We start from the raw sequence: 72,089 nt of genomic DNA, 5'->3' as shown, positions 1-72,089 counted from the left end.
CGGAATAATAATAGCCATACGTAAGGCGAAAGGTTGTGGTGCCTCGAGAAGTGCGTGAATTTGTCAAAATCATTGTCAGTATTTAAAAACACCACAGAAAGGGTTTTTGAGTAATTTCTTAGTTTCAGATACTTTTCTGGAAGATCTGATGTAGTCGAAGCTACGGAGTATACCATTTTTCGCGAAAATTCTTTCACCATGTTAACCACCGAATGTATGTCTGCGGATTTTAGAGAAAAATTGTTGATATTTACTATTAATAACTTTTTATAATAGCTTTACTTTTACTCACCTTCGTTGCTCCTATAAATAATTCCTATGCTGGTGGTCGCATAGAACTTTTGTACATCCAAAATTACAGGAACTTAACTTTCCATCTTTTTTGCTGAATCACACGGCATGAATAAGACAACGGCCGATATAACAATGAGGCTGGTGAGCTTCATCATTTTTGGCTAAAAATATAAAAAGAGAATTCAAACGTTTCCTAACAAAATTAAATAAATACGTATTTTGTACAAGATAGTAAAATCGATACTATTTTTTGCCAGTACAACTACTAATACATAGCAAATCCAAGATTAAATATAATTTAAATACAATGTTTACACAACGGGACCACTACTTAACACTATATTCTTGTTTCAAAGATGCCACATTATTGTTTATTTATGTTACTTTTTTTTATTTTTGAATGAATCGTAAAATTCAATAAACATTTTGTAAAATAAAATAATTATGTCATTAGACTTTATACTTCAAAAAATTCCAAGAACATTCCTTTTTCAAATCTAAATAATATTAAAATCATGTACAGGAGCTGCATGTATATTTTGTTTTAGAAATTTGGAGGAAGCAGTAACGTGCTTTGATCGTACAATTTAATTTGGGGCACATAACTTTATCAACAATTTTATTTATTCACATACCTAATTTCAAAACAAATTCTAGCCTCTTCTACCCTTTAAACCGTATTTTTGCCTTAGTATATCATTAGAAGTTATTTAAAAGAACAATAAAAATTATTTAAAAAGTTTTACTTTTTTTAGAATGTCGATAAATGCAGTGTAATAGTAGTCGTACGCATACGAATTTTATTTAATCTTTTAACTTTTAAGCAATTATTTCTGTTTATTTTTTTTGCCTACAATTTCTTATAACTTCGGATATGGAAAACTCTAGTTTGTACGAAGAGCTTCATTTAGTTTTTTATAAGACAGTGAATTTTTAGGTTTTTAAACAGCCAATTTTTATAATATTCTATACTAAGAATTAAAGTAAATATTCATCTTTTATATTTCTATTATTATAGTAAATCAAATATTGAAAAAGTAGAAAACCCAAATCAAATTGATTAAAATTTAAATTTTAGAGTGCAAAAAAATGATGAAGTGCTTTCTACAGTTTCCATAACTTTCGAAAAAGTATATAAGTTCTGTATAATCTAACGTTGAAGGATAGCTTGATTACGCAAGTTGATTTACGTCAAGTTAAGTTAGTATTTTTTTTGCGCAAATTTAGCACTAGTTTTAATAGTAAAAATGAAATTATGTTTAACAAAAATTTTTCTGTTAATTAACTACTTTCATGTGTAAGAAATTATTTTCATTGTCATCTTAGTAGTCAGAATTGATTTGAAATATTTTTTTTTGACACATATTTATAGTAAAGATGGAGGAAATTTAAATTATGTTTTTGATAAGTCCCATTAAAAAAAAATTTTTTTTTTTAAATAACGGCAACAAAAGTAGATATTTAATTTTATGTGTGGCTTGAATAATAACTTTTAGTTACATATGGTGCAGTACTCCGGTTTTTTTGTATTAAAAAAATACATTACTTAAATGACATTTAAAATGTTGATAAGTATTGTGAGTTGGTAGTTAGAGACATCTGAAAACAAAGCACAGCTAAATTGTTTAAATTTAATTGGCTTTTGTACTTTTTAAACCGTTTTTAACCATTGTTTGTTTCGTCCACCATTTTGTCTGACGTCTTAAACATCAACTAAGTGTTAATCTTGAGAGTTTTGTTTACCTAGTTTCATAGAATTTCTTAACGAAGGAAAGCTTGGTTGTGCTTGATGAGTTACTTCAAATAAAATTACAGCTGTTTATGCAAAAGTTTAGCACTTGTTTTATTAATAAAAAAGAAACAATGTTGAACCAAAATATTTTTTTTAATAACTACTTTAATGAGTAAGGAATTGCTTTTATTGTGTTAGCACAACAAAATTTAAGCTTTTCTTTACCAATACTGCATTTTAATAGTAAAAACTTACGTCAAATATTATATTATTTGCACGCACTTCTAAGAAGAAAGTAAAAGTGAAATTTTCATTATTCAGACAGCATACTTGGAATAATAAAAAGAAGCAAAGAAACGATGAGGATAAAAAAATTTTTTACTTTCTTATACTACATCAATGATAGCTTTTAGTTTTATGTGGTGCATTTTTTTGCTTAGTTTGTAGGAAAAAAGTACATCACTCGAAAGAAAACAAAAAAAAATTCAAAGAGATCGAGATGCATCTATTTCTGCCAGAGAGAGGATTTAAAGATACACTTACTTGTTAACTTGATTCTCGTGACGCAGACAATGACTTCCGGGAACTCCTTAGATGAAGCTGGGCACGGACTGAATGGACACCTTTTGAATGCTGAAAGTTGTGACTTTTCTAGTTTCACAGGACACTTTTCACAAACGAATATCTATTCGAGCACTAAACTTCTTTGACAAACTGTATCGGAAACGTAGTACACAGTGTTCACTTGGGGTTGAGGTGTTGTCTAGTTGACGCGCTGCGAGACAGTGACGTGTTAGGGCTGTGCCTTGAAGGGCTTGGAATTCCCTTTCCTGCTACAAAAATTTTCTGGCCATGAAGTGGGAGAAAAGGAACGCTCATTGACATAGTCAACTCTTTCCTAACTTCCCCTCTTTTTATTTGTATTTCCTAAAACAAACAAAACAGAAGCCAATCGCCGTAGGACAGGTCGCAAAGAAACCAATACATTACAAGATTTCAAAGCAATGCATCGTAGGCATAAAGATATTTTCTATTCGTGATACACTATATATAACAAGAAACTTTTCGGCAATGAATATTATCAACTTTTAAAATATTTATTTATTAAAATTTTTTAGTTACGTAAAAAATTAGTTAGCAACTGTAGCTGTTTATCGAATAATTTTCTAATTTATTTACATGAGTTAATTAGCACTACGTCAATTTGTTTATGTTTTTGATTTAAAAAAAATTTGATGTATCATTAGCGTACCAAATCCAAATATGAGTGCATGTTATTAGAACTTGATGTGTTATAGTATCACACGGTATTAAACTAGATTTTTCTCAAATAAAAAATTTTTTTCTATAAACTGTACATCATAGATTTTTGACGCTGTATAATATTATAGATTTACTAATAAAAGTAGAATTTGAGAATTAATAAAACTTCTAACATAAAATAATTTCCCTGTTTTTGTGTAATTTAGAAATTTGGTGTTCAATTTCTGCTGTAGGTATTAATGTGCTCAATAGTTTTTTATATAAGATATGAATAATAGGTTAATTTTTTTATAATTTTTTTCAATTATAATAGCAGTGCTATCATAGAATTTTTGCACAACCAAAACACGTTTTATAATTCAATAAGTACTGTTTGTACTTGAATGGGTGCTTTGACTTTATGTTACTTATCATAACTAAATTTTTTTTTTCTATAAAAAAGGCAGGTAATTTTTAATGCAAAAAAAAGGCTGGAAGTCATTAGTCTTCATTGTAATAATATATAATTTTTTGGCTTATATCTGATTTGAGTATGTGGAAAGTATTTCTATACAAAGCAAAAAGGTCTGAAGCAATTTATTTAGATTTTCTGCCTTTTTGCTTATTAATTGTGTATTGTTTGTTCTGTAAAGCTATAATGATTACCGTTAAGAAAAATTTATTTTAAATTGAGGTAGTACTATTGAAGAATAATTTTTTGTTTCTTAAAAGAACAATAAGTATTTTTAACGTCATAATCAGTGGAGACTTGAGACTTTTATACTTTAGATAAAATCAAAATTGTCTACCATTTTTCGTTAATTTAATGAGTTGAAAGTTTACGAGGTTGATTTAGGTAAGATTCTCCTTTTATACAATGGAGTGATAATCAAGGTAATAATATAAAGAAGGTTTTTATATGTAACCAGGAAACTAGTAATTATACACGTATTGATTTACGTTTAAGAGTACACAATATAGTATTTGGTTCGTACCTCCAAGTGAGATCTTTTGATGCTAATTTTTTAAAGTTAATGCTCTGTAATAACGAACTTTTTACATAAATTTACATCTATCGTTTGTAAGTATACAAATAAGCAAAATTATTTTAAAATAAGTGTTCAATCAAAAGTGACATAAATATTTGATGCATCATTTATATCGCCAATGATATGCTTTACTAAAATACGCCAAGTGCGATTTTATATGCTGCAAATTTTTTTTAAGCTCCAACCTCTAAGTAAAATTAAGAAAACGTGCTAACACATGCTCATCTGTAGATATATTAACAAATGGTATAAATACATACAGGACCGTCCCTCGAATCACCTACTTTCTTCTCTTGGAGTTAAGAACATAGATAACGTTAACGGCCGCCACGCTTTTGCAAACGTTTCCTTTTTTAACGTCCAAAATTTTCAAATTTTCGATATCTCATCTGTACTTTCCGGCATAAAACAAAGCAGCGACACTATAGATAGAATTTAGCCGAAGAAGAATAGTTTATTCCCTCAAGTATCGCGTGTCGGTCATGACGCGTCAATGTGGATGAAAATTTAATTTTACCACCTTCTACTACGCAGCTCTGCTCATAATATATTTACCATTGTCTGTATATGTCCTGCACCTGCTTTTGTTCCACATTTACTTTTCTATGATATGTTTTTGGAATCAAGCACTGACCCATTTGTAAGTACATCGTGTTATTGATCGAACGCTTATTTCTGGGTGTTTGTACAAAATTACAAGCCAACCAGTCATTTGCGTGTGTTCTTTTTTATATTAAAAGACAGTGTGGCGATTTAATGTTACTGTGGCCGTTTTTCTATTAAAAAAAAACTCAAATTGAAGTGTGATATTGACCACAAGCTCAAAATAAGCAATAAAATACCTAATCATTTTGTGCAGCATATACTAAAAAGTTAAAGGAAATATTATTTTTTGTTTTTTTTTTTAAACTTAAAGTAATTTTTATGCATTTATCACTACTGTCGTTCTATTTTCAACTGCATTACATCCTAATTACCAAACAACAATTTTTTTACAACACTTTTGTTTTTTATAGTAAAAGATTTTTTACTTTTTTTTTCTTCAGATAAAAACAATAATACTACGAACCAAACTTGAATTTAAGGTTTAAAAGGAATAAGATTTAAATAATTTTAAAATAATAATTCACGTGAGTTCAAGTGATTCAAGTGGATCTTCGCTATTCATTATGAAAAATTTTAATTAGGCATCCTACCGATTCTACGATAAGCGATTTTTTACTTTTTTAAGTATCTCCCTAAAACCAAAGAAAATCATCGTATTCTTTCTTTTCTACCTTGTGTTCTTTATGATTTCTCGGCGTAGAACAAAAAATTATTCCAAAAAATAAACCAACGCAGCTGACAGGGATTTGAAATAATAATACCTGATTATGAAATAAATAATACATTTAGCCATTTTCAACATCAGAACTACCACCACCACACCGGGTTAATCGAATTTTGGAGCCCATTGTTTCAACTAATCAGAATCCTAGGTAGGGCCACGTATCTTCTTACAGCAAATCCGAGCTACTTTCACTTCTACCCTTTAAACATTGCGGCCAATCTTCTTAAACTCGCGACCATCAAGCGCCTTTTTTCCCCTGCGACCGCAAGTTTGGGATATTTTGTCTTATTCTGTTACTTTTTCCATGAGTATTCAAGTTATGTATTGATTTTGTGGTTTTCGTTTGTAAATGAGTTGACGAAGAACATATATTTTCGAAAATGGTTTATGAAAAAAGAGCAATTTGTAAACAGTTGCAGATATACCCACGCGTTAAAGAATCTGATCTGATGTTGTTTGTGATATTATAGTACTTAAGCTGCGAAAGAAAAGTTTGTATTAAAAATAGTAAACAACTTAATTCGATAATTTACAACTTAAATTTAAATCCTAGGAGATGAACACAATGTATATCAATACTGTCGAGTTTCGATGAATAATACTTGTTACCTCTCAAATTAATATTGGCAGTTATATTATGGACGGGCGATTTTGGTCGCTCAGCAGGTCGAGAGACCGAATGATTTTTCTTTTTACAGTAATTTAAACTTCATAAATTTGTTTATAAGAAATAAGATAACAAGCGTTATTTAGTCAAATTAGGTGGTCTGTTTATTTACCGATAAATCAATAATACAATTTTTTTAGAAAATTTAACATTAAAAAAAAATTAATAAATGAATAAAAGAAAAAAGATGAGAGGTGCAAGCAAAACAAGAAAAATAGATTGCATACATAAGTGTGTTTATTAGCCTGTGATTTCTGGCACTGAGATAAAAAAGGGATAATTTTTTATAAACCGTATTCAAATATATCTGTTCTTCGTCAACTTATTCACAAACAAAAGGCAGAAAATCAATACATAGTTCAAATACTCATGAAAATAATAACAGAAGAGGACAAAATATCCAAAACTTGCGGTCGGAGGGGAAAAAAGGTGCGTGATGGTCGCGAGTTTAAGAAAATAGGCCATGATATTCGAAGGGTAGGAGTTAAAGTAGCTCGTATTTGCTACAAGTAATTACGTTGCCTGTTGTAGAATTTCGATTGGTTGAAACAATGGGCTTCAACGTTCGACTAACCCGGTGTGGTGGTGGTTGTCATCATGTTGGAAATGTCCCAATATATTAATGATTTTATACCAAAGTATTATTATTTTAAATCCCTGGCACCTAGTTAGTTTATTTTATGCAATATTTTTTGTTGGACGCAGAGAACCAATAAAGAAAATAAGGTAGAAAAGAAAAATTGTGAAAATTTTCGTTGATCTAAAAAAGACTCTTAAGACGTGAAGAATTCATTCATTCTAAAGTCAATAAAATTCTTTGTTAAAGTTTTTCATAATAAAAAATAAGGATCCACTTAAATCACTTGCACTTGCACAACTCATAGTTTTAAAATTATTTAAATCTCATATCTTCTAGACCTAAAAATTCTACCTTAAGAAAAAAAGTAAAAAAATCTTGTACGATGAAAAACAAAAATGGTTGTTTAGTAATTTAGATGTAGTTCAGTAAATAATATAATTACAGCAGTGATACATGCATAAAAATAAATTCAAATTTCAAAAAAGTTAAAAATAATATTTCCTTCAACTTTATTTAGTACACGCTGCACAAAATTATTTAGTGTTTTATCGCTTATATTTAGATAGCTGTCAATATCTTTCTTTGATTTTTTTGGTTTTTCCTTGCCAGAGAAGTAGCCAGGTGTTCACAAAACTACCACATAGGCTCGAAACATAAAAAATCCTCCGCACCAACAAATAAATGGCTTGTAATTTTAAACAAACACCCAAAAAAGAGTATTCGTTTAATAACACGATTTACTTATAAAAGGGTCAGCGCTTGATTTCAAAAACAGATGGTAGGAAAAATAAACGTAAAACAGAAACACGGGCAGAACATAAAGAAACAATTGTAAATAAATAATAAGTAGAGCTGCGTAGTACAGTAGTAAAATTCAATTGTCTTGCACATTGCACGCATTGGTACTGTCACGCTTTTTGGGCTCAACTCCATATAGTCTTGCTTCTTTGATTTATGACGGATAGTGCTACTTATGGTAAATTTTAGACGTCAGAAGGAGAAAGCTCAGAAAAACTTTTCTAAAAGTGTGGGCTGTTTTAAGTCTATATGCCAAGAGGATGGGTGCGTAAGGATGGTAACGTTGTATCAAGCACTTTGTTTACGGAAGAATTTAAAATGGAACTTTTTTTAACATACAGATTGGAGCTTAGAAAAAGTTTCGAAATGTTAAAGTTATTGCAGATAGGTAATATCGAATCGATGTATATATTACATGCGATTTTTAGACAACAACTTTAGCTACCAAATACGTAAAATCGCACGTGTATTTTAGTAGACCGTATTATGGAGTAACGGAGAATACCACGTCAATTGTTAATGCAAGTTGAACTTAACCCTTACTTTAAAACTAATCTGTTTGCATCTTTCAGCCATACAACACAGAAAAAGGTTTAAGGGCAGTTGGAGTCAAATTGAAAAATTAAATGGAAACTATTTGCCTAAATAAACCAGAATAAATTTGATTGCTTTAATCCAAAAAAAATGTTTCTATGGTAAATCATAAATGGTTTTTATAATTACTGCAAAAAAATACCATTTTTTAACCATAACCATAAAAAACTGTAATTGTCCTTCAGACTCAGCGCACTTTCCTTTTTACAATAAGGACGGCATTTTCAGTTGTAAGTAGGCTGGAATTTCTGACTCGACAACAGAAAAAACGGGTCAGTTTAGCAGTTCAGAATAATTGTAGTTTTTAAAAAAGATTAATAAAAGAACTCTCATATTCTAATTTAAAAAATTTTTTTAATTTGTAATATTTATTTCAGTTTATTTATGACAAGGATACTTTAATTTTATTTAAATATTTTATGGTAATAATGCTTATTTGAATTTTAGAAGGAATAGTTTTATAGACATGTTAATTAATGATAAACGAACTTATGATGATACAATTATGGCAAAATGTATATTAATAAGTAAAAACTTAAAAGTTGACTTTGTTTCACAATGTTTTAATATTCGCAGACAGCTGTTTCGGCAGTTACGCCATTGTCAGATGCTCGACATACACTGAATTGTCTATGTACATCAGTTTGCTAAAGTCAAGTACAAGTTTTACAAATGTAGTTGTCGCTCAACGGTATGATATGTATGCGCTGGTGTATAAGTACCTTATGAGATACTATGTATAACATTTTCTATTATTGGAGATAGAGTTAAATTAATTTGATTGTTCGTTATTGATTTATTATGTTTTTTTGCTAATTCTATTTCTATTGTCTCAAACAGATTCAATTTAAACTTTTAGGTAAACTGTGTAGTAACTTTATATTATTTTCATCTAGGAAATGTGCATTATAATTACAATGTTCACTAAAACCCGTCGTATTGCGATCATTATAAATAGACTTTTTGTGCTCCTTTATACGTTCGGAAAGGGCACGTCCTGTCTGTCCAATATATATGCTTATTAACTTATTAATATACATTTTGATTCGAAATGTTTCACCAACGCCCAAGCGAGAAATCAATTAATAATATTTCAAATGCTAGCAAAGCATATCTTGCAATCTTTTATAGAAAGTGTCTAGTGAAGTTTTACAAGTGTAACAACCATCTTTATTTTAATAAAAGATGTTTACAACTACATTTGGTACCCATATATATGAAGATAATTTGCCGACATAAATCAACAGAATCAACCGCAGTGATTGACAAAGCATACACTTTTTGGCTATATCTGGAATTAAAAAAGTGGTACAGATTCAGGAGCAATCTGTCACACCACTTAAAGTTAATACACAGCGAACTTCTTAGACGCTGCCATAACGTAGAATTTGATATTTTAGAGGAAGAGACGAGAAATTATGTTCGAGAAATTTCACACACACACCGCCAAACACATACTAAGAAACTAGATAGGCTAATACAGAAGAAGAACAGCAAAATACAACAGAGAGCAAAGAATTCGTCACTTACCACACATACGAAGGTTAATAAACAACAACAGACTACGTCATCGGACACCGCGGAATCCAGTACAAAGTTTAATTTTTCTTTTTTTTTTTATCCGAGAGTCAAGACTTCATCCGAAGTTACGTTCACACAAAATGAAATAAACATTTTAAATAAAGGTTTAAAGTACTGTCCTAACATTAAAAGCTTTAAAGATTTCATCGAACTTTCTGTAAACGCAGAAATAGCATCAAAAGGTATAGATAAACACGAACTACAACTTTTTAGATACAAATGCGTTGATGTTATAAAAAAAAACAAAAAACAATTTTCAACTAACAATAGCTCAGAATTCAAAAGTATTATTTCTTTAAACAAAAAACTCAAAAATAATGATTTAATTTCATGTAAAGCTGACAAATGAAACACCGTTACCATTTTAAATAAGTATGACTATATTAAAAAGACAGATCTTTTAATAAATAACAGTAATTTCAAAATTTTGAATTCTTATCCTACAGCAAATTTTCAAAGAGAGACTAAGTCGGTTTTCAAAAAATTGTACAAACATACTCCATGATTGTAATTTGCACATGTTAACTGTTATAAGTCCTACGGTGCCGGTACTATACAGCTTACCTAAAGTACACAAAGAGGGCATACCAATGAGACCAATAGTATCTTATACTAATGCACCAACCTACTTACTCGCAAAAGTACTTCATAAAATACTCCCTTCCTTACTCAACTTTAAGCCAAAACATAGTATTAAAAATACAAGTCAACTAATAGATAAACTTAGAGATCTTAAAATTCCATGTAATGCACGATTGCATTCATTCGATGTTGTTAATCTATTTCCCTCCATCCCTACAGACCATCTAAAGAATATTACTGAATATCTGGTTGACAATAGCCCTTCCTGGTGTTGATTCAAAACAAGAAATTTTAAAATTAATATCCTTTTGTTTAGAACAAAGCTACTTCAAGTTCAGTAATAAATATTATTTACAACTTAACGGTCTTCCAATGGGCTCTCTCCTCTCCCCCTTCTCAGTGAGATATTCATGTCATACGTAGAGGACCTTATTTTCGATTCGACCTCCCCCCTCACCAGTAATGTTTTACACTGGTCGAGGTATGTCGATGATGTGTTTTGCATCTGGAAGGGTACAGAGAGGACAATGACCAGTTTTCTCAGCTACATAAATGATTTAGTACCGAGTATAAAATTTACAGCAGAAGCTGAAAATGACAATAGTTAAAATTTTCTAGATCTAAAAATAACACGAAAAGACGGTGAGTTGTTGTATGAAATTTATAGAAAACCATCTTTCACAGATACGTTAGTACCGTACGATTTAAAGCAGTCCATCAATATAAAAATGAGCGCATTTTACTCTTTTGTACATAGATTATCGACAGTACCGTTAACGAAATCTAATTACGAAAAGGAAATCAATCTATTAAAATGTTTAGCAATTAATAATGGTTACAATGAAAACCTCATAGATAATCTTATTTTTAAAATAAACAATAGACTTATTTCAAAATATTCTTACGCAGTCGCAAAACAAACCAAAAAATTTAAAATGTTGAATTATGTTTCCATAGTATCCGATAAAATGAGTAATTTTTTAAAATAACAAAATGTAAATACAATCATGGTCAATAAACGTAACTTGAAATCCATTTTATGTAATAATAAGGAAAAAGTTGGCATTTTACAGAAATGTGGTGTTTATCAGATGAATTGTTCCGAATGCGATGCCATACATATTGGACAGACAGGACGTGCCCTTCCCGAACGTATAAAGAAGCACAAAAAGTCTATTCATAGTGATCGCAATACGACGGGTTTTGGTGAACATTGTGATTCTAATGCGCGTTTCCTAGATGAAAATAATATAAAGTTACTACACAGTTTACCTAAAGGTTTTAAATTAAATCTGTTTGAGACAATAGAAATAGAATTAGCAAAAAAACATAATAAATCCATAACGAACGATCCAATTAATTTTACTCTATCTCCAATAATAGAAAATGTAAAACATAGTATCTCATAAGGTACTCATACACAGGCGCATCCATATCATACTGTTGAGCGACAACTACATTTGTAATACTTGTACTTGACTTTAGCGAACAGATGTACATAGGCAATTTAGTGTATGTCGAGCATCTGACAATGGCGTAACTGCCGAAACAGCTGTCTGCGAATATTAAAATATTGTGAAACAAAGTCAACTTGTAAGTTTTTACTTATTATTATACATTTTGATTCGAAATGTTTCACCAACGCCCAAGCGAGAAATCAATTAATAATAAAATTATGTCTATTTATACTTTATTTATCTATTATTATCTATACTGTTATTAACTATACTTTATTTATCTTTATCATCTACACTTTATTTATGAATTTACAGCATAAAGATAGGTTTGATAATTAAAGATATATTTCGTATATATTTTCATAGTGGATTTGTAAAAAATAATTGCGAACGCAATGGTTACTACACGAATGCGTGTAAAGAATATTCATACATACACATGATTATACATTAAAACCTTTTGATTGTTTCTCAACAGTTTCAGCAAGACTTGCAGTACCAGTCTTTATTGCCTCTGAAAGGCTTGGAACACAAAATAAGATGTACATGTTATCCGTCGAAGTTTTGTCAATGACTTTCGACGATGAAGCATTTGATTTTAAAGATATACTTTTCCCTGCTTCTGAGCACGTTGTTTTAGATATAGTAAACAAAGATCGAGGTTTCTTTGGTATGAATGTCATAGAGCTCAGATGTTCCAATGCTTCTTCGTACGTATCTAAAATAAATATATATATTTTAAAAATATTTTAAGTAAGACAAAGTAGGCGGTGGTATTGCACTATTGCTTACAAAGTTGGATATGACTTGAATATCATCGTCTGTCCATGAAAGAGGCATGAATAGCGCCGAAGTCGCCGGTAAAAGACGTTAAAAACGATCGAGTCGTTCTTTCATCCGACCCTAAGGTCATCGCGAATATTTTTCAGCGTGATCAGTTGGCCGGCGTTGTGGTGACAGCAATTATTCAGTAAAATTTTCGAGGTCGTTAAGTTAATAACCTGAAAAAAAGACAATAAAGTGTTACCTGTCGTCAGTAGTATTCGGGTTCGATATAATACTAACAACAAATTGCTTTGGTAATAGATATTTATCCTTCGATACGGCAATCCACAGGTACTTTATTCTCACGTTTTTTTAAGTATAGCTTAGGGTGAACCTTGCTGAAAGCCGTCTTGATACTTTCGTCCTTCTATCGAATGAGAACAATAGCCTGAGTCTTGCGCCCAATTGTAGCAAGCATGTGCATCAAAATTCCAACCACACGGTCCTTGTTTCGCTCTTTTGCAAAAAGCAAACCCGACAAGACATCAGCGTACTCCTTGGACTTTAACAAGTTATCATTGATTCATAACACCTCAGCAATTCTATACATTAACTTGCGTATAAACGGCTGTCCCCAGTTAAAGTTTCTATGAAAGGCTATTTGAAGTTAAAAATAACATTTCTTAACAAAGTCGCTGCGGGCTTCTTTGTTGCTAGTGAGTTGCTCTACAAGTTCCCAGTGTTTCCCTCACGAATGATGCATGCATATGTATAAGTAGGATAAAGACGAGTGCAAGTCACTACACCATTGTCCATTAACTCAAGTCTCTCCCACTTGTGCCATATATTGTGTCCCTCCATCCTCCCTTTTGCCTCCAACCTCCATTAAAAAACCCCCAGTATCTCATAGTTAATCAGAAGCGTCCCGCACACTGAACGAGTGTCACATTGCGCACTATCCTCACTTCACATTATTTATCGTCAGACTCCAACACCACGTTGTCAAGCGCATATGGCTGGGGGCGGCTAACTTTTGTTTGCGGTCGATCTTTTAACTCGCAGTACCCCTCGAAGCGAGCCACATCTACATTGACCGGCACGTCGCTCAGCACCTTCGGGTTTTTGCTCTTTTGCCCCATCTTGATATCCTTAGCAAAGGGATTTTTAACAAGAGAAGGCTCAGGAAAAGTCGGCAGCGGCTTTGTCTCTTTATTTTTTACAGCCTTTCCAGAGGACTGTGTTGCGGCTTCGGGAAATATCGAACGAACTGAAATATATTACAAAAATGTAGAAAAAATTGAACAAAACAATAACAATAATATGTGCACCGTACAAAAGAAAGTCTCTACTTACCCCTATCCATCTCCCTCCCAACGTTCCTATGTTCTATCAGCCTATTGTGGTACCCATTGATTTTTGCGCCGTAATGTATGATATTCGGAGCATCACTTGGCGTTCTTAGCAGTTCCGTTGTAAGTCCCAAAAACAAAAACGAACACTTTTAAATATGTACTGCGTAAATGATTATTAGTATTGCAGATTTTTTCATTATTATTAGTATTAATATTATTATCATCACTATTACTATTTATTTTTTATATATATAAGCAAGTCTTACGATTTCGTAGTACCGGATTTTCTCTACATACGCTGCGTACGCTGCTTCCCATTTTTTTGAACAAATTATTAAGACTTGGAGCATTTCAGAAAAAATATATACAATTAGTACTAAGCGTAAGGTACATTCGCCACTTACTCGCTTCGCGTAACGCGCTTTTTTTGGCGCAACGTCTCCAGCGCCTTAGACAAACGCCCTCTGTTTTCAACCTTTAATTTAAGGTCGCCTCTAACATCGACATTTTCAATTTGCACGTCCCGAGTAGACAATTGCTTCTCCCATTGAGCGACAAGTCTTTTAATTTTGTCCCGATTAAGCGACATCTTCATTCTTTGTTTAGACCTGCAACAGAAAAATTTAAATTGTAGTTAGTCGCGTCTTATTGATATATAACACAAGTGCCTGTCACGTGAAACGTAAATCAAGCGCAGTCTGTTTGCGCTTTAAACGCGAGTAGAACGTAAAACTGAACGCAGAAAAGTTGCGTTAACTGTTGACAAGATGTCAAATCTGTCTCGAAACAGTACACAAAATTGAAACAGTTAACGCCTTACATTGATCACAATGGGAATTAAACAACACAGGTTTTTGTATACTTTTTATTCGAAGCCTAAGAACACTATAACACGATTGTACAATATATATATATATATATCTATATTATTATAATAATTAATAAACGTTTACCTTTCAACATAAAATTTACGATTTAAAGTTCTGAGACTTGATACTTACATCATACCTGTGAGCAAAAATATTATAAAGCCAGAATCTAAAAAAACAAAGAACATGCAATTAGCAAGCCTTTACCGTAAGCCGACAATTACACATAACAATTGTCGCCCAGCTCTTACGACGAGGACGTGGTAATAGGCGCATGAAAAGACAGCAAAATCCTTTTAATTTTTTATAAACTCTACCATGCATTGAAACTATACAATTAAATTTGCCGTCTTTTCTTTAAGAGCCACCTACCTATAGCGATATTCTATACAATTAACCTGCCTAATAAGTAACTAATAGGACTAGCGGGATGACCTAACTAAGCAAGCTCCGGCTGGTGCTCCCTATGAATAGCGCGGAGGTCGCCGGTCAAAGAAGATGGAAAAAGATCGAGTCGTCCTTATGTCCGACGCCGAGTTTTAGCGAATAATTTTTGGCGCGTTTGGTTGGCCGGCATTGAGGTGGTAGCGCGCCGTATGTTTCGTTCGACGTTATACTGTCGGTCGGCCCCCCCTCCTGATCGTCTCGGCGCCTCATTACGCTGCTGCCGCTGGCATTGACGGCCTGTGCCGGGACCAGCTCAGTTCGTCTCCTGATACACAGGTTCACGCATCAGCTGGCCAGCTACAAGCCTCTACCAGACAAGCAACACCAGCAGCAGCCAGCAAGCCGCTCAAGACAGCTAGTCCACCAACAATATCAGCAGAGCATAGTACGCAGAAAGTACGCTATTCATTGTCGCCGGGTTCGCTTCCCTTGTACTCAACAAATAAAGAGTTTCTCAAACATTGGTCTTTCGAGCCGGATTCAGCAACAAGGAGAGGAAAGCCGGCACAAAGTAAGTACGCGTGAAGTCCTGCGTCTTGTGTTAATGCGCGTGTCTTTCACTTCCACGAGCGTTTAATAATGTAGCCGGAGGTCATGGCCACCACGCTGCCCATGATACGGATTGTGTGACAGCCGTGGTTTTCGTTTGTCAGCGACCGCGGTCGCCATATCGCAGGCGTCGCCGACTGGCGCTCGCGAGTGCACGCGCGCTTGGGACCGCCATATTAGCTGCTCGCTGTGCGAGCGTTAGCCACTGCCGCCGCCATATTGCAGGCGTCGCCGACTGAAGCTCGCGCGCTCTGGACCGCCACGGCTGCCATAATGCCCGTGTCGCGGATTTGAGGTTTGGCTGCTCGCCGTGCGAGCGTCAGCCCCCGCGGCCACCATGTTGCTCGCATTGCATGACTGCTGCTCACAAGTGCACGCGCACTCGAGACCACCACGGTCGCCGTGAGGCCCGTGTCGGGGATTTTATGCAGCCAACTGAGCGTCTGGCGCCTTGCTGCCTCGCTCGCAGAGTAGTCATCTTTTCCGATTGCCTGGCGCCGTGTCGCCTCGCTTACGAAACAGTTGGCTCAGCAGAGCGACTTATAACTGATCAAGAAGCGTCCTCCTCGAGTTCCGTTGATGATTCAACGTCGAACTCGTTATATTCATGATTTTCAGGGAAACTGGACAGGCGTCAGCCTTGTTCGCCACCCAACAACGGCTTGGCGACGTCATCGCTCGGTTCACGGCCGCTGTAAAGGCCACCGAGACAAGCCACTGAACCCCAGGCCTCGTCACGGCTCGGCTTGAGCTCTTGGACGCCTACTGAAATGACTTCCAGGTCAACCACGTGGGTTTGTTGACCGCAGAAACCACCGAACACGGCGACGCCGCGGACGACATATGGGCCGCCGCAGAGGCCAACTTCGTCGATGCCCGGTCACACCTGTATGACGCTCGGCTCGCACTAGCCCCGACCGGGGCCCACGGGGAAATCCACCCAGCCGGAGAACCGGCACCACATCGTGGGCCCAAGTTGCCTACGATCACCATCTCGCCCTTCTCGGGACGACGAGAGGACTGGGAATCCTTCAGGGACCTGTTCCGAGCCCTCATACACGACGACAAGCAGCTAACAGACGTTGAGAGACTCTATTATTTAAAGTCACTCACTCAAGGCGATGCCAAGGCCGTCTTGGACTCCGTGCAGATCGTTGGGTCCAACTACCCGACAGCCTGGAGCCTACTCGAGGCCCGCTATGAGCATCAGTGGCTCCTCGTGCAGGACCACGTTGCGGCGCTCTGCAACATCAAGCCTCTTCGGGACGAGTCAGCTGGAGGTCTCCAAGCGCTGTTGGACACGCTTGAACGTCATCGCGATCAGCTTAGTGCTCTCGGCCACCCTGTCGCCTCCTGGGATCATTGGTTCATCGCGTTTGCAGCAACGGGCATGGACGCCACCACAAGACGTGCTTGGAAAGACGAGCTGGAGAAGCTGGAGATTTCCAGCGACGTGCCCGGTGATTCCTGGGCCACCTTTACCATGCTGGCTGCGTTTCTGCGGCGCAGATGCCGCACTCTCAGCTCCGTAGAGGCTTCTCATCTAGCGCGCTCGGCTGGCTCCGCCGGCTCACGAGGGCCCTCCTCGACGCACGCAGGGCGCAATTTCCGCTCCCTGACGACCCAGGAGGCCCCAGCGAACTGTTCGGCTTGTCATGAACCCCACTATCTCGGGCATTGCGGTCAGTTCCGGGATCTGAATCCAGCCGCCAAGATGCACATCGTATTTAAGGAGAAGTTATGCTTCAACTGCCTGAAGCCAGGGCACTCCCTGCATGACTGCCCCTCCAAGTCGGTCTGCCAGCGCTGCCGGGCGGCGCACCACAGTCTGCTGCACGACAGCCGCAAGCACCGGTCCGAAGCTCCAGGATCTTCGGACCCACCCAAGCATGCGAAGCCAACCAGCTCCGATCTTCTCAAGACTCCTAATGAGTCCCGGCAATGACTCACGGTGCTTCCGACCGCGCTCATCCAACTCAGCAGTGGCTGGGAGCCCATCGTCACCGTTAGAGCCCTCCTCGACCCGTGCTCTGAGATCTCGGCCATCTCTCTCAAGCTCGCTCGCTGCCTCAAGGCCCCTTTGGAGAATTCTAGAACCAGCGTATCGGGCATCGGCGGCGAACACCCCGTAAGGTCGACACTCCGCGCCAGCCTGCGCCTGATGCCAGGGGATGGCACCCCCAGTTTGCATTTAAAGGCGCTGTGCATACCCCACCTCGGTCTTTTAACTCCTGCGGACCCACTTGACCCCAGCATCCTGCGAGTCTGGGCCAGCCTGCAGGACCTCGCCGACCCCGACTTTGACCTTCCTCGTGCGGTTGATATTCTCATCGGCGCTGAGGTTTACAGCCGTCTTCTGCGCCCTGGGTACCATCAGCGTGGAGAGATCGTCAGTCAGCATACAGCACTCGGCTGGACTCTAGTCGGGTGTCCTCCTGGGCGCCCCTTGGACAGCGCCGTCACGTGTCCGACACTGCACGACGAGCTGGCTCCACCCTGGCATCGCGAGCTCGTCATGCTACTCCAGCGCTTTTGGGAACTTGAAGAGGGGCCCTCCGTCTGCCGCCGCGCGCCTGATGACATCGACTGCGAGCGGATTTTCGCCAACTACCAGCGCGACGTGGACGGCCGTTTTATCGTGCGTTTGCCTATGAAGCCCAATGCTGCACCGCTCCTCGGCGATAGCCTGGCTAGCGCCCTGGCCTTACTGCGATCTCTACACCGTCGCCTCCAGCGGGACTCAAAGATGGCGACCGAGTATAACCGCTTCTTGAGCGAGTACCTCGCCCTCGGTCATATGAAGCAGCTCTCCAGCCGAAAGCTCTCCGAACCGAGCGGCACGGTCTGCTACGTCCCGCACCACGGCATCTGGCAACACGGGAACCTTGGACCAAAGTTGCGCGTCATGCTTAACGCCTTGCACCCAACCTCGAGCGGCTACAGCCTAAACGACATCCTGCACTCCGGGCCGAGACTCCAGGCCGCACTACCGACAGTCCTGCTGCGATGGTGAAGACATCGCGTCGCCTTTTGCAGCGATGTCCAGATGATGTTCCGCCAAATCTGGGTCGACCCGCGAGACGCAGACCTTCAGCGCATCGTCTGGAGCCCCGATCCGAGTCAGCCGCCTGTACACTATCAACTGCGCACCGTCACTTATGGCGCGACTTGCTCGCCCTACTTGTCACTGCGTGTGATTTAACAACTCTGCCATGACAAAGGACACTTGTGGCCGGACGCCGTAACTGTCATCATGAACGATTGGTACGTGAATGACATCCTCTTGGGATCAAGTAATCGGTCTGCTGCGCTCAGGCGGATTTCCACTCCGGAAATGGATCACCAATGACGCCGAACTTCTGGCTGACCTCACCAAGGAAGCTTGCCTGCGCCCTACGTGGCGTGAACTCAGCGACGCCGGCCTCGTCAGCAAGCTTGGCATCAGCTGAGAGCCAGCCTCGGATACTTTCCGGCTCACACCCCTGACAGCTCGAGAACAGGACACCAAGCGGAGCATCCTTGCTGGACTCGCAAGCCTCTTCGATCCTTGCGGTTGGCTCGCGCCGACCATACTCCAAGCCAAGCTCCTTGTGCAGGATCTCTGGCGCGCCCGGTTAGATTGGGATGAGGTCGTGCCTGCATCAATGGCTCTTCGATGGTCAGCTTTCACCACTGAGCTGAAATTAATCCAAGGCTTCTCCATTCCACGTTGGATTGGATCTTCGGCTCCGTCAAAGATTCACCTCCTCGCCTTTTTAGACGCCAGCCGCCGCGCGATGAGCGCGGTGATGTACTCCCAGCTGCAGGACTCCTCAGGGCAAGTCCGCTGCCACATTCTGCTGGCCAAGACGAAACTTGCGCCCATCCGAAGCCTCAAGCCGTCAGCCACGCCCCAGGCTCGCATGACGATCCCTCGCCTTGAGCTGCGTGCCGCGCTGCTTGCTGCGAAACTACTGCGCTTGGTCGTCAGCGAGTGGAATATCCCTATTGAGCAATGCTACGGTTGGTGCGACTCCCAAGTCGTTCTGCGCTGGCTCCGCTCCGCCGAGCCGACCAACCACGCTCTCGTCGACCACTACGTCACCCACATCCAGGAGGTACTGCCACCGCACATCTGGCGCTATGTGCCTACTTATGACAATCCTGCCGATGTGGCGTCTCGAGGCACCGATGCCCAGACTCTACACCGCAAGCAGACATGTCGGACTGGCCCTTCCTGGCTGTCTGAAGGCCCTGATCGTTGGCCCTAGGAGTCCTCCGAGCTGCCACAGCCCTTACCTCCTCGCCTCTGCAACGTCACGCAAAAGGTCGAGTTCGACCTTCTCCGACTGTTCTCCGATCCGGGCGTCCTCCTGCGCACCCTCACCCACCTGCGTCGGTGGGCGAGACTCCATCTCGGCCGAGCCCCTACACGACCGATGCTCTCAGCACCGACGGCTACCGAGATGACCGATGCCTACTTCGCTTGCGTGCGCTTGAGCCAGCAGCGTGCCTTCTCTGATGAACTTGCACTGCTTCGCACGGGCCGCGCCCTTCTCAAGCGGCACCAACTGACATCGCTCGCAGCCTTCGTTCATACAGACAGCGTTCTGCGTGTGGGCGGTCGCCTCCAGCACGCTGAGATGACCTTCACGGAGCGACACCCACCCATCCTTGACGGCGCTTGCCCTCTTATACGCGCTGTGATCGTCCGAACGGCGACGGGAGAATACACCAGGCCAATCACGAAAGTCACGCTGCTTCCCGTGATAACCCGGACTGCCTCTCAGCCTGCATCGCCCGGAGGCGAAACCGCTCTGGATACAGCGGGCGGGACTTGAAGTTTCGTTCCTGGAACGAGGCGGGCTGGATGTTTCGTTCGACGATATACTGTCGGTTGGCCCCCCCCTCCTGATCGTCTCGGCGCCTCATTACGCCGCTGCCGCTGGCATCGACGGCCTGTGCCGGGACCAGCTCAGTTCGTCTCCTGATACACAGGTTCACGCATCAGCTGGCCAGCTACAAGCCTCTACCAGCCAAGCCACACCAGCAGCATTTAGCAAGCTGCTCGAGACAGCTAGTCCACCAACATTATCAGCAGAGCATAGTACGCAAAAAGTACGCTATTCATTGTCGCCGGGTTCGCTTCCCTTGTACTCAACAAATAAAGAGTTTCTCAAACACCGTATGTGAAAATTTCCCGACAGTAACGCCCCGTTTCGATGAGAATAGCGCCAATAACCCGACGCGGTAATAAACATCGGTCCAAATTTAACGACGTTGGATCGAGTGAGCGCACAAACGTTGGAAACGCAGAACACATCGATGCAGCCGTTGTTTGTTTTTTTTTTTTTCCCCACTATTGAACCACCACCATCACCACTACCACAAAGGGACACCGTGCGTAAGGAGCTTGTCGAAGCAGGGTGTCACCGTCGTCATCTTTGGGATGTTTGCGCAGAGCATTAGCCCGGAACAATAAGGAGCCAGTGGGTTAACTGATGGGCTATTGGGGTTAACGGGCTATTGTGTTATTGATAAATTACTAGCTCAAGTCGCAAGCTTGTTTCGTGCTCTCAAGTTTTATTACGTTTGTTAAAGCAAATTGTTTAAACAAAATTCCCCCCTCTCCCCCCACTTGACGGTTTTGACGCTGGCTATCATCGTAAGTCTCACTCGCGAAGGTATTTAGCCCAGCTGTTTCGGCGAATTTTGATGAGACTCCTGCTATATCGAAGATTTTTGCTTTCTCTATAGAATGCGCCCTTATTCAGTCTAGTTGGACCAACTTAGAACTTGCGAGGGCCCTTCTAAAAACTCATAATCCTGAAAAATATAAAGTTTTCCGTGTGTTTAGCCTGGCTGCTTTGATAAATCTCGCTACAATCGCTGCCATAATAAATGAATTGTTTAAAATTAATAACAGTAAGTTTAACATTTAGTATGATGCTCTGGACGGCCTTGCCAACTAACTTATGCAATTTTTTATTATTTTTCGTAAAGATGTAAGGGTCTGATATAAAAAAAAAAAAAAGAAAAATTTTTTTAAACTTTAATGATCCCTAATTTAGGCTTATTTAGCTCTTTCTCCTTTATTCACGAAGATACGTCTGTTTTCAATTTCGGCCATCTTTTTAACCCAAAAACTTAGATTTTGAGCATTTTCACATGTTTGTGTCCATTTTCTATGATGTTTTAGACTGCCTGGACACTTAACTAATACAATTTCATTATTTTTTGTGTAGACGCAAAGGCTTAATATAAAAAAAAAAATGTATAAGATTACCAAAACTTAAAACAGCCGTATCTTCGTAAATTACGTAAAAAGAGCAAAACAAGCTTCAATTAGGAATCATCAAAAGTTTTGGAATTTTTTTTTTTTTTTTTTTTTTTTTTTTCTCTTTATATTTAGCCTTTGCAACTACAGAAAAAGAAATAAATATGTATTAGTTAATTGTTTAGGCAGTCTAAAACATCAGAGCAAATGGACATAATTTCGTAAAAACGCTTAAAATCTAAGAGTTCGGGCTTAGAAAATGGCCAAAACTTGAAACGGCCGTATTTCTGTAAATAATAGAGATAAAGCAAAATAAGCCTTAATTTGGAATCATAAAAATTTGTAAAATTTTTTTTTTTTTTTTTTATATATTTAGCTTTTGCGTCTACATAAGAAATAATAAAATTGTATTAGTTAAGTGTCCAGGCAGTCTAGAACATCATAGCAAATGGACGAAAACACGTGAAAACGCTCGAAATCTAAGTTTTTGGGTTAAAAAGATGGCCAAAATTAAAAACGGACGTATCTTCGTAAATAAAGGGGAAAGAGCTTAATAAGCCTAAATAAGGAATCATTAAAGTTTAAAAAAATTTTCTTTTTTTTTTATCATATCAGGCCTTTGCATCTTCACAAAAAATAATAAAAAATTGCATAAGTTAGTTGGCAAGGCCGTCCAAAGCATCATAGCAAATGTTAAACTTACTGCTATCAATTTTAAACAATTCATTTATTATGGTGGCGATTAAAGCGAGATTCATCAAAGCAGCCAGGCTAAACACACGGAAAACTTAATATTTTTCAGGATTATAAGTTTTTAAAAGGGCCCTTGCAAGTTCCAAGTTGGTCCAACTGGACTGAATCAGGGCGCATTCTATAGAGAAAGCGAAAATCTTCGATATAGCAAGAGTTTCAGCAAAAGTCACCGAAACAACTGGGCTCAATACCTTCGCAAGTGAGTCTTACGATGATAGCCAGCGGTAAAACCGTCAAGTGGGGGGAGAAAGCAGAATTTTGTTTAAACAATTCGCTTTAACAAACGTAATAAAACTTAAGAGCACGAAACAAGCTTGCGACTTGAGCTAGTGATTTATCAATAACCCAATAGCCCGTTAACCCCAATAGCCCAGTTAACCCACTGGCTCCTTATTGTTCCGGGCTAATGCTCTGCGCAAACATCCTTAAGATGACGACGGTGACACCCTGCTTCGACGAGCTCCTTTACGCACGGTGTCTTTGTGGTGGTTGTGGTAGTGGTGGTTTAATAGTGGGGAAAAAAAAAAAACAACGGCTGCATCGATGTGTTCTGCGTTTCCAACGTTTGTGCGCTCACTCGATCCAACGTCGTTAAATTTGGACCGTTGTTTATTACCGCGTCGGGTTATTGGCGCTATTCTCATCGAAACGGGGCGTTACCGTCAGAAAATTTTCACAAACGGCGCGCTACCACCTCAATGCCGGCCAACCAAACGCGCCAAAAATTATTCACTAAAACTCGGCGTCGAAAATAAGGACGACTCGATCTCTTTCCGTCTTCTTTGACCGGCGACCTCGGCGCTTTTAAAGGGAGCACCAGCCGGAGCTTGCTTAGTTAGGTCATCCCGCTAGTCCTATTAGTTAATTGTTAGGCAGGTAAATTGTATAGAATATTGCTATAGGTAGATGGCTCTTCAAGAAAAGACGGCAAATCCAATTGTATAGTTTCAATGCATGGAAGAGTTTATAAAAAATTAAAAGGATTTTGCTGGCTTTTTATGCGCTTATTACCACGTCCTCGTCATAAGAGCTGGGCAACAATTGTTATGTGTAATTGTCAGCTAACAGTAAAGGCTTGCTAATTGCATGTTCTTCGTCTTTTTCAGATTCTGGCTTTATAATATTTTTGCTTACAGGTATGATGTAAGTATCAAGTCTCAGAACTTTGGATCGTAAGTTTTATGTTGAAAGGTAAACGTTTATTTATTATTATTATAATATATATATATATATATATATATATATATATATATATATTGTACAATCGTGTTATAGTGTTCTTAGGCTTTAAATAAAGAGTATACGAAAACCTGTGTTGTATAATTCCCATTGTGTTTAATGTAAGGTGTTAACTGTTTCAATTTTGTGTACTGTTTCGAGACAGATCTGACATCTTGTCGACAGTTAACGCAACTTTTCTGCGTTCGGTGTTTCGTTTTACTTGCGTTTTAAGCGCAAACAGACTGCGCTCGATTTACGTTTTACTTGACAGGCACTTGTGTGATATATCAATAAGACGCGACTAACTACAATCTAAATTTTTCTGTTGCAGGTCTAAACAAAGAATGAAGATGTCACTAAATCGGGACAAAATTAAAAGACTTGTCGCCCAATGGGAGAAGCAATTGTCTACTTGGGACGTGCAAACTGGGAATGTCGATGTTAGAGGCGACCTTAAATTAAAGGTTAAAAACGGAAGGCGTTTGTCAGAGGCACTAAAGACGTTGCGCCAAAAAAAGCGCGTTACGCAAAGCGAGTGAGTGGCGAATGTACCTTACGCTTAATACTAATTGTATATATTTTTTCTAAAATGCTCTAAGTCTTAATAATTTGTTCAAGAAAATGGGTAGCAGTGAACGCAGCGTATGTAGAGAAAATCCGGTACTATAAAATCGTAAGAATTGCTTATATATATAAATAATAAATAGTAATAGTGATGATAATAATATTAATACTAATGATTGTAAAAATATCTTTAATACTAATAATCATTAACGCAGTACATATTTAAAAGTGTTTGTTTTTGTTTTAGGGACTCACAGCGGAACTGCTAAGGACGCCAAGTGATGCTCCGACTATCATACATTACGGCGCAAAAATCAAGGAGTACCGCGATAGGCTGATGGAACAAAGGAACGTTGGGAGAGAGATGGATAGGGGTTAGTAGAGACTTTCTTTTGTACGGTGCACATATTATTGTAATTGTTTTGTTCAATTTTTTCTACATTTTTGTAATATATTTCAGTTCGTTCGATATTTCCCGAAGCCGCAACACAGTCCTCCGGAAAGGCTGTAAAAAATAAAGAGACAAAGCTGCTGCCGACTTTTTTTGAGCCTTCTCTCGTTAAAAATCCCTTTGCTAAGGATATCGAGATGGGGCCAAAGAGCAAAAACCCGAAGGTGCTGAGCGACGTGCCGGTCAATGTAGATGTGGCTCGCTTCGAGGGGTACTGCGAGTTAGAAGATCGACCGCAAACAAAAGTTGGCCGCCCCCAGCACCATGCGCTTGACAACGTGGTGTTGGAGTCTGACGATAAATAATGTGGAGTGGGGATAGTGCGCAATGTGACACTCGTTAAGTGTGCGGGACGCTTCTGATTAACTATGAAATACTGGGGGTTTTTTAATGGAGGTTGGAGGCAAAAGGGAGGATGGAGGGACACAATATATGGCACAAGTGGGAGAGACTTGAGTTAATGGACAATGGTGTAGTGACGCGCACTCGTCTTTATCCTACTTATACATATGCATGCATTATTCGTGAGGGAAACACTAGGAACTTGTAGAGCAACTCACTAGCAACAAAGAAGCCTGCAGCGACTTTGTTAAAAAACGTCATTTTGACCTTCAAATAGCCCTTCATAGAAAGTTTAACTGGGGACAGCCGTTTATACGCAAGTTAATGTATAGAATTGCTGAGGTGTTATGAATCAATGATAACTTGTTAAAGTCCAAGGAGTACGCTGATGTCTTGTCGGGTTTGCTTTTTGCAAAAGAGCGAAACAAGGACCGTGTGGTTGAAATTTTGATGCACATGCTTGCTACAATTGGGCGCAAGACTCAGGCTAATGTGAACTTGTAGAGCAACTCACTAGCAACAAAGAAGCCCGCAGCGACTTTGTTAAGAAATGTCATTTTTAACTTTAAATAGCCTTTCATAGAAACTTTAACTGGGAACAGCCGTTTATACGCAAGTTAATGTATAGAATTGCTGAGGTGTTATGAATCAATGATAACTTGTTAAAGTCCAAGGAGTACGCTGATGTCTTGTCGGGTTTGCTTTTTGCAAAAGAGCGAAACAAGGACCGTGTGGTTGAAATTTTGATGCACATGCTTGCTACAATTGGGCGCAAGACTCAGGCTATTGTTCTCATTCGATAGAAGGACGAAAGTATCAAGACGTCTTTTAGCAAGGTTCACCCTAAGCTATACTTAAAAAAAAGTAAGAATAAAGTACCTGTGGATTGTCGTATCGAAGGATAAATATATATTACCAAAGCAACTTGTTGTTAGTATTATATCGAACCCAAATACTACTTACGACAGGTAACACTTGATTGTTTTTTTCTCAGGTTATCAACTCAACGACCTTGATAATTTTACTTAATAAATGCTGTCACCACAACGCTGGCCAACCGACCACGCTGAAAAATATCTGCGACGACCTTAGGGTCGGACGAAAATACGACTCGATCGTTTTTAACGTCTTTTATTGGCGACTTAGGCGCTATTCATGCATGCAGTGACAATGATGACGATCCTTGACTAATTGATACCAGATTGTTACTCGGCCATCGCGTCATATACGGCGGGCTACCACCCTTACGCCGGCCAACCGATCACGCTGGAAAATATTCGCGACGACCTCGGGGTCGGACGAAAGTATGACTCGATCGTTCTTAACGTCTCTTTCCGGCGACTTCGGCGCTATTCATGCATGGCCAAGACTTTAAACGGCCATATCTACGATAATAATGAAGATAGAGCAAATTCAGCCTTAATTTGGAATCATTAAAATTTGAAAGCCTTTTTTTTTTTTTTTTTTTTTTTTCTATATTTAGCCTTTTCAACTACAAAAAAAAATAAAAAATATCAAAATATAATAAACGAAATACTGAAACATAGCGTTACCGTCAAGAAATTTTCACATACGGTGCGCTACCACCTCAATGCCGGCCAACCAAACGCACTAAAAATTATTCGCTAAAACTCGGCATCGGACATAAGGACGACTCGATCTCTTTCCATCTTTTTTGACCGGTGACCTCGGCGCTATTTATAGAGCGCGCCAGCCGGAGCTTGCTTAGTTAGGTCATCCCGCTGGTCCTATTAATTACTTGTAAGGCAGGTAAATTGTATAGAATATTGCTATAGGTAGGTGGCTCTTAAAGAAAAGACGGCAAATCTAATTGTATAGTTTCATTGCATGGTAGAGTTTATAAAAAATTAAAAGGATTTTGCTGGCTTTTCATGCACCTATTACCACGTTCTCATCGTAAGAGCTGGGCGAAAATTGGTATGTGTAATTGTTAGCTAACGGTAAAGGCTTGCTAATTGCATGTTTTTCGTTTTTTCAGGTTCTGGCTTTATAATATTTTTGCTTACAGGTATGATGTAAGTATCATGTCTCAGAACTTTGGATCGTAAGTTTCATGTTGAAAGGTAACCGTTTGTTAAATAATATAATTATATAGATAGATATATATATATATATATATATTGTACAATCGTGTTATAGTGTTCTTAGGCTTTGAATAAAGAGTATACGAAAACCTGTGTTGTTTAATTTCCATTGTGTTTAATGTAAGGTGTTTACTGTTTCAATTTTGTGTACTGTTTCGAGACAGATCTGACACCCTGTCGACAGTTAACGCAACATTTCTGCGTTCGGTTCTACGTTCTAATCGCGTTTTAAGCGCAACCAGACTGCGCTTGATTTACGTTTTACGTGACAGGCACTTGTGTTATAAATCAATAAGACGCGACTAACTACAATTTAAATTTTTCTGTTGCAGGTCTAAACAAAGAATGAAGATGTCGCTGAATTGGAACAAAATTAAAAGACTTGTCGCCCAATAAAAGAAGCAATTGTCTACTTGGGACGTGCAAACTGGGAATGGCGATGTTAGAGGCGACATTAAATTAAAGGTTGAGAACGGAAGGCGTTTGTCTGAGGCGCTGGAGACGTTGCCCTAAAAAAAGCGCGTTACGCGAAGCGAGTAAGAGGCGAATGTACCTTACGCTTAATACTTATTGTATATATTTTTTCTAAAATGCTCCAAGTCTTAATAATTTGTTCAAGAAAATGGGTAGCAGCGGATGCAGCGTATGTAGAGAAAATCCGGTTCTATAAAATCGTAAGAATTGCTTATATGTATAAATAATAAATAGTAATAGTGATGATAATAATATTAATACTAATGATTGTAAAAATATCTTTTATACTAATAATCATTAACGCAGTAGATATTTAAAAGTGTTTGTTTTTGTTTTAGGGACTCACAGCGGTACTGCTAAGGACGCCAAGTGATGCTTCAATTATCATACATTACGGCGCAAAAATCAAGGAGTACCGCGATAGGCTGATAGAACATAGGAACGTTGGGGGAGAGATGGATAGGAATAAGTAGAGACTTTTTTTCGTACGGTGCACATAATATTGTTATTGTTTTGTTTAATTTTTTCTACATTTTTGTAGTATATTTTAGTTCGTTCGATATTTTATGAAGCCGTAACACAGTCCTCTGGAAAGACTGTAAAAAATGAGGAGACAAAGCCGCTGCCGACTCTTTTTGAGCCTTCTCTCGCTTAAAATCCCTTTGCAAAGGGTATCAAGATAGGGCCGAAGAGCTAAAAGCCGAAGGTGCTGAGCGACGTGCCGGTCAATGTAGATGTGGCTCGCTTCGAAGGGTACTGCGAGTTAGGAGATCGACCGCAAACAAAAGTTGGCCGCCCCCAGCACCATGCGCTTGACGACGTGGTGTTGGAGTCTGACGATGAATAATGTGGAGTGAAGATAGTGCGCAATGTGACACTCGTTAAGTGCGCGGGACTCTTCTTATTGACTATGAGATATTGGGGTTTTTTAATGGAGGTTGGAGGCAAGAAGGAGGATGGAGGGACACAATATATGGCACAAGTGGGAGAGACTTGAGTTAATGGACAATGGTGTAGTGACTTGCACTCGTCTTTATCCTACTTATACATATGCATGCATTATTCGTGATGGAAACACTAGGAACTTGTAGAGCAACTCACTAGCAACAAAGAAGCCTGCAGCGACTTTGTTAAAAAACGTCATTTTGACCTTCAAATAGCCCTTCATAGAAAGTTTAACTGGGGACAGCCGTTTATACGCAAGTTAATGTATAGAATTGCTGAGGTGTTATGAATCAATGATAACTTGTTAAAGTCCAAGGAGTACGCTGATGTCTTGTCGGGTTTGCTTTTTGCAAAAGAGCGAAACAAGGACCGTGTGGTTGAAATTTTGATGCACATGCTTGCTACAATTGGGCGCAAGACTCAGGCTAATGTGAACTTGTAGAGCAACTCACTAGCAACAAAGAAGCCCGCAGCGACTTTGTTAAGAAATGTCATTTTTAACTTTAAATAGCCTTTCATAGAAACTTTAACTGGGAACAGCCGTTTATACGCAAGTTAATGTATAGAATTGCTGAGGTGTTATGAATCAATGATAACTTGTTAAAGTCCAAGGAGTACGCTGATGTCTTGTCGGGTTTGCTTTTTGCAAAAGAGCGAAACAAGGACCGTGTGGTTGAAATTTTGATGCACATGCTTGCTACAATTGGGCGCAAGACTCAGGCTATTGTTCTCATTCGATAGAAGGACGAAAGTATCAAGACGTCTTTTAGCAAGGTTCACCCTAAGCTATACTTAAAAAAAAGTAAGAATAAAGTACCTGTGGATTGTCGTATCGAAGGATAAATATATATTACCAAAGCAACTTGTTGTTAGTATTATATCGAACCCAAATACTACTTACGACAGGTAACACTTGATTGTTTTTTTCTCAGGTTATCAACTCAACGACCTTGATAATTTTACTTAATAAATGCTGTCACCACAACGCTGGCCAACCGACCACGCTGAAAAATATCTGCGACGACCTTAGGGTCGGACGAAAATACGACTCGATCGTTTTTAACGTCTTTTATTGGCGACTTAGGCGCTATTCATGCATGCAGTGACAATGATGACGATCCTTGACTAATTGATACCAGATTGTTACTCGGCCATCGCGTCATATACGGCGGGCTACCACCCTTACGCCGGCCAACCGATCACGCTGGAAAATATTCGCGACGACCTCGGGGTCGGACGAAAGTACGACTCGATCGTTCTTAACGTCTCTTTCCGGCGACTTCGGCGCTATTCATGCATGGCCAAGACTTTAAACGGCCATATCTACGATAATAATGAAGATAGAGCAAATTCAGCCTTAATCTGGAATCATTAAAATTTGAAAGCCTTTTTTTTTTTTTTTTTTTTTTTTCTATATTTAGCCTTTTCAACTACAAAAAAAAATAAAAAATATCAAAATATAATAAACGAAATACTGAAACATAGCGTTACCGTCAAGAAATTTTCACATACGGTGCGCTACCACCTCAATGCCGGCCAACCAAACGCACTAAAAATTATTCGCTAAAACTCGGCATCGGACATAAGGACGACTCGATCTCTTTCCATCTTTTTTGACCGGTGACCTCGGCGCTATTTATAGAGCGCGCCAGCCGGAGCTTGCTTAGTTAGGTCATCCCGCTGGTCCTATTAATTACTTGTAAGGCAGGTAAATTGTATAGAATATTGCTATAGGTAGGTGGCTCTTAAAGAAAAGACAGCAAATCTAATTGTATAGTTTCATTGCATGGTAGAGTTTATAAAAAATTAAAAGGATTTTGCTGGCTTTTCATGCACCTATTACCACGTTCTCATCGTAAGAGCTGGGCGAAAATTGGTATGTGTAATTGTTAGCTAACGGTAAAGGCTTGCTAATTGCATGTTTTTCGTTTTTTCAGATTCTGGCTTTATAATATTTTTGCTTACAGGTATGATGTAAGTATCATGTCTCAGAACTTTGGATCGTAAGTTTCATGTTGAAAGGTAACCGTTTGTTAAATAATATAATTATATAGATAGATATATATATATATATATATATTGTACAATCGTGTTATAGTGTTCTTAGGCTTTGAATAAAGAGTATACGAAAACCTGTGTTGTTTAATTTCCATTGTGTTTAATGTAAGGTGTTTACTGTTTCAATTTTGTGTACTGTTTCGAGACAGATCTGACACCCTGTCGACAGTTAACGCAACATTTCTGCGTTCGGTTCTACGTTCTAATCGCGTTTTAAGCGCAACCAGACTGCGCTTGATTTACGTTTTACGTGACAGGCACTTGTGTTATAAATCAATAAGACGCGACTAACTACAATTTAAATTTTTCTGTTGCAGGTCTAAACAAAGAATGAAGATGTCGCTGAATTGGAACAAAATTAAAAGACTTGTCGCCCAATAAAAGAAGCAATTGTCTACTTGGGACGTGCAAACTGGGAATGGCGATGTTAGAGGCGACATTAAATTAAAGGTTGAGAACGGAAGGCGTTTGTCTGAGGCGCTGGAGACGTTGCCCTAAAAAAAGCGCGTTACGCGAAGCGAGTAAGAGGCGAATGTACCTTACGCTTAATACTTATTGTATATATTTTTTCTAAAATGCTCCAAGTCTTAATAATTTGTTCAAGAAAATGGGTAGCAGCGGATGCAGCGTATGTAGAGAAAATCCGGTTCTATAAAATCGTAAGAATTGCTTATATGTATAAATAATAAATAGTAATAGTGATGATAATAATATTAATACTAATGATTGTAAAAATATCTTTTATACTAATAATCATTAACGCAGTAGATATTTAAAAGTGTTTGTTTTTGTTTTAGGGACTCACAGCGGTACTGCTAAGGACGCCAAGTGATGCTTCAATTATCATACATTACGGCGCAAAAATCAAGGAGTACCGCGATAGGCTGATAGAACATAGGAACGTTGGGGGAGAGATGGATAGGAATAAGTAGAGACTTTTTTTCGTACGGTGCACATAATATTGTTATTGTTTTGTTTAATTTTTTCTACATTTTTGTAGTATATTTTAGTTCGTTCGATATTTTATGAAGCCGTAACACAGTCCTCTGGAAAGACTGTAAAAAATGAGGAGACAAAGCCGCTGCCGACTCTTTTTGAGCCTTCTCTCGCTTAAAATCCCTTTGCAAAGGGTATCAAGATAGGGCCGAAGAGCTAAAAGCCGAAGGTGCTGAGCGACGTGCCGGTCAATGTAGATGTGGCTCGCTTCGAAGGGTACTGCGAGTTAGGAGATCGACCGCAAACAAAAGTTGGCCGCCCCCAGCACCATGCGCTTGACGACGTGGTGTTGGAGTCTGACGATGAATAATGTGGAGTGAAGATAGTGCGCAATGTGACACTCGTTAAGTGCGCGGGACTCTTCTTATTGACTATGAGATATTGGGGTTTTTTAATGGAGGTTGGAGGCAAGAAGGAGGATGGAGGGACACAATATATGGCACAAGTGGGAGAGACTTGAGTTAATGGACAATGGTGTAGTGACTTGCACTCGTCTTTATCCTACTTATACATATGCATGCATTATTCGTGATGGAAACACTAGGAACTTGTAGAGCAACTCACTAGCAACAAAGAAGCCTGCAGCGACTTTGTTAAGAAACGTCATTTTGACCTTCAAATAGCCCTTCATAGAAAGTTTAACTGGGGACAGTCGTTTATACGCAAGTTGATGTATAGAATTGCTAAGATGTTATGGATTAATAATAACTTGTTAGAGTCCAAGGAGTACGCTGACGTCTTGTCGGGTTTGCTTCTGGCAAAAGAGCGAAACAAGGACCGTATGGTTGAAATTTTGATGCACATGCTTGCTACAATTGGGCGCAAGACTCAGGCTCTTGTTCTTATTCGATAGAGGGACGAAAGTATCAAGACGGCTTTTAGCAAAGTTCCCCTTAAGCTAAATTAAAAAAAAAGTAAGAATAAACTACCTGTGGATTGTCGTATCGAAGGATAAATATATATTACCAAAGCAACTTGTTGTTAGTATTATATCGAACCCGAATACTACTTACGACAGGTAACACTTGATTGTTTTTTTTTTCAGGTTATTAACTTAACGACCTCGATAATGTTACTTACTTAATGCTGTCACCACAACGCCGGCCAACCAGTCACGCTGGAAAATATTCGCGATGACCTTGGGGTCGGACGAAAGTTCGACTCGATCGTTTTTAACGTCTTTTACCGGCGACTTCGGCGCTATTTATTGTTTTAATTATTGCAATACTTCTAAGATAATTCTATTACTTTGTTAAAATGACACACACTTAATCGAAAACTTCGTAACCTTTAAACACAAATTGACGTATTTTGAGATGCGAAGTCTTGTTAGCCTACTTATTTTTTATTTTATTTGTGTTTCACAATGTTACAAGTTTTTAAATACTATAAATAGTTAAAATAAGGAACTTTTGCTGTATGTTATTGTTTAAAATATTACAATTCTTCTGAGATAAACCTGTTACCCTGTTAAAAAGACACACACTAACCCGAAAACTCTGTAACCCTAAAACACAAATCGAAGTATTTTTTTAGAATGAGTCCCTTAAGCGTACTGATTTTTAAATATGTTTGTGTTTTACAAAGTTACAAGTATTTCAATACTCAAAATAGTAAAAATAAGGTACTTTAGCTGTATAATATTGTTTTCATTATTGCAATTCTTCTGAGATAATCCTATTACTTTGTTAAAATGACACACACTTAATCGAAAACTTTGTAACCTTAAAACACAAATTGACGTATTTTGAGATTTGAAGTCTTGTTAGCCTACTCATTTTTAATTTCATCTGTGTTTTACACTGTTACAAGTTTTTAAATACCATAAATAGTTGAAATAAGGAACTTTTGCTGTATGATATTGTTCAAAATATTGCAATTCTTCTGAGATAAACTTGATACCCTGTTAAAAAGACACACACTAACCCGAAAACTCAGTAACCCTAAAACACAAATCGAAGTATTTTTTGAGAATGAGTGCCCTAAGCGTACTGATTTTTAATTACGTTTGTGTTTTACAAAGTTACAAGTATTTCAATACTAAAAATAGTAAAAATAAGGTACTTTAGCTGTATAATATTGTTATAATTATTGCAATTCTTCTGAGATAATCCTATTACTTTGTTAAAATGACACACACTTAATCGAAAACTCTGTAACCTTTAAAGACAAATTGACGTATTTTAAGATTTGAAGTCTTTTTAGCCTACTTATTTTTAATTTTATCTGTGTTTTACAAAGTTACAAGTTTTTAAATACTATAAATAGTTGAAATAAGGAACTTTTGCTGTATGATATTTGTTTAGAATATTACAATTCTATTTAGATAAACTTATTACCCTGTTAAAATGACACACTTACCCGAAAACTGTATAATTCTAAATTAAAAATCGGCGTATTTTTTAAGTTGGAGCCTTGTTAGCGTATCGACTTTTTATCGTATTAGTAACAATTATAAGCTCATGTTAAATGATATTGTTTAAAAATCTATAACCCCGAAACATATACTTGAGAGTACTTTGTTCTACAAAGCAAGCTGTCTTAAGACGTTACTAACATCAAATTACATACATCATTACGTAACGAAGTCTGCGAAAGCTGGTTTACCGCTGGATTCACGGAAGAATAAACTTTTTGTCGTCCATAACATTATTGCAAATAGAAACAACATGTAAGAAATGTTGTAGATTTAAATTTAACTGTTTGAGTATAACTACGTATGAAAAATTGTTCAAATGATTTTATCAACCAAACATAAAAATTTATCCGTTCGTTTCTCCCTTTGTAAGTTCGTTTGTTCGTTCGTCCGTTCGTTCGTTCGTTCGTTAATTTGTTCGATTAATCGACTATTGTGAAAAGAATTAATTTGACAAGTATACAAGGTGAGTGCATATTAATTTAATGATTGCTGTACAGTTTGAAACGTAAGTACGTTATTCCAATGACATATTATAAATCGCACACAAGACTAAAAGACAATAATCCTAGTACTATAACGTGAAAAGTATTGTAAAGTATACAAGATAGATTGCATACGTTCGAATTCGATTATCACCATATTCTTTGCGAATATAATATTGTAGAAAGTATACATAGTGGATATTATACGTTACTGTTCGATTATTACTATACATTGCACGTATAATGGGACAAAAAGTATGTATATGTATCTAATACGTCAACATAAGTAACTTTATCATGACCTTACGGCAGTTTTATCCACTTGGTAGTAGTGAACAGCTTATTACAAAAATGTACAGCAAGGAAGAAATATTTGAAAATTTTTTGCCTTGCTTAGCATTTTCTTTACGCAGCTCACATGGATTTCCGGAAACTTCTCGTGTTTATTTGTATACGTCTTTTAATAAAAACGCAGTTATTAAGAGAATGAAAGAACGTCATAGACGAGACCTAACAAGTGCATTGATAACTGGTTATACTACACATCAACAAGTTGTCAATCTAATTTTGGAACCAAATACAATAACAGGTTATGAAAAAATTATCAAATTCAAAAAATAATATTTAACTGCAATCAAAAATTATAATTTATTTTCGTTGTAAAAGGTTTGCTTATAAAAGGAACGATTAAATTAAACTGCAAAGAACTTAAGCAGCTGTTGCTGAGCTTTTTTCGTAAGCACGTTAAAGTTTTTCCACTTAGTTTACTGGATAAAAAAAAGCAAAATCATCAGTATAGATGGTATAAAGTAGCTGATTTATTAAAATTTCCACTTATTAGTGACGCACAAATGAGGTCAAAGTCTAAAAAGCTAGAAAATCTCCAAGGTTCAAAGAAAAAGTCAAAAAAAGGCACGGTAAAAGCAATTTTAATTAATTTAAAGTATGAATTTTATTGTTAGGATTAACAGATGAAAATTTTCCAGAATCCGAAAAGTTTGGCAAACCTCCAACATTAAACGAAATAATTATGCAAATTTTTGATTTCTTTGCATTTTTAAATACTAACAAACATTTTTATAACTCCTTTGTGCGAGGCGCAGGCTATTAAAACATGTAGCTTGTATTTTAAATTTTTTTAGTACAGTTGAATTTGGTAAAAAAAAATAACAATGTACCAAAATGTGGCTGTATATTTTATTTTTAATGAATATAACATAATACAGAAATCTAAGTTATAAAGTTATTTATGTTTTCATGCTGTTATTTTTTTTTATCAACGTTATGCATTTTTCTGTCGAAGTGGTTATTGTTTTTATAATAATAAAACAGAATTAGAAGAATAATTCATGCGCTAGCACAATTTAAATATAAAATATTCTTGGTTAAATGAAAAAAAAAAGTTTAATTGTATCACAATAGTTTAAATGCGCAAATAACTTAGACACAAATCACAAAACATGTATATTTTATTAGAAAATAATTTAGTCTCCAATAAATAATTTTGCTCATTTTTCTTGATAGTTATTTCTATTTATCATTGTTAATTTAAAAAAATCAAAATTTTTGTAATAATGCATAATTTGAGAACAAATAAACAAAATAATGTAACATGTTGAAAAAATGTTTATGAAGTTTTTTTTACTTTTGTGAAAAAACGTGCAACAATTCTGAAAAAAAATATTGTAACATTTAAAAAATTTTACTTATAAATGATAAGGAGTTATTAAACAATACGCAAAATATAATAAGTTGCGTTATAAAATTGTCATCACAAAGGTTAATATTTACTTTGAGGGCAAAATGTTTGCATAAAAAAAGTCGTATAAGTAACAGTTTTTTTACTAATGCACAGTAATTGTAAATTTGTTATTGTCATAAATATCAAAATACTAAGAATTGAAAAATAAATAATCATTTATTACGCAAAAATGACTGTTAAAATGTTGAACGCCGTTTTTACTAACAATTTTATTTGTACTTTATATGCAATAAACTGCTTTAATGCTGTTCAAAAGCTTTAGTAATGCAGATTTAAATCTCACGGATAACTCATGCTGCACTTTGCTGTTTCAGCAATAGTTATTATTGTAAATAATTCGCAAAGACCTGCCTTTTATATATTTTAGCAGTTAAATGATTAATTTTAATGCAATTCGTCTGTAACTGTCGGTAATATTATTATTTGCTGTATTATCGACAGTAAAAACCATAGGCCTCTGTTTTATCGACTGTTAGTACGGTAATTTATATTAAATTTTTTTACATGCTCTAACGCAGCTCACAAATGACAGAAATTGAACTTTTTACTTTTTTTGCGTTAACACGGTAGTTTGCTTCTCATTAACAGTCGATATGGTAGGAGGCTTTCTTACCGACAGTCGATACGGTAAGATGCTTTCTTACCGACAGTCAATATATAATTAAAATTATGTTTAATATGCTTTAAAGCAGCTTGCAAATGACCGAAAATAAACTTTATCGTATTCAAGCGTTAACAGTGTAGTTCGCTCGTTACCGTCAGTCGATTTAGTAGAAGGCTTTTTAATCGACCGTCAATAAAAAAGACTCCTACATAACTGACAGTAACCGCGTTGTGTACCTCCGCCCCCCCCCGCCCGTCAACGCCCTGTTACCCGAATTCCCCTTAAGGTTGTGTTGGGGGATAAATATTATTGCTAGTATATAGATATTATTCTCGCGCGCGGGGGGATGGGGGTAGAAATTAAAATTTATCGAAAAAAAAAAAGTAAAAAATTTAAAATTCTTATAAAAAAAAATCTGTCTCTTCAATCCAACAAAAAAACATATAGAAATATAGCAAATTACTTACTCTTTCATATAAAATACTTAATTTTTAGATTAACGAAAAAAGGTCAGTATATTCCTAACAGAAAAGCCCGCAGCGATTTTATTAAGAAACGTCGTTTTGACCTTCAAATGGTCCTTCAAACATTTTTGCCTCGTTTTTGGCCAATTTGCGCGTTTAACGGCCTCAAACTTGCTCTCAGCCCTTGATATTTAAAAGGGAAACACTGAAAACTAGTAAAGCAACTTGTTGGCAACAGAAAAGCCCGCAGCGACTTTATTAAGAAACGTCGTATGACCTTCAAGTAGCCCTTTGAACATTTTTACCATATTTTTGTCCAATTCGCGCGTTAAACTGCCTCAAACTGGCTCTCAGCCCTAGATATTTAAATGGGAAACACTGAAAACTAGTAGAGCAACTCGTTGGCAACAGAAAAGCCCGCAACGACTTTATTAAGAAACGTCGTTTTGACCCTCAAATGGCCCTTTGAACATTTTTACCCCATTTTTGGCCAATTCGCGCGGTTAACGGCCTTCAACTGGCTTTTAGCCCTAGATATCCAAAAGGCAAACACTAGAAACTAGTAAAGCGACTCGTTGGCAACAGAAAAGCCCGCAGCGACTTTATTAACTTGTACGCAATCTTACGTTTGCTCACCACACGACAACTTACATAAATAAATATCTTGTGTAATTTTTTCATGTAAGTTTTTATTAAAGTTTTTTTAAAGAGAGGGTGTATATCGGTCGTTTAAACGTATTTCATTACCATTTACATACGTACACAATGAATTATAAAATTTTTTCAGTATAAAAGCTGTTGAAATACCAAATTCATAAACTAGCCAATAAAAAAGAGCAAAAAAAAAAAAACCATTTTTTACCTCCACTAAGGGGATTTGAACCTGGTCTGGAGAATCTCTAGACAAGTGTCTTACCCACTTGGCCAAAGTAAATTGGATAAATGGAAAAGAATTGACGTTCTCACAAGGGACTGTTAAATCTGTTTAATTTTTGTTTTTTTCTAATTCGTGAATAACGTTTGCTACCTTGGTTACCTCGTTTGTTGATAAAAATTGTTATAAGTATTCATATCGATGCCCCAGGCATAGACTGGGCCCTCATTGACCCTCGACGAAATTTAAGGCTTTTTTTTTGCGCCCCCAACTAGACTATGGCCTTTGTGTTTTTTTTTTTTCCTATATTTCTTCGGTCCGGACAAAAACTAGACCATTTTTACTGAGTCAAGGCTAATAATATGTCTTTTACTCGCGTCCAGACGAGAACTGAATTGAGAAAAAAAAACCCCAATATTATCAACTAACCCAACTACTAGCTACTAGTATGCTGGAAGAAGCTCACGAATACAAAGCTTCTGAAAAACAATTTAACTATTTTAGATTTCTTGGTACTTGTGTATGTATTTATTGATCCGTATAAGTTTTATCTGCACATCGAAATTCACACGTACGCGAATCTACGGACGCCTTTGTAAGAAAATTTCCATTTAATCAATCATAATTCTTAGTAGGTGTAACCGCTTTATTATTTTTATTTTTTTTATAAGTGTTAATAAAAGGGGTTTATGTGCTTTTTTTTTTTATAAGGATTTCGTAAATTGTATATAACAATAACTGTGATCCATCCAAACTTGCTTATTATTTTGTGAGTTGTTTAAATACTTTGTAATCTGAATATTCGTGCATGTCTCACAAGCATTGATTAATAAAAAAAAAAAAAAAAAAAAAAGGTTTTTTTTTTCTTATTTATGTTTTTACGAACATGATAATAAAATTATGTCACGAATCATACAAATTGTATTAATTTGTCAACTTTAGGAAACAATGATTATATTAGTTACTTATCATGAGCAACAAAAACGTACAAAATTTAATAAATTAAAAAATAAAACATTAACGAGTCTTTCGTAATCGTTAATTGCCAAGTGCAATACTCACAAAAACATGTATGACTTTGAATTATAATTTTTGTAATGGTGTATTCTTTTTCACAGTCATTTATATAAATATCAACAATGACCCCACTCTATAAGTAAATTCGACTTGATATCTAATTACGAACGCAAACGTGAGGTGAGCTTGAATGTATTGTACTACTATCTGGGCTCTAACAAAAGTCAACATCTTCTTTTTTGACTCGGAAAAAATCTTAGAGACTCGACGCGAACTAAAAAAAAAGGATATAGTTATTGTTGTCCGGGATCCAATAAAGGCATGCCGTTTTCGTTGTCTGGAACGGATGAATATGGCATAGTTTTCGTCCGAGTGCCAGAAAAGGGCATGGTCTTTGCCCATGACGTCGATATAACGTCGGTTCGCGTCCAATGATGCGTTTCTTGACAATAAAAACCTCCTAGTAATTAATTTTACAACTCTTTTTTCTTTACATCTATTATTTGTACTTTACTTGTACCATTTATTCCAAGGGAAAAATGATGTATTCTTAAAAGTGTTTTAAATAAATTGTTATTGTTGCGACAACAACAACAACAATAACAACAACAATAACAACAACAATAGCAACAACAACGAAAACAATGTTGAGGATCGGCTTCTTTAATACTCTTTATCGATGTCTATTTCAACGAAAACCAGCAACAAAAGTAATTTCTCACTTATTCAAACATTATCAAGAAAACTATACAAATTTGTAAAATACAATTTGCTACGTGACAAAGTTTTTGGAAAAAGTATTTGAATTGAATGTTGAGTGAAGAATTACGTTCCTCAACTAGTATAAGGGACTTGAAAAAGCGCTATAACTTGAGGACTTGATTACGTCAATGTTTTCATTGGATGCACCTTATTATTCATGAGGATGTCGATTCTTTCCAATGTTTCATCGAATCTACTATGGCCGATCGGTTATGATACTTGACTAGGGATTCTCCAGACCGGGTTCGAACCTCCCAAGTAAATAAAACAAATGTTTTTTTTTTTTTTTTTCTTACTAATTTATATTAGTAAATAAAACATCGTAGTATGTTAATAACGTGTAATGTCAAACATTTTCAGTTTAAAATTCTATAATAACTTCTGACACATTGTGTTTGAAAACAAGAATCTTCCTGATGAAAGCGTATGGTTTGTTTGGTTGAATGATGAGCTGTAAGAATTAAAATAATAAATAAATCATGCTTAAAAGTACCGTGCGTTGCTATAAAATAATCTTTCGCAATAAGAAGCATTGTTGATTATCATATTCTTCCGTATAATTTTAAAAAAGGGCTTTTTTTTAAGTGTCAAGATTTGCAACTAAAATATGTAATTTGTAAATATATTATAAACAAAAAAATTTGTTCATCTTGTGCGATAACTGTCATTACTGGAGCAACAAAGCCCTGATGCTGAATCTCTGCATTTTTCATTGCCACAAAATTACAAATATATTTATATATACATATATATATGTACATGTATATATATATATATCTATCTATCTATGTAATTATAATAATTAATAAGCGGTTACCTTTCAGCATGAAACTTACGATCCAAAGTTCTGAGACATGATACTTACATCATACCTGTAAGCAAAAATATTATAAAGCCAGAATCTGAAAAAACGAAGAACATGCAATAAGCAAGCCTTTACCGTTAGCTAACAATTACACATAACAATTGTCGCCCAGCTCTTACGACGAGAACGTGGTAATAGGCGCATGATAAGCCAGCAAAATCCTTTTAATTTTTTATAAACTCTACCATGCAATGAAACTATACAATTAGATTTGCCGTCTTTTCTTTAAGAGCCACCTACCTATAGCAATATTCTATACAATTTACCTGCCTTACAAGTAACTAATAGGACCAGCGGGATGACCTAACTAAGCAAGCTCCGGCTGGCGCGCTCTATGAATAGCGCCGAGGTCGCCGGTCAAAGAAGATGGAAAGAGATCGAGTCGTCCTTATGTCCGACGCCGAGTTTAAGCGAATAATTTTTAGCGTGTTTGGTTGGCCAGCATTGAGGTGGTAGCGCACCGTATGTAAAAATTTCCCGACGGTAACGCGAAGTTTCAGTATTTCGTTTATTATATTTTCATATTTATTATTTTTTTTGTAGTTGCAAAGGCTAAATATAGAAAAAAAAAAAAAAAAAAAGGCTTTTAAATTTTAATGATTCCAGATTAAGGCTGAATTTGCTCTATCTCCATTATTAACGTAGATATGGCCGTTTAAAGTCTTGGCCATGCATGAATAGCGCCGAAAACGCCGGTAATAGACGTTAAAAACGATCGAGTCGTACTTTCGTCCGACCCCGAGGTCGTCGCGAATATTTTCCAGCGTGATCGGTTGGCCGGCGTAAGGGTGGTAGCCCGCCGTATATGACGTGATGGCTGAGTAACAATCTGGTATCGATTGGTCAAGGATCGTCATCATTCTCACTGCATGCATGAATAGCGCCTGAGTCGCCGGTAAAAGACGTTAAAAGCGATCGAGTCGTATTTTCGTTCGACCCTAAGGTCGTCGCAGATATTTTCCAGCGTGATCGGTTGGCTGGCGTTGTGGTGACAGCATTTATTGAGTAAAATTATCAAGGTCGTTGAGTTAATAACCTGAAAAAAAAACAATCAAGTGTTACCTGTCGTAAGTAGTATTTGGGTTCGATATAATACTAACAACAAGTTGCTTTGGTAATATATATTTATCCTTCGATACAACAATCCACAGGTACTTTATTCTTACTTTTTTTTAAGTATAGCTTAAGGTGAACCTTGCTAAAAGCCGTCTTGATACTTTCGTCCCCCTATCGAATGAGAACAAGAGCCTGAGTCTTGCGCTCAATTGTAGCAAGCATGTGCATCAAAATTTTAACCACACGGTCCTTTTTTCGCTCTTTTGCCAGGAGCGAACCCGACGAGACATCAGCGTATACCTTAGACTCTAACAAGTTATTATTAATCCATAACACCTCAGCAATTCTATACATTAACTTGCGTATAAACGGCTGTCCCCAGTTAAACTTTCTGTTAAAGGCTATTTGAAGGTTAAAATGACGTTTCTTAACAAAGTCGCTGCGGGCTTCTTTGTTGCTAGTGAGTTGCTCTACAAGTTCCCAGTGTTTCCCTCACGAATGATGCATGCATATGTATAAGTGGGATAAAGACGAGTGCTCGTCACTACAAAATTGTCCATTAACTCACGTCTCTCCCACTTGTGCCATATATTGTGTCCCTCCATCCTCCCTTTTGCCTTCAACCTCCATTTAAAAACCCCCAGTATCTAATAGTCAATCAGAAGCGTCCCGCACACTTAACGAGTGTCACATTGCGCACTATCCCCACTCCACATTATTCATCGTCAGACTCCAACACCACGTCGTCAAGCGCACGGTGCTGGGGGCGGCCAACTTTTGTTTGCGGTCAATCTCCTAACTCGCAGTACCCCTCAAAGCGAGCCACGTCTACATTGACCGGCACGTCGCTCAGCACCTTCAGCTTTTTGCTTTTTGGCCCCCATCTCGATACCCTTAGCAAAGGGATTTTTAACGAGAGAAAGCTTAGGAAGAGTCAGCAGCGGCTTTGTCTCCTTATTTTTTACAGCCTTTCCGGAGGACTGTGTTGCGGCTTCCGGAAATATCGAACGAACTGAAATATATTACAAAAATGTAGAAAAATTTGAACAAAACAATAACAATATTATGAGCACCGTACGAGAGAAAGTCTCTACTTACCCTTATCCATCTCTCTCCCAACGTTCCTATGTTCTATCAGCCTATCGCGGTACTTCTTGATTTTTGCGCCGTAATGTATGATATTCAGAGCATCACTTGGCGTCCTTAGCAGTTCCGCTGTAAGTCCCTGAAACAAAAACAAACACTTTTAAATATGTACTGCGTTAATGATTATTAGTATTACAGATATTTTTATTATCATTAGTATTAATATTATTATCATCACTATTACTATTTATTATTTATATATATAAGCAATTCTTACGATTTTATAGTACCGGATTTTTTCTACATACGCTGCGTCCGCTGCTTCCCATTTTCTTGAACAAATTATTAAGACTTGGAGCATTTTAGAAAAAATATATACAATTAGTATTAAGCGTAAGGTACATTCGCCACTCACTCGCTTTGCGTAACGCGCTTTTTTTGGCGCAACGTCTCCAGTGCCTCTGACAAACGCCTTCCGTTTTTAACCTTTAATTTAAGGTCGCCTCTAACATCGACATTCCCAGTTTGCACGTCCTAAGTAGACAAATGTTTCTCCCATTAGGCGACAAGTCTTTTAATTTTGTCCCGCTTCAGCGACATCTTCATTCTTTGTTTAGACCTGCAACAGAAAAATTGAAATTGTAGTTAGTCGCGTCTTATTGATATATCACGCAAGTGCCTGTCACGTAAAACGTGAATCGAGCGCAGTCTGTTTGCGCTTAAAACGCAAGTAAAACGTAAAACCAAACGTAGAAAAGTTGCGTTAACTGTCGACAAGATGTCAGATCTGTCTCGAAACAGTACACAAAATTGAAACAGTTAACACCTTACATTAAACACAATGGGAATTAAACAACACAGGTTTTTGTGTACTCTTCATTTAAAGCCTTAGAACACTAAAACACGATTGTACAATATATATATATATATATATATATATATATATATATATATATATATATATATATATATATATATATATATAAATCTATATTATTATAATAATTAATAAACGTTTACCTTTCAACATAAAACTTACGATCCAAAGTTCTGAGACTTGATACTCACATCATACCTGTAAGCAAAAATATTATAAAGCCAGAGTCTGAAAAGACGAAGAACATGCAATTAGCAAGCCTTGACCGTTAGCCGACAATTACACATAACAATTGTCGCCCAGCTCTCACGACGAGGACGTGGTAATAGGCGCATAAAAAGCCAGCAAAATCCTTTTAATTTTTTATAAACTCTACCATGCGTTGAAACTATACAATTAGATTTGCCGTCTTTTCTTTAAGAGCCACCTACCTATAGCAATATTCTATACAATTTACCTGCCTAACAAGTAACGAAGAGGACTAGCGGGATGACCTAACTAAGCAAGCTCTGGCTGGTGCTCCCTATGAAAAGCGCCGAGGTCGCCGGTCAAAGAAGATGGAAAGAGATCGAGTCATCCTTATGTCCGACGCCGAGTTTTAGCGAATAATTTTTGGCGCGTTTGGTTGGCCGGCATTGAGGTGGTAGCGCGCCGTATGTGAAAATATTCTGACGGTAACGCCCCGTTTCGATAAGAATAGCGCCAATAACCCGACGCGGTAATAAACAACGGTCCAAATTTAACGACGTTGGATCGAGTGAGCGCACAAACGTTGGAAATGCAGAACACATCGATGCAGCCGTTGTTTTTTTTTTTTCCCACTATTGGACCACCACTACCACAACCACCACAAAAAGACACCGTGCGTGAAGGAGCTTGTCGAAGCAGGGTGTCACCGTCGTCATCTTAAGGATGTTTGCGCAGAGCATTAGCCCGAATTAATAAGGAGTCAGTGGGTTAACTGGGCTATTGGGGTTAACGGGCTATTGGGTTAGTGATAAATCACTAGCTCAAGTCACAAGCTTGTTTCGTGCTCTCAAGTTTTATTACGTTTGTTAAAGCGAATTGTTTAAACAAAATTCCGCCCTCTCCACCCACTTGACGGTTTTACCGCTGGCTATCATCGTAAGACTCACTTGCGAAGGTATTGAGCCCAGCTGTTTCGGCGAATTTTGCTGAAACTCCTGCTATATCGAAGATTTTCGCTTTCTTTATAGAATTCGCCCTGATTCAGTCCGATTGGACCAACTTGGAACTTGCAAGGGCCCTTCTAAAAACTTATAATCCTGAAAAATATAAAGTTTTCCATGTGTTTAGCCTGGCTGCTTTGATAAATCTCGCTTCAATCGCCGCCATAATAAATGAATTGTTTAAAATTGATAGCAGTAAGTTTAACATTTGCTATGATGCTTTGGACGGCCTTGCCAACTAACTTATGCAATTTTTTATTATTTTTTGTGAAGATGCAAAGGCCTGATATGATAAAAAAAAAAGAAAATTTTTTTAAACTTTAATGATTCCTTATTTAGGCTTATTAAGCTCTTTCCCCTTTATTTACGAAGATATGTCCGTTTTTATTTTTGGCCATCTTTTTAACCCAAAAACTTAGATTTCGAGCGTTTTCACGTGTTTTTGTCCATTTGCTATGATGTTCTAGACTGCCTGGACACTTAACTAATACAATTTCATTATTTTTTATGTAGACGCAAAAGCTAAATATAAAAAAAAAAAAAAAAAAATTTTACAAATTTTTATGATTCTAAATTAAGGCTTATTTTGCTCTATCTCTATTATTTACAGAGATACGGCCGTTCCAAGTTTTGGCCATTTTCTAAGCTCGAACTCTTAGATTTTAAGCGTTTTTACGAGATTATGTCCATTTGCTCTGATGTTTTAGACTGCCTGAACAATTAACTGATACATATTTATTTTTTTTTGTGTAGTTGCAAAGGCCTAATATAAAGAATAAAAAAAAAAAAAAAAAAAAAAAAATTTTGATGATTCCCAATTGAGGCTTGTTTCGCTCTTTCTATATAATTTACGAAGATACGGCTTTTTTAGGTTTTGGTAATCTTATACATTTTTTTTTTTTATATTTAGCCTTTGCGTCTACACAAAAAATAATGAAAATGTATTAGTTAAGTGTCCAGGCAGTCTAGAACATCATAGAAAATGGACACAAACACGTGAAAATGCTCGAAATCTAAGTTTTTGGGTTAAAAAAATGGCCGAAATTTAAAACGGACGTATTTTCGTAAATGAAGGAGAAAGAGCTAAATAAGCCTAAATTAGGGATCATTGAAGTTTAAAAAAATTTTTCCTTTTTTTTTTTTTAATATCAGGCCTTCACATCTTCACAAAAAATAATAAAAATTGCATAAGTTAGTTGGCAAGGCCGTCCAGAGCATCATAGCAAATGTTAAACTTACTGTTATTAATTTTAAACAATTCATTTATTATGGCAGCGATTGTAGCGAGATTTATTAAAGCAGCCAGGCTAAACACACGGAAAACTTAATATTTTTTTGGATTATAAGTTTTTAGAAGGGCCCTTGCAAGTTCTAAACTGGTCCGACTAGACTGAATCAGGGCGCATTCTATAGAGAAAGCGAAAATCTTCGATATAGCAGAAGTTTCAGCAAAATTCGCCGAAATAGCTGGGCTCAATACCTTCGCAAGTGAGTCTTACGATGATAGCCAGCGGTAAAACCGTCAAGTGGGGGGAGAGAAGGGAATTTTGTTTAAACAATTTGCTTTAACAAACGTAATAAAACTTAAGAGCACGAAACAAGCTTGCGACTTGAGCTAGTAATTTATCAATAACACAATAGCCCGTTAACCCCAATAGCCCAGTTAACCCACTGGCTCCTTATTGTTCCGGGCTAATGCTCTGCGCAAACATCCCAAAGATGACGACGGTGACACCCTGCTTCGACAAGCTCCTTTACGCACGGTGTCCCTTTGTGGTGGTGTTGGTGGTGGTGGTTCAATAAAGGGAAAAAAAAAAAAAAACAAACAACGGCTGCATCGATGTGTTCTGCGTTTTCAACGTTTGTGCGCTTACTCGATCCAACGTCGTTAAATTTGGACCGTTGTTTATTATCGCGTCGGGTTATTGGCGCTATTCTCATCGAAAAGGGGCGTTACCGTCGGGAAATTTTAACATACGGTGTTTGAGAAACTCTTTATTTGTTGAGTACAAGGGAAGTGAACCCGGCGACAATGAATGGCGTACTTTTTGCGTACTATGCTCTGCTGATAATGTTGGTGAACTAGCTGTCTCGAGCGGCTTGCTGGCTGCTGCTGGTGTGGCTTGGCTGGTAGAGGCTTGTAGCTGGCCAGCTGATGCGTGAACCTGTGTATCAGGAGACGTACTGAGCTGGTCCCGGCACAGGCCGTCGATGCCAGCGGCAGCGGCGTAATGAGGCGCCGAGACGATCAGGAGGGGGGGGGGCCAACCGACAGTATATCGTCGAACGAAACATCCCACCCGCCTCGTTTCAGGAACGAAACTTCAAGTCCCGCCCGCCGTATCCAGAGCGGTTTCGCCTCCGGGCGATGCAGGCTGAAAGGCGGTCCGGGTTATCACGGAAAGCAGCGTGACTTTCGTGATTGGCCTGGTGTATTCTCCCGTCGCCGTTCGGACGATCACAGCGCGTATAAGAGGGCAAGCGCCGTCAAGGATGGGTGGGTGTCGCTCCGTGAAGGTCATCTCGGCGTGCTGGAGGCGACCGCCCACACGCAGAACGCTGTCTGTATGAACGAAGGCTGCGAGCGATGTCAGTGGGTGCCACTTGAGAAGGGCGCGGCCCGTGCGAAGCAGTGCAAGTTCATCAGAGAAGGCATGCTGCTGGCTCAAGCGCACGCAAGCGAGGTAGGCATCGGTCAACTCGGTAGCCGTCGGTGCTGAGAGCATCGGTCGTTTAGGGGCTCGGCCGAGATGGAGTCTCGCCCACCGACGCAGGTGGGTGAGGGTGCGCAGGAGGACGCCCAGAACAGAGAACAGTCGGAGAAGGTCGAACTCGACCTTTTGCGTGACGTTGCAGAGGCGAGGAGGTGAGGGCTGTGGCAGCTCGGAGGACTCCTAGGGCCAACGATCAGGGCCTTCAGACAGCCAGGAAGGGCCAGTCCGACATGTCTGCTGGCGGTGTAGAGTCTGGGCATCGGTGCCTCGAGACGCCACATCGGCAGGATTGTCATGAGTAGGCACATAGCGCCAGATGTGCGGTGGCAGTACCTCCTGGATGTGGGTGACGTAGTTGTCGTCGAGAGCGTGGTTGGTCGGCTCGGCGGAGCGGAGCCAGCGTAGAACGACTTGGAAGTCGCACCAACCGTAGCATTGCTCAATAGGGATATTCTACTCGCTGACGACCAAGCGCAGTAGTTTCGCAGCAAGTTGCGCGGCACGCAGCTCAAGGCGAGGGATCGTCATGCGAGCCTGGGGCGTGGCTGACGGCTTGAGGCTTCGGATGGGCGCAAGTTTCGTTTTGGCCAGCAGAATGTGGCAGCGGACTTGCCCTGAGGAGTCCTGCAGCTGGGAGTACATCACCGCGCCCATCGCGCGGCGGCTGGCGTCTGAAAAGGTGAGGAGGTGAATCTTTGACGGAGCCGAAGATCTAATTCAACGTGGAATGGAGAAGCCTTGGATTGATTTCAGCTCAGTGGTGAAAGCTGACCATCGAAGAGCCATTGATGCAGGCACGACCTCATCCCAATCTAACCGGGCGCGCCAGAGATCCTGCGCAAGGAGCTTGGCTTGGAGTATGGTCAGCGCGAGCCAACCGCAAGGATCGAAGAGGCTCGCGAGTCCAGCAAGGATGCTCCGCTTGGTGTCCTGTTCTCGAGCTGTCAGGGGTGTGAACCGGAAAGTATCCGAGGCTGGGTCCCAGCTGATGCCAAGCTCGCTGACGAGGCCGGCGTCGCTGAGTTCAAGCCACGTAGGGTGCAGGCAAGCTTCCTGGGTGAGGTCAGCCAGAAGTTCGGCGTCATTGGTGACCCATTTCCGGAGTGGAAATCCGCCTGAGCGCAGCAGACCGATTACTTGATCCCAAGAGGATGTCATTCACGTACCAATCGTTCATGATGACAGGTACGGCGTCCGGCCACAAGTGTCCTTCGTCATGGCAGAGTTGTTAAATCACACGCAGTGACAAGGAGGGCGAGCAAGTCGCGCCATAAGTGACGGTGCGCAGTTGATAGTGTACAGGCGGCTGACTCGGATCGGGGCTCCAGACGATGCGCTGAAGGTCTGCGTCTCGCGGGTCGACCCAGATTTGGCGGAACATCATCTGGACATCGCTGCAGAAGGCCACGCGATGTCTTCGCCATTGCAGCAGGACTGTCGGTAGTGCGGCCTGGAGTCTCGGCCCGGAAGGCAGGATGTCGTTTAGGCTGTAGCCGCTCGAGGTTGGGTGCGAGGCGTTAAACATGACGCGCAACTTTGGTCCAAGGTTCCCGTGTTGCCAGATGCCGTGGTGCGGGACGTAGCAGACCGTGCCGCTCGGTTCGGAGAGCTCTTGGCTGGAGAGCTGCTTCATATGACCGAGGGCGAGGTACTCGCTCATGAAGCGGATATACTCGGTCGCCATCTTTGAGTCCCGCTGGAGGCGACGGTGTAGAGATCGCAGTGAGGCCAGGGCACTAGCCAGGCTATCGCCGAGGAGCGGTGCAGCATTGGGCTTCATAGGCAAACGCACGATATAACGGCCGTCCGCGTCGCGCTGGTAGTTGGCGAAAATCCGCTCGCAGTCGATGTCATCGGGCGCGCGGCGGCAGACGGAGGGCCCCTCTTCAAGTTCCCAAAAGCGCTGGAGTAGCATGACGAGGTCGCGATGCCAGGGTGGAGCCAGCTCGTCGTGCAGTGTCGGACACGCGACGGCGCTGTCCAAGGGGTGCCCAGGAGCACACCCGACTAGAGTCCAGCCGAGTGCTGTATGCTGACCGACGATCACTCCACGCTAATGGTACCCAGGGCGCAGCAGACGGCTGTAGACCTCAGCGCCGATGAGAATATCGACCGCACGAGGAAGGCCAAAGTCGGGGTCGGCGAGGTCCTGCAGGCTGGCCCAGACTCGCAGGATGCTGGAGTCAAGTGGGGCCGCAGGAGTTAAAAGACCGAGGTGGGGTATGCACAGCGCCTTCAAATGCAAACTGGAGGTGCCATCCCCTGGCATCAGGTGCAGGCTGGCGCGGAGTGTCGACCTTACGGGGTGTTCGCCGCCGATGCCCGATACGCTGGTTCTAGAATCCTCCAAAGGGGCCTTTAGGCGGCGAGCGAGCTTGAGAGAGATGGCCGAGATCTCAGAGCACGGGTCGAGGAGGGCTCTTACGGTGACGATGGGCCCCCAGCCACTGCTGAGTTGGACGAGCGCGGTCAGAAGCACCGTGAGTCATTGCCGGGACTCATCAGGAGTCTTGAGGAGATCGGAGCTGGTTGGCTTTGCATGCTTAGGTGGGTCCAAAGATCCTGGAGCTTCGGACCGGCGCTTGCGGCTGTCGTGCAGCAGACTGTGGTGCGCCGCCCAGCAGCGCTGGCAGACCGACTTGGAGGGGCAGTTATGCAGGGAGTGCCCTGGCTTCAGGCAGTTGAAGCATAACTTCTCCTGGAATACGATGTGCATTTTGGCGGCTGGATTCAGATCCCGGAACTGACCGCAATGCCCGAGATAGTGAGGTTCATGACAATCCGGACAGTTCGCTGGGGCCTCCTGGGTCGTGAGGAAGCGGAAATTGCGCTCTGCATGCGTCGAGGAGGGCCCTCGTGAGCCGGCGGAGCCAGTCGAGCGCGCTAGATGAGAAGCCTCTACGGAGCTGAGAGTGCGGCATCTGCGCCGCAGAAACGCAGCCAGCATGGTAAAGGTGGCCCAGGAATCACCGGGCATGTTGCTGGAAATCTCCAGCTTCTCCAGCTCGTCTTCCCAAGCACGTCTTGTGGTGGTGTCCATGCCCGTTGCTGCAAACGCGATGAACCAATGATCCCAGGAGGCGACAGGGCGGCCGAGAGCACTGAGCTGATCGCGATGACGTTCAAGCGTGTCCAACAGCCCTTAGAGACCTCCAGCTGACTTGTCCTGAAGAGGCTTGATGTTGCGGAGCGCCGCAACGTGGTCCTGCACGAGGAGCCACCGATGCTCATAGCGGGCCTCGAGTAGGCTCCAGGCTGTCGGGTAGTTGGACCCAACGATCTGCACGGAGTCCAAGACGGCCTTGGCATCGCCTTGAGTGAGTGACTTTAAATAATAGAGTCTCTCAACGTCCGTTAGCTGCTTGTCGTCGTGTATGAGGGCTTGGAACAGGTCCCTGAAGGATTCCCAGTCCTCTCGTCGTCCCGAGAAGGGCGGGATGGTGATCGTAGGCAACTTGGGCCCACGAAGTCGTGCCGGTTCTCCGGCTGGGTGGATTTCCCCGTGGGCCCCGGTCGGGGCTAGTGCGAGCCAAGCGTCATACAGGTGTGACCGGGCATCGACGAAGTTGGCCTCTGCGGCGGCACATATGTCGTCCGTGGCGTCGCCGTGTTCGGTGGTTTCTGCGGTCAACAAACCCACATGGTTGACCTGGAAGTCATTTCAGTAGGCGTCCAAGAGCTCAAGCCGAGCCGTGACGAGGCCTGGGGTCCAGTGGCTTGTCTTGGTGGCCTTTACAGCGGCCGTGAACCGAGCGATGACGTCGCCAAGCCGTTGTTGGGTGGCGGACAAGGCTGACGCCTGTCCAGTTTCCCTGAAAATCATGAATATAACGAGTTCGACGTTAAATCATCAACGGAACTCGAGGCGGACGCTTCTTGATCAATTATAAGTCGCTTTGCTGAGCCAACTGTTTCGTAAGCGAGGCGACACGGCGCCAGGCAATCGGAAAGGATGACTACTCTGCAAGCGAGGCAGCAAGGCGCCAGACGCTCAGTTGGCTGCATAAAATCCCCGACACGGGCCTCACGGCGACCGTGGTGGTCTCGAGTGCGCGTGCACTTGTGAGCAGCAGTCATGCAATGCGAGCAACTTGGTGGCCGCGGGGGCTGACGCTCGCACGGCGAGCAGCCAATATGGCGGTCCCAAGCGCGCGTGCACTCGCGAGCGCCAGTCGGCGACGCCTACGATATGGCGGCCGCGGTGGCTGACAAACGAAAACCACGGCTGCTACGCAATCCGTATCATGGGCAGCGTGGTGGCCATGACCTCCGGCTACATTAATGAACGCTCGTGGACGTGCAAGACACGCGCATTAACACAAGACGCAGGACTTCACGCGTACTTACTTTGTGCCGGCTTTCCTCTCCTTGTTGCTGAATCCGGCTCGAAGGACCAATGTTAGAGAAACTCTTTATTTGTTGAGTACAAGGGAAGCGAACCCGGTGACAATAAATAGCGTACTTTCTGCGTACTATACTCTGCTGATATTGTTGGTGGACTAGCTGTCTCGAGCGGTTTGCTGGCTGCTGCTGGTGTGGCTTGGCTGGTAGAGGCTTGTAGCTGGCCAGCTGATGCGTGAACCCGTCAGTCGACGAACTAAGCTGGTCCCGGCACAGGCCGTCGATGCCAGCGGCAGCAGCGTAATGAGGCGCCGAGACGATCAGGAGGGGATGCCGACCGACAGTATATCGTCGAACGAAACATACGGCACGCTACCACCTCAATGCCGGCCAACCAAACGCGCCAAAAATTATTCGCTAAAACTCGGCGTCGGACATAAGGACGACTCGATCTCTTTCCATCTTCTTTGACCGGCGACCTCCGCGCTATTCATAGAGAGCACCAGCCGGAGCTTGCTTAGTTAGGTCATCCCGCTAGTCCTATTAGTTACTTGTTAGGCAGGTAAATTGTATAGAATATCGCTATAGGTAGGTGGCTCTTAAAGAAAAGACGGCAAATTTAATTGTATAGTTTCAATGCATGGTAGAGTTTATAAAAAATTAAAAGAATTTTGCTGTCTTTTCATGCGCCTATTACCACGTCCTCGTCGTAAGAGCTGGGCTACAATTGTTATGTGTAATTTTCGGCTAACGGTAAAGGCTTGCTAATTGCATGTTCTTCGTTTTTTTAGATTCTGGCTTTATAATATTTTTGCTTTTAGGTATGATGTAAGTATCAAGTTTCAGAACTTTGGATCGTAAATTTTATGTTGAAAGGTAAACGTTTATTAATTATTATAATAATATAGATATATATATATATATTGTACAATCGTGTTATAGTGTTCTTAGGCTTCGAATAAAGAGTATACGAAAACCTGTGTTGTTTATTTCCCATTGTGATCAATGTAAGGCGTTAACTGTTTCAATTTTGTGTACTGTTTCGAGACAGATTTGACATCTTGTCGACAGTTAACGCAACTTTTCTGCGTTCAGTTTTACGTTCCACTCGCGTTTTAAGCGCAAACAGACTGCGCTCGATTTACGTTTTACGTGACAGGCACTTGTGTTATATATCAATAAGACGCGACTAACTACAATTTAAAATTTTCTGTTGCAGGTCTTAACAAAGAATAAAGATGTCGCTTAATCGGGACAAAATTAAAAGACTTGTCGCCCAATGGGAGAAGCAATTGTCTACTTGGGACGTGCAAACTGGGAATGTCGATGTTAGAGGCGACCTTAAATTAAAGGTTGAAAACAGAGGGCGTTTGTCTGAGGCGCTGGAGACGTTGCGCCAAAAAAAGCGCGTTACGCGAAGCGAGTAAGTGGCGAATGTACCTTACGCTTAATACTAATTGTATATATTTTTTCTGAAATGCTCCAAGTCTTAATAATTTGTTTAAAAAAATGGGAAGCAGCGGACGCAGCGTATGTAGAGAAAATCCGGTACTACGAAATCGTAAGAATGGCTTATATATATAAATAATAAATAGTAATAGTGATGATAATATTATTAATACTAATGATAGTAAAAATATCTGTAATACTTATAATTATTTACGCAGTACATTTTTAAAAGTGTTTGTTTTTGTTTTAGGGTCTTACAACGGAACTGCTAAGAACGCCAAGTGATGCTCCGAATATCATACATTACAGCGCAAAAATCAATGAGTACCGCAATAGGCTGATAGAACATAGAAACGTTGGGAGAGAGATGGATAGGGGTAAGTAGAGACTTTCTTTCGTACGGTGCACATAATATTGTTATTGTTTTGTTTAATTTTTTCTACATTTTTGTAATATATTTCAGTTCGTTCAATATTTCCCGAAGCCACAACACAGTCCTCCAGAAAGGCTGTAAAAAATAAAGAGACAAAGCCACTGCCGACTCTTCCTGAGCCTTCTCTTGTTAAAAATCCCTTTGCTAAGGATATCGAGATGGGGCCAAAGAGCAAAAACCTGAAGGTGCTGAGCGACGTGCCGGTCAATGTAGATGTGGCTCGCTTCGAAGGGTACTGCGAGTTAGGAGATCAACCACAAACAAAAGTTGGCCGCCCCCAGCACCATGCGCTTGACAACGTGGTGTTGGAGTCTGACGATGAATAATGTAGAGTGGGGATAGTGCGCAATGTGACACTCGTTAAGTGTGTGGGACGCTTCTGATTAACTATGAGATACTGGAGGTTTTTTAATGAAGGTTGGAGGCAAAAGGGAGGATGGAGGGACACAATATATGGCACAAGTGGGAGAGACTTGAGTTAATGGACAATGGTGTAGTGACGCGCACTCATCTTTATCTCACTTATACATATGCATGCATCATTCGTGAGGGAAACACTGGGAACTTGTAGAGCAACTCACTAGCAACAAAGAAGCCCGCAGTGACTTTGTTAAGAAACGTCATTTTGACCTTCAAATAGCCTTTCATAGAAACTTTAACTGGGGACAGCCGTTTATACGCAAGTTAATGTATAGAATTGCTGAGGTGTTATGAATCAATGATAACTTGTTAAAGTCCAAGAAGTACGCTAATGTCTTGTCGGGTTTGCTTCTTGCAAAAAAGCGAAACAAGGACCGTGTGGTTGAAATTTTGTTGCACATGCTTGCTACAATTGGGCGCAAGACTCAAGCTATTGTTCTCATTCGATAGAAGGACGAAAGTATCAAGACGGCTTTCAGCAAGGTTCACCTTAAGCTATACTTAAAAAAAAGTAAGAATAAAGTACCTGTGGATTGCCGTATCGAAGGATAAATATATATTACCAAAGCAACTTGTTGTTAGTATTATATCGAACCCGAATACTACTAACGACAGGTAACACTTGATTGTCTTTTTTTTAGGTTAGTAACTTAACGACCTCAATAATTTTACTGAATAAATGCTGTCACCACAACGCCGGCCCACTGATTACGCTGAAAAATGTTCGCAACGACCTTAGGGTCGGATGAAAGAACGACTCGATCGTCTTTTACCGGCGACTTCGGCGCTATTTATGCCTCTTCCATGGACAGACGATGATATTCAAGTCATATCCAACTTTGTAAGCAATAGTGCAATTCCACCGCCTACTTTGTCTTACTTGAAATATTTTCAAAATGTATATATATATTTGAGATACGTTCGAAGAAGCATTGAATCATCTGAGCTCTATGACATTCATACCAAAGAAACCTCGATTTTTGTTTAATATATCTAAAACAACGTGCTCAGAAGCAGGGAGAAGTATATCTCTAAAATCAAATGCTTCATCGTCAAAAGTCATTGACAAAACTTCGACGGATAACATGTACATCTTATTTTGTGTTCCAAGCCTTTTAGAGGCAATAAAGACTGGTACTGCAAGTCTTGCTGAAACTGTAGAGGAACAATCAAAAGGTTTTAATGTATAATCATCTGTATGTATAAATATTCTTTACACGCATTCGTGTAGTAACCATTGCGTACGCAATTATTTTTCACAAATCCACTATGAAAATATATACGAAATATATCTTTAATTATCAAACCTATCTTTATGCTGTAAATTCATAAATAAAGTATAGATGATAAAGATAAATAAAGTATAGTTAATAACAGTATAGATAATAATAGATAAATAAAGTATAAATAGACATAATTTTATTATTAATTGATTTTTCGCTTGGGCGTTGGTGAAACATTTCGAATCAAAATGTATATTAATAAGTAAAAACTTAAAAGTTGACTTTGTTTCACAATGTTTTATTATTCGCAGACAGCTGTTTCGGCAGTCACGCCATTGTCAAATGATTATGATATGTATGCGCCTGTGTATGAGTACCTTATAAGATACTATGTATTACATTTTCTATTATTAGGGATAGAGAAAAATTAATTTGATCGTTCGTTATGAATTTATTATGTTTTTTTGCTAATTCTATTTCTATTGTCTCAAACAGATTCAATTTAAAACCTTTAGGTAAACTGTGGAGTAACATTATATTATTTTCATCTAGGAAATGCGCATTAGAATTACAATGTTCACCAAAACCCGTCGTATTGCGATCATTATGAATAGACTTTTTGTGCTCCTTTATACGTTCGGAATGGGCACGTGCTGTCTGTCCAATATATATGGCATCGCAATCGGAACAATTAATCTGATAAATACCACATTTCTGTAAAATGCCAACTTGTTTCTTATTATTACATAAAATGAATTTCAAGTAACGTTTATTGACCATGATTGTATTTACATTTTGTTAATTTAAAAAATTACTTATTTTATCGGATACTATGGGAACATAATTCAACATTCTGAGTTTTTTGGTTTGTTTTGCGACTGCGTAAGAATATTTTGAAATAAGTCTATTGTTTATTTTAAAAATTAGATTATCTATGAGGATTTCATTGTAACCATTATTAATTGCTAAACATTTTGATTGATTGATTTCCTTTTCGTAATTAGATTTCGTTAACGGTACTGTTAATAATCTATGTACAAAAGAGTAAAATGCGCTCATTTTTATATTGATTGACTGCTTTAAATCGTACGGTACTAACGTATCTGTGAAAGTTGGTTTTCTATAAATTTCATACAACAACTCACCGTCTTTTCGTGTTATTCTTGGATCCAGAAAATTTAAACTATTGTCATTTTCAGCTTCTGCTGTAAATTTAATACTCGGTACTAAATCATTTATGTAGCTGAGAAAACTGGTCATTGTCCTCTCTGTACCCTTCCAGATGCAAAACACATGATCGACATACCTCGACCATTGTAAAACATTACTGGTGAGAGAGGAGGTCGAATCGAATATAAGGTCCTCTACGTATGACATGAATATCTCACTGAGAAGAGGGAGAGGGGAGAGCCCATTGGGAGACCGTTAAGTTGTAAATAATATTTATTACTGAACTTGAAGTAGCTTTGTTCTAAACAAATGGATATTAATTTTAAAATTTCTTGTTTTGAATCAACACCAGGAAGGGCTATTGTCAACCAGATATTTAGTAATATTCTTTAGATGGTCTGTAGGGATGGAGGGAAATAGATTAACAACATCGAATGTAAGCAATCGTGCATTACATGGAATTTTGAGATCTCTAAGTTTATCTATTAGTTGACTTGTATTTTTAATACTATGGTTTGGCTTAAAGTTGAGTAAGAAAGGGAGTATTTAATGAAGTTCTTTTGCGATTAAGTAGGTTGGTGCATTAGTATAAGATACTATTGGTCTCATTTGTATGCCCTCCTTGTGTATTTTAGGTAAGCTGTATAGTACCGGCACCGTAACAGTTAACATGTGCAAATTACAATCATAGAGTATGTTTGTACAATTTTTTAAAAACTGACTTAGTCTTTCTTTGAATATTTGCTGTAGGATCAGAATTCAAAATTTTCAAATTTAATGTTATTTATTAAAAGTTTTGTCTTTTCAATATAGTCATACTTATTTAAAATGGTAACAGTGTTTCCTTTGTCAGCTTTACATAAAATTAAATCATTATTTTTGAGTTTTTTCTTTGAAGAAATAATACTTTTGAATTCTGAGCTATTGTTAGTTGAAAATTGTTTTTTGTTTTTATTTATAACATCAACGCATTTGTATTTAAAAAGTTGTAGTTCGTGTTTATCTATACCTTTTGATGTTATTTCTGCGTATACAGAAAGTTCGATGAAATCTTTAAAGCTTTTAATGTTAGGACAGTACTTTAAACCTTTATTCACAATGTTTATTTTATTTTGTGTGAACGTAACTTCGGATAAGTTCTTGACTCTCGGATAAAAAGAAAAAGAAAAATCAAACTTTGTACTGGATTCCGCGGTGGCCGATGACGTAGTCTGTTGTTGTTTATTAACCTTCGTGTGTGTAGTAAGTGATGAATTATTTGCTCTCTGTTGTATTTTGCTGTTCTCCTTTTGTATGAGCCTATTAAGTTTCTTAGTATGTGTTTGGCGGTGTGTGTGTGAAATTTCTCGAACATAATTTCTCGTCTCTTCGTCTAAAATATCAAATTCTACGTTATGGCAGCGTCTAAGTAGTTCGCTGTGTATTAACTTTATGTGGTGTGACAGATTGCTCCTGATTCTGTACCACTTTTTTAATTCCAGATGTAGCCAAAAAGTGTATGCTTTGTCAATCACTGCGGTTAATTCTGTTAATTTATTTCGGCAAATGATCTTCATATATGTGGGTACCAAATGTAGTTGTAAACATTTTTTAATATGATAAAGATGGTTGTTACACTTGTAAAACTTTACTAGACACTTTCTAAAAAAGATTGCAAGATATGCTTTGCTAGCATTTAAAATATTATTAATTGATTTCTCGCTTGGGCGTTGGTGGAACATTTCGAATCAAAATGTATATTAATAAGTTAATAAGCATATATGTTGGACAGACAGGACGTGCCCTTTCCGAACGTATAAAGGAGCACAAAAAGTCTATTTATAATGATTGCAATACGACGGGTTTTAGTGAACATTGTAATTCTAATGCACATTTCCTAGATGAAAATAATATAAAGTTACTACACAGTTTACCTAAAAGTTTAAATTAAATCTGTTTGAGACAATAGAAATAGAATTAGCAAAAAAATATAATAAATCCATAACGAACGATCAAATTATGTTTACTCTATCTCCAATAATAGAAAATGTAATACATAGTATCTCATGAGGTACTCATACACCGGCGCATACATATCATACCGTTGAGCGACAACTACATTTGTAATACTTGTACTTGACTTTAGCGAACTGATGTACATAGACAATTCAGTGTATGTCGAGCACCTGACAATGGCGTAACTGCCGAAACAGCTGTCTGCGAATAATAAAACATTGTGAAACACAGTCAACTTTTAAGTTTTTACTTATTAATATACATTTTGCCATAATTTTATCATCATAAGTTCGTTTAGCATTAATTAACATGCCTATAAAACTATTCCTTCTAAAATTCAAATGAGCATTATTACCATAAAATATTTAAATAAAATTAAAGTATCCTTGTCATAAATAAACTAAAATAAATATTACAAATTAAAAAAATTTTTTAAATTAAAATATGAGAGTTCTTTTATTAATCTTTTTTAAAAACTACAATTAATCTGAACTGCTAAACTGACCCGTTTTTTCTGTTGTCGAGTCAGAAATTCCAGCCTACTTACAACTGAAAAGGCCATCCTTATTGTAAGAAGGAAAGTGCGCTGAGTCTGAAGGACAATTACAGTTTTTTATGGTTATGGTTAAAAAATGGTATTTTTTTGCAGTAATAATTAAAACCATTTATGATTTACCAAAGAAACATTTTTTTTTGGAATAAAGCACTTAAATTTATTCTGGTTTATTTACGCAAATAGTTTCCATTTAATTTTTCAATTCGACTCCAACTGCCCTTAAACCTTTTTCTGTGTTGTATGGCTAAAAGATACAAACAGATTAGTTTTCAAATAAGGGTTAAGTTCAACTTGCATTAACAATTGACGTGGTATTCTCCGTTACTCCATAATACGGTCTACTGAAATACACGTGCGATTTCACGTATTTGGTAGCTAAAGTAGTTGTCTAAAAATCGCATGTAATATATACATCGATTCGATATTACCTATCTGCAATAACTTTAACATTTCGAAACTTTTTCTAAGCTCCAATCTGTATATTAAAAAAAGTTCCATTTTAAACTCTTCCGTAAACAAAGTACTTGATACAACGTTACCATGCTAACGCACCTATCCTCTTGGCATATATACTTAAAACAGCCCACACTTTTACAAAAATTTTTCTGAGCTTTCTCCTTCTGACGTCTAAAATTTACCATAAGTAGCACTATCTGTCATAAATTAAAGAAGCGGGACTATATGGAGTTGAGCCCAAAAAGCGTGACAGTACCAATGCGTGCAATGTGCAAGACAATTGAATTTTACTACTGTACTACGCAGCTTAACTTATAATTTATTTACAATTGTTTCTTTATGCCCTGCCCGTGTTTCTGTTTTACGTTTATTTTTCCTACCATCTGTTTTTGAAATTAAGCGCTGACCCTTTTATAAGTAAATCGTGTTATTAAACGAATACTCTTTTTTGGGTAATTGTATAAAATTACAAGCCATTTATTTGTTGGTGCGGAGGATTTTTCATGTTTCGAGCCTATGTGGTAGTTTTGTGAACACGTGGCTACTTCTCTGGCAAGAAAAAACCAAAAAAATCAAAGAAAGATATTGACAGCTATCTAAATATAAGCAATAAAACACTAAATAATTTTGTGCAGCGTGTACTAAATAAAGTTGTAGGAAATATTATTTTTAACTTTTTTGAAATTTGAATTTATTTTTATGCATGTATTACTGCTGTAATTATATTTTTTACTGAACTACATCTAAATTACTAAACAAGCATTTTTGTTTTCCATTGTATAAGATTTTTTTACTTCTTTTCTTAAGGTAGAATTTTTAGGTCTAGAAGATATGAGATTTAAATAATTTTAAAACTATGAGTTGTGCAAGTGCAAGTGATTTAAGTGGATCCTTATTATTTATTATGAAAAACTTTAACAAAGAATTCTATTGACTTTAGAATGAATGAATTCTTTCCGTCTAAAGAGTCTTTTTTAGATCAACGAAAATTTTCACAATTTTTCTTTTCTACCTTATTTTCTTTATTGGTTCTCTGCGTCCAACAAAAAATATTGCATAAAATAAACCAACTAGGTGCCAGGGATTTAAAATATTAATACTTTGGTATGAAATCATTAATATATTGGGACATTTCCAACATAATGACTACCACCACCACACCGGGTTAGTCAAACGTTGAAGCCCATTGTTTTAACCAATCCAAATTCTACAAAGAACAACGTAATTACTTGTAGCAAATACGAGCTACTTTTACTCCTACTTTTCGAATATCATGGCCTATTTTCTTAAACTCGCAACCATCAAGCACCTTTTTTCCCCTCCGACCGCAAGTTTTAGATATTTTGTCCTCTTCTGTTATTATTTTCATGAGTATTCGAACTATGTATTGATTTTCTGCCTTTTGTTTGTGAATAAGTTGACGAAGAACAGATATATTTGAATATGGTTTATAAAAAATGATCCCTTTTTTATCTCAGTGCCACAAATCACAGGCTACTAAACATACCTATGTATGCAATCTATTTTTATTGTTGTGCTTGCACCTCTCATCTTTTTTCTTTTATTCATTTATTAATTTTTTTTTATGTTAAATTTTCTTAAAAATTGTATTATTAATTTATCAGTAAATAAACAGACCATCTAAATTGATTAAATAACTTTTGTTATCTTATTTCTTATAAACAAATTTATGAAGTTTAAATTACTGTAAAAAAAAAAATCATTCGGTCTCTCGACCTGCTGAGCGACCAAAATCGCCCGTCCATAATACAACTGCCGAGGACATCGGTGTCGCGGCCTCTACCGTATTACGTGCGATAACATATATTCATATAAATAGACTGCTTAGCTGCAGCCAAAATCGCTACCCATTAGATGTCCCAATACCACTAAATTTATAAGTATTAAGCTGATTCTATTAAGAAGAAAATATGTTAATTGAAAAAATATGATTATTTTTAGATCACTACCACCTGTAAGTATACTATAGTATATATACTATACTAGTCCAGTAAAATTCGTTTGCGGGTAAAAGTGGGTAATTCCTTACCAGCTGCTCTCCCCTATAAGAGAAATATACTCTTAGCGGGTACGCAATAGCCAAGGGCTTTAATATATCATGTGCTAAGAGAGTCCTTTTTTGACGCGCTGATGAATGTATTATTCATGTGCTACCTACCGATCGTGTCAAGGGGGTCGGAGAGCTACGAGACTAAATTAATAATTAAAGTGTAGTTGTGTCCTTGATCACTACATACCTGGTTAGGTAGTCTGATAACTCATTGGCTTGACTTTTATAAAGTAGTTGATTGTCCTTTCCATGAATTTAAGAATCACATTAATTTTCGAGATTCTCTTAAATGGGGAAAGTATAAATTTCACCAAATAGTGTCTTGATTTTCTCAATTTGGCTGATCGCTTCTGATACAAGTCTGTTACAAAAATCTAGAACGTCTTTTAGTAAAAAAAGATACTGCATCGGGTGAAACTTGAAACTCCTGAGACTTCTGCAAGACTAGCACAGTCACGTTAACGAAAATGAATTCATTTAAGTTTTTTTTTTTTTTTTTTTTTTTCTGTATTTATAATGATTTTTTTAATTTAACTACATTTAGATGAGCGTACGATACCCGAGAACATAATTTTAAATAAAATCTGCCTACGTCTGACCAAACTCGGACTCGTACTACTTGAAATTGGATAACTCGCAGTTTCCTGATTCCAGACAAATGACAAGCTTACTTCATACCTCATGCCTAGGAAGGATCTCTGCAGTGTTACCTTTGAGTTTGTACTTTGTTAGTGATTAAGGAGAAACTTTTTGAGACAAACTGATCGAGTCGCTATTTAATTAGGTGGCAATATTAATTTGAGAGGTAACAAGTATTATTCATCAAAACTCGTTTGTATTGATATACATTGTATTTATCTCCTAGAGTTTGAATTTAAGTTAAAAATTATCGGATTAAGTTGTCTACTATTTTTAATACAAACTTTTCTTTCGCAGCGTAAGTACTACAATATCACAAACAACATCAGATCAGATTCTTTAACGCGTGGGTATATCTGAAACTGTTTACAAATTGCTCTTTTTACATAAACCATCTTCGAAAATATCTGTTCTTCGTCAACTTATTTACAAACGAAAACCACAAAATCAATACATAACTTGAATACTCATGGAAATAGTAACAGAATAGGACAAAATATCCCAAACTTGCGGTCGCAGGGGAAAAAAGGCGCTTGATTGTCGCGAGTTTAAGAAGATTGGCCGCAATGTTTAAAGGGTAGGAGTGAAAGTAGCTCGGATTTGCTGTAAGAGGATACGTGGCCCTACCTAGGATTCTGATTAGTTAAAACAATGGGCTCCAAAAGTCGATTAACCCGGTGTGGTGGTGGTAGTCCTGATGTTGGAAATGGCTCAATATATTATTTATTGCATACAAAGGTATTATTATTTCAAATCCCTGTCAGCTGCATTGGTTTATTTTCTGGAATATTTTTCGTTCTACGCCAAGAAATAATAAAGAACATAAGGTAGAAAAGAAAAAATACGATGATTTTCTTTGGTTTTAGGGAGATACTTAAAAAAGTAAAAAATCGCTTATCGTAGAATCGGTAGAATGCCTAATTGAAATTTTTCATAATGAATAGTGAAGATCCACTTGAATTACTTGAACTCACGTAAATTATTATTTTAAAATTATTTAAATCTTTTTCCTTTCAAACCTAAAATTCATGTTTGGTTCGTAGTATTATTGTTTTTATCTGAAGAAAAAAAAAGTAAAAAATCTTTTACCATAAAAAACAAAAGTGTTGTAAAAAAATTGTTGTTTGGTAATTAGGATGTAATGCAGTTGAAAATAGAACGACAGTAGTAATAAATGCATAAAAATTACTTTAAATTCAAAGAAAAAAACGAGAAATAATATTTCCTTTAACTTTTTAGTATATGCTGCACAAAATGATTAGGTATTTTATTGCTTATTTTGAGCTTGTGGTCAATATCACACTTCAATTTTTTTTTTTTTTTTCTAGAAAAACGGCCACAGTAACATCAAATCGCCACACTGTCTTTTAATATAAAAAAAAACACACGCAAATGACTGGTTGGCTTGTAATTTTGTACAAACACCCAGAAATAAGCGTTCGATCAATAACACGATGTACTTACAAATGGGTCAGTGCTTGATTTCAAAAACATATCATAGGAAAAGTAAATGTGGAACAAAAGCAGGTGCGGGACATATACAGACAATGATAAATATATATTGAGCAGAGCTGCGTAGTAGAAGGTGGTAAAATTGAATTGTCATCCACATTAACGCGCCAGTACCGACATGCGATACTTGAGGAAATAAGCTATTCTTCTTTGGCTCAATTCTATATATAGTGTCGCTGCTTTGTTTTATGCTGGAAAGTACAGATGAGATATTGAAAATTTAAAAATTTTGGACGTTAAAAGGAGAAACGTTTGCAAAAGCGTACCGGCCGTTAACGTTATCTATGTTCTAAACTCCAAGAGAAGAAAGTAGGTGATTCGAGGGACGGTCCTGTATGTATTTATACCATTTGTTAATATATCTACAGATGAGCATGTGTTAGCACATTTTCTTAATTTTACTTAGAGGTTGGAGCTTAAAAAAAATTTGCAGCATATAAAATCGCACTCGGCGGATTTTAGTAAAGCATATCATTGGCGATATGAATGATGCATCAAATATTTATGTCACTTTTGATTGAACACTTATTTTAAAATAATTTTGCTTATTTGTATACTTACAAACGATGGATGTAAATTTATGTAAAAAGTTCGTTATTACAGAGCATTAACTTTAAAAAATCGCATCAAAAAATCTCACTTGGAGGTACGAACCAAATACTATATTGTGTACTCTTAAACGTAAATCAATATGTGTATAATTATTAGTTTCCTGGTTACATATAAAAACCTTCTCTTTATTATTACCTCAATTATCACTCCATTGTATAGAAGGAGAATCTTTTTTAAATCAACCTTGTAAACTTTCAAATCATTAAATTAACGAAAAATGGTAGACAATTTTGATATCATCTAAAGTATAAAAGTCTCAAGTCTCCACTGATTATGACGTTTAAAATGCTTATTGTTCTTTTAAGAAACAAAAAATTATTCTTCAATGGTACTACCTTAATCTAAAATTAATTTTCCTTAACGATAATCATTATAGCTTTACAGAACAAACAATACACAATTAATAAGCAAAAAGGCAGAAAATCTAAATAAATTGCTTCAGACCTTTCTGCTTTGGATAAAAATACTTTCCACATACTTAAATCAGATATAAGCCAAAAAATTATATATTATTACAATAAAGACTAATGACTTCCAGCCTTTTTCTTGCATTAAAAATTACCTGCTTTTTTTATAAAAAAAAAAAACTTAAGTTATGATAAGTAACATAAAGTCAAAGCACCCATTCAAGTACAAACAGTACTTATTGAATTATAAAACGTGTTTTGGTTGTGCAAAAATTCTATGATAGCACTGCTATTATAATTAAAAAAAAATAATAATAAAATAAACCTATTATTCATATCTTATATAAAAAACTATTGAGCATATTAATACCTACAGCAGAAATTGAACACCAAATTTCTAAATTACACAAAAACAGGGAAATTATTTTATGTTAGAAGTTTTATTAATTCTCAAATTCTACTCTTATTAGTAAATCTATAATATTATACAGCGTCAAAAATCTATGATGTACAGTTTATAGAAAAAAATTTTTTATTTGAGAAAAATCTAGTTTAATACCGTGTGATACTATAACACATCAAGTTCTAATTACATGCACTCATATTTGGATTTGGTACGCTAATGATACATCAAATTTTTTTAAAATCAAAAACATGAACAAATTGACGTAGTGCTGATTAACTCATGTAAATGAATTAGTAAATAATTTGATAAACAGCTACAGTTGCTAACTAATTTTTTACGTTATTAAAAAATTTTAATAAATAAATATTTCAAAAATTGATAATATTCATTGCCGAAAAGTTTCTTGTTATATATAGTGTATCTCCAAAAGAAAATATCTTTATGCCTACGATGCATAGCTTTGAAATCTTGCAATGTATTGGTTTCTTTGCGACCTGTCCTACGGCGATTGGCTTCTGTTTTGTTTGTTTTAGGAAATACAAATAAAAAGAGGGGAAGTTAGGAAGGGGTTGACTATGTCAATGGGCGTTCCTTTTCTCCCACTTCATGGCCAGAAAATTTTTGTAGTGGGAAAGGGAATTCCAAGCTCTTCAAGGCACAGCCCTAACACGTCACTGTCTCGCAGTGCGTCAACTAGACAACACCTCAACCCCAAGTGATCACTGTGTACTACGTTTCCGATACAGTTTGTCAAAGAAGTTTAGTGCTCGAATAGATATTCGTTTGTGAAAAGTGTCCTGTGAAACTCAAAAAGTCACAACTTTCAGCATTCAAAAGATGTCCATTCAGTCCGTGCCCAGCTTCATCTAAGGAGTTCCCGGAAGTCATTGTCTGCGTCACGAGAATCAAGTTAACAAGTAAGTGTATCTTTAAATCCTCTCTCTGGCAGAAATAGATGCGTCTCGATCTCATTGAAATCTTTTTTGTTTTCTTTCGAGTGATGTTCTTTTTTCCTACAAACTAAGCAATAAAATGCACCACATAAAACTAAAAGCTATCATTGCTGTAGTATGAAAAAGTAAAGAATTTTTTTATTCTCATCGTTTCTTTACTTCTTTTTATCATTTCAAGTATGCCGTCTGAATAATGAAAATTTCACTTTTACTCTCTTCTTAGAAGGCGTGCAAATAATATAATATTTGACGTAAGTTTTTACTACTAAAATGCAGTATTGGTAAAGAAAAGCTTAAATTTTGTTGTGCTAACACAATAAAAGCAATTCGTTACTCATTAAAGTAGTTAATTAAAAAAATTTTTTGGTTCAACATAGTTTCTTTTTTATTAATAAAACAAGTGCTAAACTTTTGCATAAACAGCTGTAATTTTATTTGAAGTAACTCATCAAGCACAACCAAGCTTTCCTTCGTTAAGAAATTCTATGAAACTAGGTAAACAAAACTCTCAAGATAAACACTTAGTTGATGTTTAAGACGTCAGAAAAAATGGTGGACGAAACAAACAATGGTTAAAAACGGTTTAAAAAGTACAAAAACCAATAAAATTTAAACAATTTAGCTGTGCTTCGTTTTCGAATGTCTCTAACTACCAACTCACAATACTTATCAACATTTTAAATGTCATTTAAGTGATGTATTTTTTTAATACAAAAAAACCAGAGTACTGCACCATATGTAACTGAAAGTTATTATTCAAGCTACACATAAAATTAAATATCTACTTTTGTTGCCGTTATTTAAAAAAAAAAATTTTTTTTTAATAGGACTTATCAAAAACGTTATTTAAATTTTCTCCATCTTTACTATAAATATCTGTCAAAAAAAAATATTATAAATCAATTCTCACTACTAAGATGACAATGAAAATATTTTCTTACACATTAAAGTAGTTAAATAACAGAAACATTTTTGTTAAACATAATTTCATTTTTACTATTAAAACTAGTGCTAAATTTGCGCAAAAAAAATACTAACTTAACTTGACGTAAATCAACTAGCGTAATCAACCTATCCTTCAACGTTAGATTATACAGAACTCGATTACTTTTTCGAAAGTTACGGAAACTGTAGAAAGCACTTCATCATTTTTTTGCACTCTAAAAATTAAATTTCAATCAATTTGATTTGGGTTTTCTACTTTTTCAATCTTTGATTTACTATAATAATAGAAATATAAAAGATGAAATTTTACTTTAATTCTTAGTATAGAATATTATAAAAATTGGCTGTTTAAAAACCTAAAAATTCACTGTCTTATAAAAAACTAAATAAAGCTCTTTGTACAAACTAGAGTTTTCCATATCCGAAGTTATAAGAAATTGTAGGCAAAAAAAAATAACAGAAATAATTGCTTAAGAGTTAAAATATTAAATAAAATCCGTATGCGTACGACTACTATTACACTGCATTTATCGACATTCTAAAAAAAGTAAGACTTTTTTAATAATTTTTATTGTTCTGTTAAATAACTTCTAATGATATACTAAGGCAAAAATATGGTTTAAAGGGTAGATGAGGCTAGGATTTTTTTGAAATTAAGTATGTGAATAAATAAAATTGTTGATAAAGTTATGTGCCCCAACCTAAATTATACGATCAAAGCATGTTTCTGCTTCCTCCAAATTTCTGAAACAAAATATACGTGCAGCTCCTGTACATGATTTTAATATTTTTTAAATTTGAAAAAGAAATGTTCTTGGAATTTTTTAAAGTATAAAGTCTAATGACATAATTATTCTATTTTACAAAATGCTTATTGAATTTTACGATTCATTCAAAAATAAAAAAGAGTAACATAAATAAACAATAATGCGGCATCTTTGAAACAAGAATATAGTGTCAAGTAGTGGTCCCGTTGTGTAAACATTGTATTTAAATAAAATTTAATCTTGGATTTGCTATGTATTAGTAGTTGTACTGGCGAAAAATAGTATCGGTTTTACTATCTTGTACAAAATACGTATTTATTTAATTTTGTTAGGAAACGTTTGAATTCTCTTTTAATATTTTTAGCCAAAAATGATGAAGCTCACCAGCCTTATTGTTATATCGGCCGTTGTCTTATTCATGTCATGTGATTCAGCAAAAAAGATGGAGAGTCAAGTTCCTGTAATTTTGGATGTACAAAAGTTCTATGCGACCACCAGCACAGGAATTATTTATAGGAGCAACGAAGGTGAGTAAAAGTAAAGCTATTATAAAAAGTTATTAATAGTAAATATCAACAATTTTTCTCTAAAATCCGCAGACATACATTCGGTGGTTAACATGGTGAAAGAATTTTCGCGAAAAATGGTATACTCCGTAGCTTCGACTATATCAGATCTTCCAGAAAAGTATCTGAAACTAAGAAATAACTCAAAAACCCTTTCCGTGGTGTTTTTAAATACTAACAATGATTTTGACAAATTCACGCACTTCTCGAGGCACCACAACCTTTCGCCTTACGTATGGCTATTATTATTCCGGCCTGTCGTTACTGAACAAATTGACAATACTTGCCGATATCCTAAAAAGAATTACCTCCACTTGAATATAAAAAGTGAAGTCTTAGTAAGATGCGGAGATAATGAAGACATAAATGAATGGTTTGCTGTCGGTCCCCAAAATAAATTACACGTTAATAAATTATTCGAGTGGAGCAAGAAGGACAGATTGATTATAACAGACAAACAAGCCTCATCAAGTGTAGTTGAGAGACGAAGGAATCTGACGGGTGCGTTGGCTATAATTAATGCTAAGGTAACAAATTGTTTTAGTAAAAATTGTTTTATTTTAACATATCACAATTATTGCATTCACAAAAACTTAATTATTTTTCTTAAATGTTCGTAGATTTCCACTTTTTATTCTAAAATAGTGAAAGATTTAGCATCTAACACAGGATAAGCATATAAGTATAAAAATGGCTCCCATATCAATAGTAAATCAAATACAAGTGTCAACAGTACAGTTATTAATTCCACAAAATTATTAAGTGAAAGTATTATTCTTCCTAGCAAGTTTTTATCGAACAAAAATTTGGATATTTATGACGTAACGATTGAAATGATGGATTTTCAAGATACATTATACTATAAATTACCGGATACCATGGAGGTTCCATGGAGTGCTTATTTCGAGGTGAAATATTTTAATTGTAAGATATTCATGTTTTGATTTCTTTATTACGTTCTTTCTCTCTTATTAAATAGGTTTTCAGCAAACGCATTTGGATTTTCTTGATTATACTTATAGCTATTTCATTAATTCTATTTAGCGTAATTTTAGTATTACATAATGATAGAAGAGGATTTATTTCTAAACTGTCGGACAGTTTTTTAAACGTGTGGCATATGTTTGTCCATCAGGAATTCACAGGTAAACTGTTGAAGATGGTTTATTCAATAATGCAGCAAAGATGTTAAATTTATGTTATTTATACCATATTGTACAAGATTGTCATTATAAAGTACAATTAGTAGATAAAATTACATTTAACAAAGGTTGGGTTGTTTTAATTAAATAATAGAACAAGATCATCACTCTTAAAAGATGAAAATTTTTATGCATACTTTAAAAAAATATTATACCCAAGCGTAAATATACACGAATATGAGGTAATTAATGAAATGCTTACCATGAACCCATTCGATTTTATTATGAATTTTTAGATTACCATTATATTATCATTTATTTTTTAATACTCTTTATTATAGCGATATCCTACATGTCATGATGCTTTTTTTCTTCATAATAATATATCCTAAATTAGTTTTTAGGCGCAACAAAATTATGGCAGTGCCTTATAATTTTGTCAGAGAATGAAAAGAAGCCACTTCAAAATCATGTATTTTCAATATAAAACAAATTTTAATTTCAGTATGTGGGTGATCTTGTACACGTTTTAAGGAAAAATTTGAGCCCAGCTGAGTTAAAAATAATTCAGCAATGGTCAAATAACAAGTGGTCAGCTTTTTTACTGAAAATCTGTGCGGTTTCAGTTCATACATCTCCATTAATTTTTGTTCAAAATATGTCCAAGAATCGGAATAAACTTAATGCTTACCAAAATTGAAAAATTTTCTCGGTTGCTTATGTAGTTTGCTAATAACAATCAATGACAGAAAAATAAGGACGAATTTCATGGTTTATCATCTTTAGGAGGTAAAAATACACAATATTTAAAAAATTCCGTGGACTCGAATCCCCTCATAAATTTTAATTCTATTTTATTAACTCTATAGCTATAAAATACTAACCACCTGCAGGTGATCCATAACGTGAAGACAAATACTTTTTTTAAATAAGGAGTGCGCAAAGAAATTTAGAAAAAATAAGAAATTAAAAAAAAAAAACTTTTTAAGGAGGTTTGGGAGGATCATTTAGAGAGCCAAGGAACGGGAAGGCCCCTCCGCTCGCGCATCTGGGCCCCCTTTACCGCAGCTGCTCTTGTCCTCTACAATTTTAAAACTGTACGACTGTAACTGCTTATATTTTTTAAAAATGCCTGGCAAGGTTTGATTTTGCTTTTGTCGAGCATCTTTCTTTCGTACCAAGTTATCTATAAAAACGTTTTTTTTAATCCAACACATTTAGAATATACCTTAATTTCAATTAAAAGGCAAACCTAACCTTGCTCTCTCATAGGAGACCGTGTTAAACTGTCAATTTTTCATAATTTATTTTCTCGAAAATTTACGTTCATAAAAAATCTAGAAAAATTTATGTGCACTCCTGAAATGCTCAAATATAACATACATTTTTTGGCACGTTTCTCCATTTTGAACTTCTCTCACAAACTTCCTTAAATGGCAGAAGGAGGTGTTTTTCCACTAACTTGGTAAAACAATTTTCCACAATTTCTGAAAACTTTATTTTAAAAAATAAAAAAATCACAGATGATTATTCAAGTTTTCAAAATGTACGTCTTTGATCTTGTTAATCATCATATACTCCTGAATATAATTTAAGAACCCTAAAAATTTAGGTACACTTATACAATGGAATTGCCTGTCTATACCTACATTTTTTTTAATTTACAGATGAACAATTCAATTTCGTATCATCCAAGATGCCAAGACTATCGCAATATCTGACAGCATTCATTATTATTTCAATGTACGCAGGCTGTTTTACAAGTTTTGCTACAGTTTTAATACCACACATTCCATTTAGA

General features: G+C 37.5%; 4 protein-coding genes across 4 annotated transcripts; 2 read left to right on the top strand and 2 right to left on the bottom strand.

The window, feature by feature from the left end:
* Nucleotides 1-16,241: 16,241 nt before the first annotated feature.
* Nucleotides 16,242-18,901, top strand: LOC149373637 (uncharacterized). The gene is made up of 4 exons (XM_089596957.1): nucleotides 16,242-16,458; nucleotides 16,507-16,569; nucleotides 16,698-17,826; nucleotides 17,869-18,901. Exons 1-4 carry the CDS (start codon nucleotides 16,242-16,244, stop codon nucleotides 18,899-18,901), a joined length of 2,442 nt encoding a protein of 813 aa, XP_089453083.1.
* Nucleotides 18,902-18,934: 33 nt separating this feature from the next.
* LOC149373636 (uncharacterized) lies at nucleotides 18,935-20,138 on the top strand. Its single transcript, XM_089596956.1, has 3 exons — nucleotides 18,935-19,079; nucleotides 19,183-19,313; nucleotides 19,389-20,138. The coding sequence occupies exons 1-3, from the start codon at nucleotides 18,935-18,937 to the stop codon at nucleotides 20,136-20,138; spliced, it is 1,026 nt and encodes a 341-aa protein (XP_089453082.1).
* A 28,267-nt stretch (nucleotides 20,139-48,405) lies between these two features.
* LOC149373635 (uncharacterized) lies at nucleotides 48,406-48,879 on the bottom strand. Its single transcript, XM_089596955.1, has 2 exons — nucleotides 48,687-48,879; nucleotides 48,406-48,635 (listed from the first exon to the last, which is right to left on the bottom strand). The coding sequence occupies exons 1-2, from the start codon at nucleotides 48,877-48,879 to the stop codon at nucleotides 48,406-48,408; spliced, it is 423 nt and encodes a 140-aa protein (XP_089453081.1).
* A 574-nt stretch (nucleotides 48,880-49,453) lies between these two features.
* On the bottom strand, nucleotides 49,454-52,302 carry LOC149373634 (uncharacterized). The gene is made up of 6 exons (XM_089596954.1): nucleotides 52,086-52,302; nucleotides 51,975-52,037; nucleotides 51,376-51,846; nucleotides 50,718-51,273; nucleotides 50,315-50,672; nucleotides 49,454-50,257 (listed from the first exon to the last, which is right to left on the bottom strand). The coding sequence occupies exons 1-6, from the start codon at nucleotides 52,300-52,302 to the stop codon at nucleotides 49,454-49,456; spliced, it is 2,469 nt and encodes an 822-aa protein (XP_089453080.1).
* Nucleotides 52,303-72,089: the final 19,787 nt, after the last annotated feature.

The sequence above is a fragment of the Copidosoma floridanum genome, unplaced genomic scaffold, assembly GCF_036245765.1.
Source record: "Copidosoma floridanum isolate Cflo_tuat_1 unplaced genomic scaffold, Cflo_Japanese_pri ptg000030l, whole genome shotgun sequence".
Classification (NCBI taxonomy): domain Eukaryota; kingdom Metazoa; phylum Arthropoda; class Insecta; order Hymenoptera; family Encyrtidae; genus Copidosoma; species Copidosoma floridanum.
Note: the sequence above shows the minus strand (reverse complement) of the source record. Positions and strands in the feature narration are given on the sequence as shown.

Coding starts and splice junctions, on each gene's coding strand:
- LOC149373635 (XM_089596955.1), bottom strand. CDS start 48,879: ATGGGCGCGGTGATGTACTCCCAGCTGCAGGACTCCTCAGGGCAAGTC. Junction 48,636..48,686: donor ACTACTGCGCTTGGTCGTCA/GCGAGTAGAATA, acceptor GCGACTTCCAAG/TCGTTCTACGCTGGCTCCGC.
- LOC149373634 (XM_089596954.1), bottom strand. CDS start 52,302: ATGACTGCTGCTCACAAGTGCACGCGCACTCGAGACCACCACGGTCGC. Junction 50,673..50,717: donor AAGACTCCTGATGAGTCCCG/GCAATGACTCAC, acceptor CCAACTCAGCAG/TGGCTGGGGGCCCATCGTCA. Junction 50,258..50,314: donor ATATTCTCATCGGCGCTGAG/GTCTACAGCCGT, acceptor ATCGTCGGTCAG/CATACAGCACTCGGCTGGAC.
- LOC149373636 (XM_089596956.1), top strand. CDS start 18,935: ATGATGTTCCGCCAAATCTGGGTCGACCCGCGAGACGCAGACCTTCAG. Junction 19,080..19,182: donor CTCGCCCTACTTGTCACTGC/GTGTGATTTAAC, acceptor CTTGGGATCAAG/TAATCGGTCTGCTGCGCTCA. Junction 19,314..19,388: donor AACTCAGCGACGCCGGCCTC/GTCAGCAAGCTT, acceptor GCTCGAGAACAG/GACACCAAGCGGAGCATCCT.
- LOC149373637 (XM_089596957.1), top strand. CDS start 16,242: ATGACTGCTGCTCACAAGTGCACGCGCACTCGAGACCACCACGGTCGC. Junction 16,459..16,506: donor TCAAGAAGCGTCCTCCTCGA/GTTCCGTTGATG, acceptor CATGATTTTCAG/GGAAACTGGACAGGCGTCAG. Junction 16,570..16,697: donor CTTGGCGACGTCATCGCTCG/GTTCACGGCCGC, acceptor TGTTGACCGCAG/AAACCACCGAACACGGCGAC.